Raw genomic sequence first — 55,591 nt, 5'->3', positions numbered from 1 at the left:
TGAGCTCAGGAATTCAAGACCAGCTGAGCAAGAATGAGACCCCAGCTCTACTAAAAATAGAAAAATTAGAGGAGTGTTGTGGTGGACTGTATTCCCAGCTACTCGAGAGGCTCTGAAGAAGGGAGGGCTTAATCTATGACTCTAGGGAGGAGACCTCAATCTCTGCATCCCAAGGAGACTTTCTTGAGCAAAGTCCCTGTGGCAGGAAGGGCAGAGGTTAACAACAGCCTGCCAAGAGGTCAATGTGGCTAGAGGAGGATGAGGCAGAGCCAAGGCCACAATGCAAGCCAGGGTCCTTGCAGGCCACAGAGGAGTTCAACCCTGATCCTCCTTCATCCCCTGGGAAGCCAGTGAAAAGGTCGCTAATCTGAGGTGGGTGGTACAGTGGCTCTCACCTGTAATCCCAGGCTGAGGCCGGTGGATTATCTGAGCTCACCAGTTGGAGACTAGCCTGAGCAAGAGTGAGACCCGATCTCTAAAAACAGCCAGCGTTGACCAGCACTTATAGTCCCCGCTACTCGTGAGGCTGAGGCAAGAGAATCGCTTGAGCCCAGGAGTTTGAGGTGGCTGTGAGCTGTGACTCTAGGTCACTCTACCGAGGATGACAAAGTGAAACTCTGTGTCCAAAAAAAATAAAAAAAATCTGAGGTGGGTGGGAAAGGGCAGGGCCTGAGAGAGAAGGTCCAAGATGGAAGCTACCACAGAGTCCAGGCAGGAGATGATGGTGGTGTCCCCTAAAGAAAAAAAAAAAATCAGCCTTTTAAAGAATGAAGTTAGTTTTGCTCAGAGTCTTACTGAGAATTGCAACCCAGAAGAGTCTTTTAGAAAGTGTCTGTTAGACTATGCCAAAGAGTGTTCCAGCCTGCAGCTTGTAGATTTGTGACTAAAGGTCTGCATGTGCTCAGAAGTTACATTGGAGCAAAATCTCACCAAAGTTTGGGTGCAAGGGTACAACTGGTTACAGACTACAGTGGCTGGGAACCAGACTGGATACAGGGCTGAACACAGGGCTGAAGGCAGGGAAGCCTGGACACTGGAAGGCTGGATGGGACACCTCCTGGACGGGGAACACCAGGAGGGCCAGGTCTGGGTGAGGGTTAGCAAGTTGTGAATTTGGACTTGGATGAATCATATCCACTGGTTGAATCATATCCACTTTGGAGACATTTGTAGGGCACATCGGCCAGTCAGAAATTAAAGAAATGCTGGTTATGGAAGCCAGCTCTGGCCCCAAGTTGCGGGTACCAGAAGGAGGAGCCAGCCTATGGAGCCCCAGAGGCCCACTGGAGAGACAGAAGGAAAACGAGGCCTGGGAGGGTTCTGGTAGCGGGGAGAAACCAGCCTTGGGTGACGCCTTGGGTGGTTCGGTTTCCCCTCTGGGCAATGGGGTAGCACAGCCACCTAGGCCAACTCGCGGCCTTGAATGAGGACCCGACGTGAAGAGGTGGCAGCGCTTGGGACAGACTCGAGGACCGCTCTGCGGGTGCCTCCTCCCCCAGGGCCTCCCCCAGAGGAAGGTCGGAGGGAGCCCCGAGGGCGCGGCTCGAAGGCCTGAGCAGAACGCTAGCGTTAGGACCCAGCAGATCCGGGGCTAGAGGGCGGGCGCCGACCCGTCGGGGCCCCGGAGGGGGGGCTCGGAGCGGGCACAGGGGCGGCTCTGGCGGCGGATTCGGAACGGGCGGCGAAGTGACCCGGACAGGTAGGCGCGGGCCTGGCGCTGGGGGGACCTGGGGCGAGAATAGAGCAATCAGCGGGGCCCCAGGAGCAGGGGTGCCCGCCCCTGCGGACCCCCGATCCTGGGGACCCAAACCCGTCGCCTGCCAAAGGGGCACTTGGAAAGTTTGGGGTCACTTTGGGGACAGGTCATGAGGTGGAAAGGACAGGGAGCCCGAGTTTGCAGGGAGTCAGAGGTGGGGGTGTCAGGGGATGGGATGGCTTTTGTTCTCCTGGGGAGGCTGGAATGTGGCGGGTGGGGTAGGGGGCTGGTGGGAGCCACCAAGACGGAGACTCAGACAAAGATCAGAGATGGGGAGCAAGTTTCCGGGCTGATTATTCCCAGCTGTAGCCACAACATCTGGTTTCCTCCTACAGGGACACCCCCTCCCGGCCTCTGGAGCAGGCAGAGCCCTCCCTCTGTCTGAGCCAGCGCGGGGCCCCTTGTCCCCTTCCTCCCTGGGATGCAGAGGAGGGGAGGGAGGCAGTTGTGAAAGGTCCCAGAGATTGGAGGCAGACTCCTGGACAGGTCCTGGCTTCCCCAGACCCCCAAGTCCCCTTGTATAGAAGTGCTTGGAGGTATGGCCTCTGGCCCAGTTACTCCCACAATGACTCCTCTCTGCAGCCCCAGCCCCTCAGGCCTCCTTCCCCCAGTAAGCCTGGGCCTGGGTGCCAGCCCTTCTGTGGGAAGGGGACTCCATGGCAGGCACTCAGAGGCATTGCCCCAACTTCTTGAAGCCTCACAGGCCTAGCTGACTGTGGTGGGGGAGTGGGGGCAGAGGGGCACAGTAAGGAAGGGTCTCTAGGTCTCCAGGCCCCCTGTCATGAGGAGGCCCAGGCTGGGGGTATGGGAAACCAGATGCCTGCCTCTGGGGCAGCTTGAGTCATGGGTCTCTGCTCCCCCACTCTGAGGTGCTAGATGCATGAGGTGGCAGAGGTCAGGGAAGTCTCAGTAGTGGAAGAACGGGGGTGGGGAAAGCTAGCCATGTTTCTGCCCCTTTCCTGTCCTTCTGGATTCCCAGGGGGAAATAGAGCAAAGTTAGGGTTTCCAGTTAGCTGTCTGGAGGAACTTCCCTGCTGGATGATAAACCCTGTGGAGTCTGTCACCACAGCCATCCCCAAAGAAGGCCGGCAGACTTGAGGTTGCCTCCACGGAGCTGGGACTGACGTGGGGACCTGGAGGCACTGCCAAGTCCCCTGTGTAGCCAAGACTGAAGGCTGGACTCCACCCGGGAGGTGGGGGGAGGTGTTGAACATCAAGAACCTGGTGAAAACTATGCACCAGTGCCCTCTCCAAAAAAATTACACACACATCGCTTGTCCTGCAATGTCAGGGTGTTCCGAGTGCCTGGGCTGGTGACATCATGGCCCCCTCAGGCTGCCTATCTAGGATTCAGAGGACCCCCTCCACCCCTCCACTCTGAGTGCTTCCTGCTCCTGCAGACAAACAGACCTCAGGGTTGTGGGTCTGTGATGGAGGCAGCCAGGTCTTGGGAGGACTGGAGGCCTGACAGGAAAGGAGTCTTCTGGGGGCCGAGAGCCCTGCCCAGCCTGGCTGCTCTGGGGGCCCCTGAGCCAGTGTGCATGTGGTTTCCTGCCTAGCGTGATGCTCCAGGCCCAGGGACTAATTGGGAGCAGGTGGTGGGCTTGGCCAAGCCTGAGACCGGCATGTTGACTGGGCAGAGCTGGAGTCCCAAGGATGGGCCTGGGGTCAGGGACTCATACAGTCAGTGTACTGGACACCCAGGGAGGTACCGGGCCAGAGCTGTGGGCATGGGTGTGAGGAGAGAACTGGCTGGCGGAGCATTAGAAATGTCCCTTACAGGATCAGAACAGGGTAGGGTTCTGTTTGTCACGATCAGTCCTGGAGCCAGGTTGGAGGCCTTGTCCCTTGTGACCCAAACACCTCTATGGGCCAGCTGTCCCTCCAAAGTAGTCTCCACCCCTGGGGGGCCCCAGCCCTTCAGATGCCTGGCTTCTGTTCTGGGGGCCTTGCTTCTCCAGGCTGAACTCAGGGGACCAGAACTGAGCTTTGCAGCCCTGGATGCAACTCCCCTGTTCCTCTTCCCCAGCTGTCCTCTGACAACACCCAGCCTGCCTGTCTCCGTGGCCATGAGAACTGCCTACCTCTTCCTGTTCTTCCTGCCTGGTAGGTGACTCCTGGGACAGGGGGTAGCTCTCCTCGTGTAGGATGGGAGTAGGGTTCATGGAGAGGAGCTCACAGTGAGCCTCTGTCACGCCTTGTGGCCACACTCAGCCCCTCAGCACCCAGAGCCACCTGCCTGGACATCTGGCATCGAATGGGCCATCCCCCCACATTCCACAGCAGCAGCAGGCAGACTGGAGAATGGGCACACCCCAGGCATTCATGCTTTTCCTCTTACTGGGCACTGATGTGCAGGAGCAGGGGGCACTCAAGGCGGGGAGTTCAGAGGCTTGGGTTCTAGACCCCTTTGGGGCCCTACCACCCTATACAGTCTTGACCCTGCAGGGGTCTGTATGGGCCAGAAGAGATATCAGTGAGGATCACAAAGGTCCACCATGTCTAACATTCATTCATTCTTGCAGGCACTTGCTAGGCCCTAGGGATAGAGCAAGGAAATTGGCAGACAATTCCCTGCCCTCCTCATGCTGCTAGTCTAGGGGAGGGAGGTAGAGTATATGCATTTCAGAGCATGTTGAGCACTGGGTGGAAATAAACAGGCAGATGGTGGGCCAGGGATGGCCTCCCTGCAGAGTTGTGATTTCAATCAAAACCTGAAGGAGAAGCTGACTAGGTGAAGGAAGGGTCAAGTGCAGAGGCCCAGAGGCAGGCAGGAGTATGTTAACTCTTAGGAATAGCCAGTGAGGGACAGGTCAGGGTGCTGCTGCAGGACCAGGGTGACCTTCATGTCCCTTCCCCCATAATGCCTAGGGGCCCCCGTTGTCCTTCCCCGGGGCACCCCCACATCTCTTGCCTCCCCACAGCAGGCCTGCTGGCTCAGGGCCAATATGACCTGGACCCGCTGCCACCATTCCCTGACCATGTCCAGTACCCGCACTACAGTGACCAGATCGGTAAGGACCTTCCAACCCCCTGTCTCCCTGCCATGGCTCCCCAATGTGCCACAACGGGTAGGGCAGGTTGGAGGGAATCCTGAGGGTGGGTCCCTGGCTCAGTTATGACCTCATTTACCCCTGGGGCTAGGGGCTGGCTTGACTCCCATCAATTCCACATTCAACTTTGTTTGCAGACAATCCAGACTACTATGATTATCAAGGTAAAGGGGCTGGCAGCTGGGGTGGGGGAAGCCCACAGTCCCTGGAGGGGGAAGGAGAGAAGGAGGAGGTAACCGCTATACACTCACTCCCCTAGTTGCAGAGGTGACTTCTCGGCCCTCTGAGGAGCAGTTCCAGTTCCAGTCCCAGCAGCAAGTCCAACAAGAAGTCATCCCAGCCCCCACCCCAGGTAGGCCACAAGCCCTGCTGCCACCTCTCCCCCACCTCCTTGTTAACCCTGGAAGTAGAGGTCCATGCCAGGGCTGGGCATTAGACCCTCTCAGTGATCTTTGCTGACTCTCCCTCCCTCCCTCTCTTTCCACCAGAACCAGGAAATGCAGAGACAGAGCCCACAGAGCCTGGGCCTCTTGGTAAGTGCATTCCTGATGGCTGGAGAAAGAGCAGACAGCCCTAGTGTCTGAAGTTGGGGTGAAGTGGGGGGTGGCACTGGTAGGACAATGGCCCTTGCCCTTGCTGGCATAGGTAGTACAGGCTGCCATTGATAATGTGGGGGGTGCAGGGAGCTGTAGACTGGCATCTCCGCCCAACCCCACCCCCAGGCAGCTCTGGGAGATCTGGCCTGCCTCTGGCTGAGTTGGCTGCAACCTAGGGAGGCCCCTATCCTCACAGACAGTGGGGGAGGGTGTGTGCTGGGACTTCCCACCAGCCAGTAACCTGAGTGGGTAAGATGTGCATGTACAAGAAAACACCTGTGCTTACCCTTGTGTGGGTTGGTATGTGTTACTGTGTGGGCTCCTGTGAGCATGTGGGAATCTGCTCATGAGTGGGTGTGGCTTTCTTGACCACACGTGGGCAGTGAATTTGTATGTGCGTCTAAGCGGGGTATGGACTCAACATACTGTATTAAATCAGGCATCGCCAGGAGGTCCAACAATGCTGTGTACACATGTGGGGTGTGGGTGGGGCTTGAGGGTACAGAGGGGACCTACACCCTGCAAGCCAGTCTCAGGTAGGTGAGGTGGGAGGCTGCCCCCCAGTTCTGGGCCCCTAGTCTGATCCTGCCTGTCACCCAGACTGCCGTGAAGAGCAGTATCCGTGTACCCGGCTCTACTCCATACACAAGCCTTGCAAACAGTGTCTCAACGAGGTCTGCTTCTACAGGTGAGCACAGGTGGGCAGCCGTCGGGAGGACTCTGGGGAGGATTCAGGATGGCTATGGGGGTAAGGGATGGCTCTGGCCTACTAAGTTTGGGGAAAGAATCCAGAAGTTGAGCTCAGCTCTACGGCTGAGCTTTGGCCTAGGACCCCGACTCCCTGGCTCCGATGCCAGATTCTATGCAGGCTGTCCCAGTGGGGGTGGGCGAAGAGGGGCCTGAGACTTCTCCTGGCCTCATCCCTCCAGCCTCCGCCGTGTGTATGTGGTCAACAAGGAGATCTGTGTCCGCACAGTCTGTGCCCACGAGGAGCTCCTCCGAGGTAGGAAGGCCCCATCCCCCAGGCATCCCCTACCCCACACCCACTTCATTATTTGGCCAACCATCCACCCATGTGATGCTTATTAAACATGAACATGCCACATACGCCACACTTCCAGGGCATCCCAAGCCTCATCCCCACTACTTTACATCCTCAGAACCACCCCCCCCCAACCACAGCAGGGAGGGGGTAGTGGTGCCCATCACCCAGCCCCACACTGACCCCCCCCTCCTTCCTGCCAACAGCTGACCTGTGTCGGGACAAGTTCTCCAAATGTGGTGTGATGGCCACCAGCGGCTTGTGCCAATCCGTGGCAGCCTCCTGTGCCAGGAGCTGCGGGGGTTGCTAGGGTGGAGCTGGCTTTCTGAGCCCTGGCCCTCCTCAGCTCTGGGGCCTTTCAGGCCCCACCTGACCTGGTGCTTTTCTCCCCATTCTGATGTTCCTTTTATTCTGTAATGTTAGTGGACTGCAGCCCTGGGCGTGTGTGCTGTAGTGCTTCAGGCTCCACCCCAGCCTGTGGCCACTCCTGGACTTCCCCACTGTCCAGTCTCTGCCTCCTTGGTGGAGAACACCTCAGGCCTCTTTGTGGGACCTGGGCCCCTGGGGCCTTCTCAGCTCCTCTTGAGGATAGACAGTTCCCCCTTTACCGTCCCCCAAGGTAGGCTATGCCCCTCACCCCAGCTGGTCTGTTTGGATTTCCTACAGCCCCCTGGGCATGGACCACCTTTGTTTTATACAAAATTAAAAACAAGTTTTTACAAAACATCCAGTCACTTTTTCAGTTGAGAGCACAAAGGGGGTGGGGGTGGGGACAGCCATGTGCCTCTGCTTGTCTCCACTGAGAGGCTCCCCCAAACCCTGGAGAGCAAGGGCTATCCGTGTGTCTGTGGTTCCTACAATCCCAACCTTGTCCCCCTCCCACGTCAGCTCTGCCCTACCCAGAAGCATGAGCTGTGATAGCGTGCACATGTGCGTGGGGTTGCATGGGAAATGATAAGTTTTAGAGATGTAGCGTTCTTATCAGGGCTGCTTGGGGAGGACATGAGGCCTCAAGTGATGGGAGGCTGCCCTAGGGACCAGGGAGTCAGGTCAAGGTGGACAGACTCTGAGATCCAGAGCTTTTTATAGGGTGGAGCAAGGAGGCTAGTGCAGTTAAGAGGGCAAAAAATGGAGCAAGCTGTTAGAACCCCTCCCTCTGAGCAGCACGTGGGACCAGGCTCTATGTGAGTGCTCAGCATACTGTCCTGCTTCACCCTGCAAACAGGCATATGTGGTGAGCACAGTTCATGTCCCATCCACAGAGACAGGAACCTGAGCTCATCTGACGGTCCACCACTGTAAGTGGCAGAGCCATGGCAGAATCTGCCTGTTAGACTCCAACAGATGATGAGCATAATTCCTCCTTCAAACACGGATAGGGCACCTCCAATGTGAACTTCCTCAGAGCCAACCTGTCAGGCAGATTCCCACTTTACAGATGGGCAAACCGAAGCTCTAGAAGTTAAGCAGCTTTGCCTAGGACCATTCAGCAGAGCCAGGGCAGGCGCTATGTTCATCCCCAAACTTGCCCTTGTTTGCTTCCTGGGGAGGTCTGTCACTATCCAAAGTGTGGGCTCAGATCTGAGGAGGGGCCAAGGAAGGGCAAGGAAACTTGGGTTGCAAAGAGCTAAGCTGTACAGACTGGGTGACAGCCCCCTGCCCACCCTGACATCCTGTGAGGCTGGCAAGGTGCTGACCCACCACAGCCCTCTGTCTCCCCCATCTCCCCAAGCACCCTTGCCTAGAAGGCCACATCCCTTCTGGCCCAGGCCCCACCTGTCTCCCCTCCCATCTCTTCCCAGATAGAGGGCACACTAATAGCACAGAAAAGGGACACATCTGTACAAACCTACAAACCAGTTTTAGAAAATGGAGTCTTCTTGTTACAAAAAAACGCAATAATTCTGAACAGTTAACATTGTAAAAAGGTATAAAAATACAGGGACTCTGAGTTCTTTGAAGAATTTCCTAATAAACACTCTGAGCTAAAGTGGAGAGATCTCTGGGGAGTGAAGATAACCTGGGCCCCTTCCTTTTTCTCATGGGCCCATGCTCCAGGGCCCACCAGAGACAGAGACAAAGGCTCTCCCCAAACCCTGGCTTTGGCTCAGCCACTCTCAGGGAGGACCCTGTACAATCTAGAGTGCAGGAGGGAGAGGGGGGCTGGATTGAGGGGGGCCCTGAAGATGCCAGAAAGCCACTGCTCGGCCTAGTCTGGAGCTGGAGTCCCCTTCCTCACCCACATCCCAGTTCTGAGACCCCTGATGGCCAGGCCCCAGGTGGACTGTGCTGGACAGAACACTCCTCCCCTGCTCCAGGCATGGGGTTATTCTCCAGATGCCAGCAGGAAGGGACTCATTTCTCTGGGGGGCCAGAGAGTGGGGAGAAGGGTGCTGAGCTCCTTCGAAGCTCCTGCTGCAACTGTCCTTTCAGTGTGGACACCTGGGAGAGAAAAAGAAGGTAAGGCCAACCCAGGTCCCCAGCCTGACCTCAGAGAAAAGCAGGTAACTTGATGCATAGATCCTCAACTGCAGCCATGGACTCAATGTACCTATTTTAGGAAAGGTCTGGTGTTACTAAGACCCAGGGGGGTATCCTTCCCTTCTCATTTTCCTCTTTACAGCAGTTAGGTGTCTTCCGAGTACTCAGTACCTCGCCAACATCCTTTATCCCATCATCTGGGTGGGCCTGGCTATAGCCTAGACTCAAGGAGTAGACATGTGACCCAGGCCTGGCCCATCTTTGTCCTACAGACATGGCTGTTCAGGCACATTCAGGAAGGGGCATGTGATGTAAGCAGACCCCAGGGGCACTCTCAGGAGGATGGTGCCCCCTTCCTCTAGGATCATAGGTGGCTGGAAGAAACAATCTGGAGCTGCAGAGGCCGCCCTGAGCATGGAGCCAGAGGACAGCAGAGCTGTGGCCAGTGGGACCACTTGAGCTCCTGATCCAGGCACAGCCACAGCCCAGTGCAGTAAGGAGAGCCTCTGGACTGCTTACACTGAGGTCCTCTTCCTCCAGCCCCACATTTCCATCCCAGCCCCAGCCCCCCATGGGGCCTGCCCACCTGCTCCTCCAGCCCACGCACCCTCTGGCGGTGGGCCCGCTCCCGGGCCTCCAGGGTGCGCTCAGTCTGCACCTGGGCGCTGCGCAAGCGCTCCACCTCCTGCTGTAGCTCCTGCCGCTGCTGCTCGTCTACCTCCAGCTGGCCTGGGCTGGGGTTCTGCTCCAGAGCCACTACCTGGGCCTGCAGGGAGGGACTGCCATCAGGGTCCCAGTCCTGTGTGGGTGTGTATGTGTGAGTGCATATATGTGACAGGGTATCAGATGTCAGGCACCTCTCTGGGGCACAGCCAGCACAGGTGGAGGATGCAAGAAAGAGCCTTCCTTGTCTCCTATCTCCCTTCCGACAGTATGCCTGTGAATCTTGAGTCAGAGTGCCCAGGGACCTAGAGTCTATAGCCTAGACTCGAGACAGGTGCACATGTGTGCACACATACATGGACAGACGTACTCCAATGTTACATATATAGGCACAAAGGCAAGCATGTAAATACTTAACCAGGTTCACACAGATGCACACATATGTACAAAAGCCCAGCATTCCTACACTTCTACATACATAAAAACACCTGTACACAAACATACATTCATAATCTCTAGACACACCACATTGTGCACAAGATTGATTCATGCTAGTGCACAGGCTCACATGGACACTCACACCACTACATGTGTACAACATACATGACCCCACATGTTAACAGGCCTTTAGTGTCTTTTCTGCACATCTTGGGGGAAACTCCCCCATTGGTCTGGCTGGGACACCCTCTAAGGCTTCAGCTCCTGGGTGGTGGGGCTGCCTGGGACTCCTTAGCACTCAGGCTGCGGGTAGAGTTGGGGTCCTGGGCCGGGTACCCAGGTGGGGCCAGACCTCCAGCTGTTGGATCTGCCTCTGGGCCTCAGCCAGCTCCTGCTCAGCCCCTGACAGCGTGCGGTCCAGGCGGCCCTTCTCTGCACTCAGACGCATGGTGTCTTCATGGCTGCGAAGCTTCTCCCGCTCCACCTAGGAGGGTGAGGTAGGAAGGGGTCAGAGTGCTAGGAAGGGACTCCCAGAGGGGTCTCAGGGTTGCAAAGTGAAGTGGAATAACCTAACACTGGCAGACGCAGCAGACTCTGGGGATATGCAGCCAGGACAATGGCCCACCTTGTCCAGTGTCCTCCTGAGGGCCACGCGGTCCTTCCCCAGCCGTAGGGCTGAGCGCTCCACTTCCCGCTTCTCAGCTTCCAGCTGAGCCAGAGCGCGCTGCATGCTGCCCAGACGTTCCTGCAGCAACCGCCGCTCATCCTGCAGCTTCTGGACTGTGTGCAGAGCCATGGTCTCGGACTCTTGATGCTGCCGCAGCACCTGCAACAGAAACCAGGCAGGATCCCTGTGGGCCTCAGTGTGTCCAACTGAGGCTTGGGATGATGACACCACTGGCCTCCTGTGTCCACTCACTCAGTAGGCAATTGTGAGGCCCACAGCAGAGAACTGTTACCCAAGGCTAGCCAGCTCTCCCTGAGCCTCAGTTTCTCCATGTGTCCTCACTGGAGGTTGAGCCAGGATTTGACATAAGGTTGAGATAGATGGACAGTCCCCTCCCTATCCCAGGGACTCACAGACCTAGGGAGAGACAGGGCCCACCGTGGCCCTCACCTCCCGCAGCTGCTGCAGCTGGCCCTCAGCCTCTGTCCGCTGCAGCTCCAGGTCTGCCAGCTCGCCCCGCAGCACCTGCACCTGCTCACCCACGGAGCTGCTCTGTTTCCGGGCCTCAGATAACGCCTGCCGGGCAGCATCCAGCCGTTCCTGGGGGACAGGGGCCAATGGAGCCAGGCGAGCCAGACAGCCCTCAGGTGAAGGGCTCCCCTCTACTCTGCCTTCAGGCAGGTTCACAGCCCATGAAACACTTAGTCATCTCACTGGGTGAACCCTGCAACAAGCCTGGTCCACTGACCTATGTAAGTTGGAGGCCACCCAGACCCTAACTTTCCCCCATTAACTCTGCACCTGGATGCCCACAAACCTACACTGGTGGGCTTATTCTCTTATTAGGCACAGCCCCCCAGAGCCTCCACTCATTGGCTGATGCTCAAAGGTTGTTCTCATTAACTGGCTACTTACGGTTCCCAACTGACTGCCCTCCTGGCTGGCTCCTACCAAGCCTGCTCTTGTCGGCTGACTCTAACTGGGCCCACCCTCAGCCAGACCCTGGAGCTCCCCCATACCTGCAGCACGTGACGGTCGTGTTCACAGGCAGTCAAAGCCTTCTGTAGATGCAGATTCTTGTCCTGGGTGCTGGTGAGGCTGGTGTTGCTCTGGGCCAGAGCCTGTGTCAGGCCCTGCACCTTGTCCCGCAGAGTACCCTCGCTTTCTTCCACTTTGGCCAGGGCTCCGCTCAGCCGATCCACTGTCAGCTGCAGGGTCCCCGCCTTTACCTCACTGTCTGCTACCTGGCAGGACAGACAGGACAGTCAAGGGGCTCTGTTCCCATCTGGTCTCTGTACCTCTGCTCCCACTGTGACCCCCACTTGGTGTGCCCAACCCTACCCCTTCCCATCTTTGGGCTTCCATCACTCCTGCTGGCTCAGCCTACCATAACTTGGGCCCAGATTACACTGCCAGTTAACTACCCTCTCCTAGAACACCAACAACCTGGTTGTCTCAGACCCCATGGTCTCTTCTCTGCCCTCATTCCCTCTCCTCCCTGCTATGGAAGAGAAAGGGCAGCCACCACAACCTTGAAGTTTTCTGTGTTTTTGACTTTGGTGGGTGTCCATGCAGAGCTAGTGGACTTACTGAACATTCCAATTAAGAGCTAAGCTTCCTAGCAGCCAGGGCAAGAAAGAAACAAGTAAAATCTACATCTCTAACCTGCCTCATAAGACAAGTGCAGATACTGTCATCAAATAGTCCTGAATTCCTTTTTTTTTTTTGAGACAGAGTTTTGCTTTGTTGCCCTCAGTACAGTGTCCTGGCATCACAGCTCACAGTAGCCTCGAACTCTTGGGCTCAAGTAATTCTCTTGCCTCAGCCTCCCAAGTAGCTGGGACTACAGGCGCCCACCACAACACCTGACTAAAGGTCCTGAATTCTTACTTTGGCTCTGCCTCGTATTAGCTATGTAATCTTGGAGAATGACATACTTCTCAGCCTCCATTTGTTCATCTGTGAAATGGGGATGATGATAACACTTACCTCACGTGGTTGTTGACAGGCCTATATAATTCCTGCAAAGTGCCTGGCACAGGGCATGAGGATGCCAGGGTTGTGAGTGGGAGAGGGGCCTACCTGTCTCTGCAGGGAGTCAACCCGGTCCTGGAGTGCCTGGGCCTGGACCTCACGGTCACTCAGGCCTAGGCGGCTGCGCTGCAGCTCCCCCTCCAGTGAGCGCCGCTGCAGTTCGAGCTTGATGGTGCGGCTCTCAGAAGCATCTAGCACCTCCTTCAGGCGCCGCTTGTCACTCTCCAACTTGACCTCATTGGCCTTCATCTTACTGATCTTTTCCTGCAGTGAAAGAGGGCTCAGGCCTTGGATGTCCAGTCCTTACAGCCCTCCCCCAAGTCCCTGACTCTTGGGAGAACGTGGGGAGCAGCCTTAAAGGGTAACCTATGGGACCTGGGACCAAACTGATACCCTCTGGGGGCTTCAGTTGCCCCATGTTCACAGATGAGTAGACCCAACGATCCCAGAGCACCTTCCAGCTTGGGTTAAGACTAACAGACCGTGAGACCCAGGACTGTCCCGTCCTGTTCTCTAGCCCTGTTTCACATCTATATAGTGGGAGAACTGGATTGGAATGGAGAAGTACCACAACCCAAGTGCTCACAGGAGCCCTGGGGAAGGAGCTGTACAATGTGGATTCCTGGGCCCTCCCCCTACTTTGCTGACTCCCACTCCAGAGGTGGGCCCAGAGCTGTTATGTGTGACCTAAGCTGCTCTGGGTAGCCCTGGTTGGGCTCCCGTCCTAGGGTTTGAGAGGATGATCCTCCTCCCTGCACAGTACTCAGCAGTAAAGGCGGCCTGGGGGGTATAGACAGGACAGGAAGAAAGACCAGGGGTCCTTCAATTCATGTTACTATACTGGAGGTAGGTGGGTCAAGGGTGGGGTGTTATTACAGCCTTCCCAATCCCCACCCCAAGCCTGGCCCCTCTGCCCCCTGCTCTGAGCCCCAACCCTGCTCTGTCTGGGCCTGGGGGCCCCCACTCTGGCTCTTGCCCAGCTTTGTTTCTGGCCTCCTCCCGCAGCCCCTGTGGCTGGGCCCAAAGCCAGAGCTGAAGCCGCAGACACAACAATCCAGCTAAGTTCGGCTCAGAGCCAGAGATGAGGTGGGGGGGAGGTGTGGGGGCAGCAATGGAGGGCGGGCAGGAACAGGGGAGAGAGGAAGGGAGCTTCAGCTGTGAGATCTCAAGGCTTCAATGGCCTGGATGGTCACCACCAGTAGGACCCAGACACAAAGACAGACATAAAACAGGTACACTAGGTGGACACAGATGTCCCCCAAATACACATAAAAACCCAAGAACACCACTTGTGTGGCTACATAGAGACATAAAACAGAGTCCACAAGCACCACCTCTGGGAGACAATTATTGGCTTCCCCTTTTACAGAGGAGGAAAATGAGAACCAGACAGTTCACTGGCGCAAGGCAGATAAGCAGCCAGGCCAGGACCTGAACCCAGATCTGTCTGGCTACAAAGCCCAGCGATGGCAAATGAAATGGAATGTTGGAATCTGAGCATGCTTTGTAGGAAAAGTCAAGGCTGCTCACCTAGGCACACTGCAGACTCAGACAGACACAGAGGGACAAAGGGCAGGACTCACATACTCTCTGAGGTGCCTACAGACTCCCCCTCGACCCTGCCACCCTTCAGCTCCTGCCCACCTGGCTGGCCCGAAGCTCACTCTCCGTGGCCTGCAGAGTCCTCTCCAGTGTGGCCACCTGGTCCAGCATTGCCCGACGCTCCCGCTCACTGCGCCTCACACTCTCCTCCTGCAGGGCTAGCTCTGCCTGGGCACCGCTCAGCCGCCCATCAACACTGCGCCGGGCTGTAGCCACCACCCAGCCCCATCAGGCATGGCCAAGCACAGTCCCAGTACCTGAACCAGGCCACAGAATGCCCAGCCCGCACTCCGCCCACCACAAGACCAGGCTGCCTGTACCCTTGAGTATACATTAGCCTGGACATGAGTAAAGATGACCAGGGAGGATGCCCTACAGGGGCAGCCCTGAGTCACTGGGCTCAGACAAATTCCCCAGACTCCTATCTCAGCTGCTCAAAACACAAGAGAGCAGAGTAGGGACCCTGGGAGTCAAACTTACCTTCCTCACTCTCAGCCACGGCCTTCTGCAGTTGCCTGGCCCGTGAGGTCATGCTGTCCCTCTCTGCCTCCATCTCAGCCAGCTGGCGACTCAAGGCACTTGTTTGGGCCCGAAGATCATCCTGCAGCCCAATGTTGGGGGAAGAGGAAGACCCGTGCTTGGACACCCTGCTTGCCCCCCAAGGCCCTTAGCCACATAGTTCCCTCTTGGCCACCTGAGCTCACCCGTTCTCTCTGGGCACCACGCAGCTCCTGCAGGAATTCCCGGAGGGCCCCACGTACTGCCTCCGGGTCCAAGTCTGGAGGAGCTGGGGACATGGCAGGTCCTGGTGATGATGGCTGGGCCCCTGGACTGTACACTAAGGGGCTGGGGCTGCTGCGGCCTTCCTCGCTTTCTAGAAGAGAAGGCATGCTCAGGATGCAGGAGCCACTGGCCTTCCCTGCCTGCAGGGTGGCTGCAGGCCCTGAACATATCTCAGTCACTTTGTCCTCTCACCCTTTGCAACCAGGCCACTCTGTATCACCCTCAGCTCCTCTACAACGGTCCCTGTTCCAGCCTCAGGGGCCTCAGTTCAAGCTATTCCCTCTCTCCCTCCAGTTTCTCTTTGCCTGGCCCATCCTTTAGGCCACTGGTCCCCTCAGAGAGCTCCCCGGACTTCATGCAGGGTTGAGACAAGCTTATCCCACCTTCATAGGGGTCTGTGTCTGCCTCCCACTCAGACCACCAGCACCACAGGAGCTGGGGTCTCTCTCTAGTCCACCGCTGTGTCAGCAGGGCCCAGCCCATGGGTGGACACTCCATCACCTCAACATTTCCCTGTAGTGAGCACTTACTACGTGCCAGGTGCTGGGCCACTGCTTTCCCTGTGTTGCCCCATTTCATTCTCATAATGGGTAAGGACCAAGTTAGCTCCTTCCCAGGCAAGACAGGCTCAAAGCAGTTAAGTGATTTGCTCAGTTTCAAAGCTGGGAAATTTCAGAGCTGGGATGTGAATCCAGGCAACCTGCCTCCCCAGCAGAAAATTAAGCACTTCCATGTGGGAGATGATGGGGAGGTGAAGGGGGCAGGGCAGAGTCAGGTCCACACCAAAAATGCAAGACAGGGGACTGTCCCCAGCATCTTCCTGCCTCTGCCAAGTGACACCAAAATGGCCCTGCAGACACAAGCTTGGTCACCACCCAAAAGTCCCAACCTGAAGCACTCAGGGCTGCAGTCACTCCTGCTATGCACTGGCCAGGGCACTCCACTAAGGTCATTCAGGCCCTTTCCACTTATCCTCAGAGAGCCTTCTCCAATGTGCTGCCTCAGACCCTTCCTTCCCTTACCCGTCACCTCCTCACTGAGCCTCCTGCTGTCACCATACAAATAGCCCTAGCCATCCCCCTTGCCTTTATCTTAAAAAAAAAAATTTATTGGGTGGCGCCTGTGGCTCAGTGAGTAGGGCGCCGGCCCCATATACCGAGGGTGATGGGTTCAAGCCCAGCCCCGGCCAAACTGCAACAAAAAAATAGCTGGGCGTTGTGGCGGGCGCCTATAGTCCCAGCTGCTCGGGAGGCTGAGGCGAGAGAATCGCGTAAGCCCAAGAGCTGGAGGTTGCTGTGAGCCGTGTGACGCCATGGCACTCTACCCTCGGGCGGTACAGTGAGACTCTGTCTCTACAAAAAAAAAAAAAAAAAAAAATTTATTGTGACAAAATATACATAACATCAAATGTACCACTTTAGCCATTTTAAGTGTATAATTTAGTGGCATGAATTACATTCACACTGTTGTGCAGCCATCATCTGTTCCCAAATCACATAACCTTGTTATGGGTTGAAATATTGTCCCTAAAGCTTCCTATGTTAAAAATCCTAACCCCCAGGACCTCATCATGTGACCTTATTATTTGGAAATAAGATCCGTGAAGATGAGGTCATACTAAAACGGGGAGCGCCTCCAATCCCATATGACTGGTGTCCATACAGAAAGGGGAAATTTGGGACACAGACCCACACACAAGGAGAACACCATGTGATGGCTACAGTGACGCTGCCGTGGACAGATCCTTCCCCCAGCACCTGGGACAGATCCTTCCCCCAGCACCTTTGGAGGGCACAGGGCCCTGTTCTCTGCAAGGTGTCAGTCCTGCAAGTTCTGAGACACCTTGTTCTCAGACTTCTAGAACAGTGGGACATAAATTTCTGTCAGTTAAGCCACTTGATATGTGACACCTTCACCCCTCCATAACCACAAGTTCCACATCCATGGATTCAACCAAGTAAGGATAGAAAATATTCAGAAAAAAATAAATAAAAATAACACAATGAAAAATAACAAAAAATTTAAAAATACAGTATAACAACCATTTATATAGCATTATATTAGGTACTATATCTAGAGATGATTTAGGGTATACAGAGTGATAAGTGTAAGTTATATAGTTACATGCTTTATCATTTTATATCAGGGCCTTGAGCACCCATGGATTTTAGCATCTAAGGGGGTCCTGGAACCAGTCCCCCTCAGTAGCCCTGGCTATCCAAACTCTGTAACTTCTGTATAAAGCAATAACTCTCGAATGCCCCCTTTTCTCAGTTCCTGGTAACCTCTAGTCTGCTTTCCATCTCTATGAATTGATCTACTATAAGTATTTTATATAAGTGGAATCATACTGCTTTTGTCCTTTAATGACTGCTTATTTCACTTAGCATAATGTCATCAAGGTTTATGCACGTGGAACTGTATGTCAGAACCTTTTTTTTTTGAGACAGGGCCTCAAGCTGTTGCCTTGAGTAGAGTGCCATGGCATCACAGCTCACAGCAACCTCCAAATCCTAGGCTCAAGTGATTCTCCTGCCTCAGCCTCCCAAGTAGTCGGGACTACAGGCACTCGCCACAACACCCAGCTATTTTTTGGTTGCAGCCGTCATTGTTGTTTGGCGGGCCCAGGCTGGATTTGAACCCGCCAGCTCCGGTGTATGTGGCTGGCGCCTTAGCCACTTGAGCCACAGGCCAAAAGTTATTCCTTTTTAAGGCCAAATAATATTCCATTGTATGTATATGCCATATTTGGTTTATTCATTCATCTGCTGACAACCATTTGGGTTGTTTCTACTTTTCACTATTGTGAATAATACTGCAATAAACATGGGGGCTCAAGTCTCTGCTTTCAATTCCTTTGGGTACAAACCTAGGAGAGGAATTTCTGGGTCTGTGGTAATCTTATTTTTAGCTTTTTGAACAACTGCCAAACTATTTTTCCACCATGGCTTTGCCATTTTACATTCCCTACAGCAATGTCCCTTGCCTGGTTTTTTCCTTACCTGTTTTCCCCCAGCCCTTACCACCACCTGATATATTCTATATTTAATTTATATATCTTATTTACTGGGCAGCGCCTGTGCCTCAACGGAGTAGGCTGCAGGCCCTATATGCCAGAGGTGGCAGGTTCAAACCAAGCCTCAGCCAAAAAAGAAAAAAAAAAAAAAGATATACCTTATTTATTTATTTTGGAGAAAGAGTTCACTTTGTTGCCCATAGAAGAGTACTGTGGCATTATTATATCTCACAGCAACCTCAAACCCTTGGGCTCAAGCAATCCTCTTGCCTCTGTTTTTAATTTTTAGTAGAGACAGGGTCTCACTCGTGCTCAGGCTGGTCTCAAACTCCTGAGCTCAAGCAATCCACTGGCCTGGCCTCCCAGAGTGCTGGGATTACAGACGTGAGCCACTGAACCTGGCCTATATATCACATTTATTGCCTGCTAGTCCCACACCTAGACCATAAGAACTGTAAGCGCAGACATGCTTGTGGGTTTTGTTTTGTCCCCTGACGTTAAACTGTATTTGACACACAGTAGGTACTTAATAAATATTGAGTTATTGAATGAATAATTGTGACACTGGGGATAAATCTGTGGATTTGAAGAGGCAATGAATGACTCAAGATCCCACAGTTCTAAGATTCCACAGGATCTAGTCTGGCTGAAACAAGATGAATGCTCCCCACAGGGCCTTCCCAGGTTCATTTTCCCAGCGTCATCCACTGGACATGGCAGCAGGTGGGGCAGGGAGGGCAGGAGCTCTTAGAGGGGTTTGTGGAAGGGGGTCAGGCCAGGCTGTCGAGGAAATGATGAAGTGGTGTGGAGCGGGGGATGAGAAGCCGAAGAGGAAGGGGTACTAATGGAAAGAGGGCAGGGACCAATTTAGACACTGGAAGCTCGAAAACTGAGAAAATGAGTAAGGGGCATTAAGAAACTTCTCCCCTAAGAAGAAGCAACCTAGGCAGGCACCAATCAGTGAAGGGAGGAGCCTCGTAGAGGGTAACGGTCCAGCTACAGGCTGCTCCTCAAAAAAAATGAAACTGATGTAGGCGGGACCGTGGGGCGGGGACTCAATGAGACCCGCCCATCAGCCCTACCCTACTCGCCCACAGCCAGTCTACCGACCTGTTCCCTTCACCCGCAGCTAGAGCAGAGCTCACCTCCAGCGGGTGCATCCCGGGCAGGGGAGCCGGGCCGGGGCCGTGGGGCAGGGCTGGGCGCACGACCGAGGCCCAGGCCCCGGCGTAGGGCAGAGCGCAGGCCGCCCAGCTGCGCTTCTGCCGCGCGCCGCTGAGCCTCTACCCGGACGAGCTCGGCCTCCAGACCTTGTGCCCGGCCCTGGGCCGCGCTCAGCTGCAGCCCCAGCTCAGCAGCCTCGGCCCGCACTGCCTCCAGTTTCAGTTCCAGGCTGCGGGCTCGGTCCAGCTGCTGCTTCTCAGAGCAGCGCGCCTCCTCCAGGGAGCCCAGCAGGCCGCGCTCGAGGGCCCGGAACTCTCCTTCTTGCTCCAGCAGCTTCCGCTGGGTTCCCTGCAGCTAAGGCGGATGAGTGACCAGGGGTCAGCAAGGCTGCCCCCGGCCAGACGCCCCACTTCCCAGGCCCAGCCTGCAACCCATCATCCCACGTGGCTGGCACAACACCTGCTCCTTTAATGGTCTTTATTCAAGCAAAGGGCAGGGGCAGGAACATCCAAGAAGTTATATTCATTTTTATCTCTTCCTTGTATATATAAGCCTTGTAATGTACACAGTTTATTAGTAATAAAAGCTAGCACTCAATATAGATAGGACTTTTTGCCACACTGAGTGCTTTCCAAAAATATTTAAATACTATTCTTATGAATCATCCTCATTTTACAGAAGATGAAACTGAGGCACAGAGAAGTTACCCTCCAAGGTCACACAACTTGTAAGCTGCAGAGATGGGATCCGAAGCCTGGTGCTCTAGCTCCAGAGGCTGTTCTCTGAACTACCAGGCTATACAGACTCTTAGTGCAAGTAATTATCAGTAGATCTGCCTGCAGGGGAGCATGTACTAAACAATTATTTACTGATGGGAGGTATGGTCACAGTCACAAAGCCAATCCTCTAGATTAGGGAAGAAGTCAACTGCTCATGATCATCAGTTTCACCAGAAACCCCACTACTGAGCTCCACCTGGACTCTAAGACTTGTGACAGGGCCCTCCATCCATCCCCTGCTGTGCTAGCCCCTCCGCCATGAGCACTGTGAAGCACAGAGACCGACCCCGTCAAGGTCACACAGTAGATTCACAGCAGAAGAGTGGAATCAGACAGACCTGGGTGGCTGCATGACCTTGGGTACATCCTTTGACCTCTCTGAGCCTCAGTGTCTGGTTCTTTCTGTAAAATGGGCCTAAGTGTGCCTACCTCATGGGGTTGCTGAGAGAATCAGAAGAGATCATGCTAACCCCCTATCCCCTGTCTGTGTGCTGGCACACAGTAGGGCCATGGTTCTCTCAAAAGTGTCTCAGCAGTGGGGGACAGGAATGAGTCCCAGGAAATGGGCTTCAGAGGGCCCGCCTACTTTCTGCTGAAGAGAGGAGAGAGGCACAGGGCATCCGACCTACTTCCCAGATAGCCCATCCACCTTCTCAGTTACCTCCTGTCGCGCCACTTCCAGGCTGGCCTCGCCTTTCAACAGCCTCTGCCGGAGGCTCAGGGTCTCTCGCCGGCTCTCCTTCTCTGCCCGCTCACCTAGTGCCAGGCGGCCTTGCAGCTCTGCCAGCTCCCGGCCCAGCCTGGTGTTCTCACTGTCCAGCACCTTCATCTGTGAGAGAAAGAAAGGAAGAGTGGCTGGTTCAGCTCTGCTCCTATACCCTGCCCAGTACTGGCCAGGGGGCACTCAGGACCCACTTTTCTAGGATCACACACACCGAATTCCACACCAAATCTACTGGAGCCTGCCCTAGATAACCATACTGAGCTGAGGCCATGCCAGTTACCAATGGTCTCTTAACTGCTGCATCAATAGGCTCAAAACTACCTTTGGGGGAGTAGGGGAGGGCAGGGACCACAGCTCTCTTAGTGACCTTCCACCTCTGCAATGAAAATTAACTTTTGGGGTGGCCCCTGTGGCTCAAGGAGTAGGGCGCCGGTCCCATATGCCGGAGGTGGCGGGTTCAAATCCAGCCCCCGGCCAAATAAAAAAAAAAAAAAAAAAAAAAAAAAAAAAGAAAATTAACTTTTGGAGTACTTACCATGTGTCTAGCCCTGTTCTAAAGACTTCACTTATAGGGCGGCGCCTGTGGCTCAGCCAGTAAGGCGCCGGCCCCATATACCGAGGGTGGCGGGTTCAAACCCGGCCCCGGCCAAACTGCAACCAAAAAATAGCCGGGTGTTGTGGCGGGCGCCTGTAGTCTCAGCTACTCGGGAGGCTGAGGCAAGAGAATCGCTTAAGCCCAGGAGTTGGAGGTTGCTGTGAGCTGTGTGAGGCCACGGCACTCTACCGAGGGCCATAAAGTGAGACTCTGTCTCTACAAAAAAAAAAAAAAAAAAAAAAAAGACTTCACTTATATTAACTTTTTAATCTTCAGGTTTTTTTGGCCAGGGCTGGGTTTGAACCTGCCACCCCTGGTATACGGGGCCGGCGCCCCACTCCTTTGAGCCACAGGTGCCACCCTAACTTTTTAATTGCCAAGCAGTTCTATATGGGGTAGGTACTAACATTATCCCTGTTTAACAAATGAGAAAACTAAGTCACAAGAGAGTTAAAGTGACTTGCCCAAGGTTACACAGCCCACAAGCAGCAGATTGGGCTTTTCATCCTAGATAAGTGGAATGCCAATGTGTATTCGAATCTCCTATTTCCTCAGGATCAGGTGGGGATTCTGCCTACCTACCCCACAGCACTGCAGTGAGGATAACATGAGCTAGTGCTGGAGCATACAACACCAGCTCCGCAAATGTCAGTTCCTTTTGGGGACTCCTGTGGTGTCTCAGGAAGGTGACTGAGTAAAGAGGGGTTTGTTTTTCAAGCTGTGGTATCTCTGGCTATTGAATTGTAATAACTGTGGGTAGGGCAGAGCCTAGGAGCCGAATGAGGCCGTTTCTTGTTCTTTGAATCTTTTTTTTTTTTTTTTTTTGAGACAGAGTCTCACTTTTAGAGTGTCCTGGTGTCACAGGTCACAGCAACCTCAAACTCGTGAGCTTAAGCGATTCTCTTGCCTCAGCCTCCCAAGTAGCTGGGACTACAGGCATCCGCCACAATACCTGGCTAATTTGAGGTCTTGCTGAGGTGTTGCTGATGAGGTCTTGCTCTGGTTCTGGCTCAAGCTGATCTTGATACCTGTGAGCTCAGGCAATCCACCCACCTCAGCCTCTCAGAGTGCTGATTATAGGCGTGAGCCACTGCACCCAGCCGTGAATCATCTTCTAGAGTGGGAAAATCTGAGCCTACAGTATCCGGGGCAGTGCCCAGTATACAGTAAACACTTGTTCAATGCTCTTGGTGGTGGATGAGTCTGCAGATCGTCAGAGGGCAGCAAACCTGAATCCACAGGATGAATTGGGCTGGTTTCCTGTTCTTATAGGGATGTGAACTAAGAATGACTTTTTTACATTTTTAAATAGTTAAAAATGGTCCACGTCTACATGGTAAATCAAAGAAAGAACAGTATTTCTTGACTCATGAAAAAAGCCAGGCGCAATGGCTCACGCCTGTAATTCCACCACTTGGGAGGCTGAGGCGGGTGGATTGCCTGAGTTCATGAGTTCGAGACCAGTCTGAGCCAGAGTGAGACCCCATCTCTAAAAATAGCCAGGCGTGACCGACGTCTATAGTCCCAGCTACTTGGGAGGCTGAGGCAAGAGAATCACTTGAGCCCCAGAGTTTGAGGTTGCTGTGAGCTGTGATGCCATGACACTCTACTGAGGGCAACAAAGTAAGATTCTGTCTCCAAAAGAAAAAAAAAGAAAGAAAGAAAATGACAGGAATTCAAATTTCAGTGTCCATAAACGAAGTGTTACTGGAACACATGCCCACTTGCTCATGCGGTGTCTGGGACTGCTTGGTCACAACCACAGCAGAGTTGAGTAGTTGCCAAAAATATTTACCATTTGGCTCTTTTTTTTTTTTGGAGACAGAGTCTCACTATGTTACCCTGGGTAGAGTGCCATGGTGCCACAGCTCACAGCAACTTCCAACTCTTGGGCTTAAGCGATTCTCTTGACTCAGCTTCCCGAGTAGCTCAGACTACAGGCACCAGCCACAACGCCCAGCTATTTTTCGGTTGCAGGCCTGGGCCAGGCTCCAACCCGCCAGCTTCGGTATATGTGGCCAGCGGGCACCCTACCCACTGAGCTATGGGTGCTGAACACCTACCATTTGGCTCTTCACAGAAAGAATTTGTCAGCTCCTGATCTAGTTCACAAAAGCTGCACCTTTTATGGTTGCTCCCAAATCCCTCTGAGAACTGGACAGGACCACTAGCTCCTCTCCCTGAAGCAATGTGAGCCTGAGTGTGTACACACATGTACACAGACTTCTGCACACAGTTTAAGGGGTTCAAGAACTCCTCAAAGCCCATCTGTTAATACTAAGGTTACGTAAAAAGTCTTATTATAGTTCAAAAACCCCAGTTTTACATTTGGGGGAAGTCCAGAAAGTGGCTGCTACTGGCCCCAGGGCATCTAACGAGGCCCAGATGACAGGGACAAGGTACCATAGCATGGAGACAAGGTACCTGCCGCCGGAGCTCCTGCAGCTCCCGCCGAGCCTCCAGCCGTGAACGCTCCACCTCCTGCAGCCCAGCCCTCAGCTCCCCAGCCTCCTTGCCCACCGCTGCCCGTGCCTCTTCCAGGAGTGTCAGCTTCTGCTCCTTGTCCTCGTTGGCAAGCTTCAGGCTAGAGAAGGTAGAGGTCAGAGGCTGCCCTGGGTCTGGGAAGAGTAGGATCTATGGGCCCACTTCTTGGAGTAGGTCCAGCTGGTTCTTGGCCTAGAGGTGCCTGCTTGAGTGCTGACTGCCCTTGTGTCCCCTCTTGAGCTAAGCTGTCTAAAAGCAAGGTCTAAGCCCTCAGCTGGGAGGGGTGAACCAGTGGCTTCCAGAGGGGCCTGATTTCCAGGGTGATGACATCAGGTGGGCCCAAGTTTGGACCCAACCCTGCCTACTTCCTCTTTCTTCAGTCAATTGGAAGGAAAATCTCCTAAAACGACCATCTGCTTGGCTGTGGTTAGGTGAAGGATCTCTGTCTGTGCGAGTCCCCAGAACTTTGGGGGTGAAGTTATATTCCAGAGACAAGATACCATGAGAAGGATGGGGCTCAGTGAAGGACTCAGGCTGGTCCCCCTGTGTCACCCCACCTGATGCGTTCACTCTCTGCCTTCTTCACAGCAGCCCGTAGCTCCTCGTTGGAGCGCCGCAGGGCCTCACGCTCCTTGGCACCCTCACTCAGGCTGCGCCGCAGCTCACTGGTCTCCTGGCGCTGAGTGTCATGGCCCTCCTGGCTCTCGCGCACCTTGCGCTGGGCCTCCAGCAGCTCCCGACGGAGCCCATCTCGGGCCTCCTCCAGGAGGCACAGCTGGGCCCGAAGCTCTTCTGCCTATGAGCGTAGCAGATGTCCGCAGGACAGTGATCAGGGCCTACACAAGCTGGGTCTTATACCCCACATCATCCCTGGCCACAGGGCACCTGCTCCGTCACTCTGGTGCGACATAAACCATAAACTGTGAGTTATGATTTGCGCAAGGCAGGCTGGGCTCAGCAGTGTTTTAGCCCTAAATCATCACCAGTCAGGTCCTGTGGACAACACCAAGAGGGCAGGGACCATTCAACCCTCCTTGAAGCCCCCAAGTCCCACCTGTACACAACAGGTGCTTAATAAATACTTGCTGCTTCCTCTCTAAGTTGACTGTCCACCTGCCCTCAAATGCAGGCAGGAATCTTACAACCTTCTGGGGGCCCCATAAACACATAGCGCCATGTAGTGTGTGCTGCCTGGAAAGGGGGGGTGGTTGACGACTCACCTCACGCTGGCAGGATTCCCGCTGCCTGCCCAGGTCTCGGGCTTGCTCTTGCAGCCTCTTCACCTCTTGGGCATGGGCCGCAGCAGCCTCCTCCAGCTGGGCCCGTAGGTCCCGAAGCTCGGATGTCAGGGCATTCACAGTGCTCTGGGACAGAGGGACTCCTCAGACTCAGTCCTGTGCGCCCCCTGCTGCTCCCAACTGGCCGAACTATCTACTTTCAGCTCCAAACATGGCCGCTCTGCTGGCCTGCCAGACCCTCTACCAATCCCGCAATGTTTATTGAGTGACATCATGTAGCCAGTCTCTCCCGCAGACTGGAGGATTAGCCAGTGCAGAGCTATGCCACCTCCGCTAGACGGGGACTCCCTTTCCTCCCCCCAAAGCGTGGAAACTTCTCTAGGCCAGGACTATACCTCCCCTTCAGAAGGGGACTCCTCGGGCAGGGGAGGCGCGAGGATGTGCTTCTCCAGGCAGGTAGAAGCCCAGCTGCCCAACCCACCCTACCCGGTCCTGCTCCTGCCGGCTCTGAGCATCTCGCTTCTGCCGTTCCATCTCCAGGGAAATGGCAGTCAGGCTGTGCTGTGTACCCATCAGCTTCTCTGACAGCGCTGTCTTCTCAGACTCCTTCAGAGACAAGGCCTGGCCAGGGCAGGGAACAAAAGGCTTGTCCTGGGGACATGCTCAGGACTCACCCTGCCCTGAGAAATGTGCCTACTGGGGACTCAGGGGCTGGAGTGGGCCACTGCAGGTGGACCCAGGGGAGAGGTACAGCCCTGGAAAAGGTGACAACAGCAGTCACAATAACCCCAGGCACGGACACAACTCACAGATCTCATTAATTTGCCCCTACAACCCTGAAACTGAGGCTCAAAGAGGCAAGGTGATTTGCCAGGGTGACACAGCTGGTGAGGAGAGGAGGTGGACACAGTCTACTGTTTCTATGACATTATGGGTAAGTCAGGAATTTGTTCTTTGGGGTGAGTGCCATCTGATGCCTGCAGGCATCATGGGGACTGCTCAGCAGGCTGTCACGAGGATGCTAGGCCCAGCCTGGGTGAAAGCAGGAGTAGGAAAATGTGAGATAGATTTCCTGGTGTCACAACCGTCACTGTCCCACTGCATGCCAGACGTGGAGTGCAGTGATGTCTGACAGGCCCCTTCTAGTTCCCCCATCCTGTAGGTGAGGACACTGAGGCCCAGAGAGGAAAGTGGCCTGCCCCAGGGCTCCTAGCTAGTGGGTAGCCAAGCAGGGACCAGCCCTAGAACAGGAGCCCCTCGGGCAGCAGCAGAGGCCACAGCCGGACTCACGAACCTGCTGCTTCTCGCTCTCAGCCAGGAGGAGGCCCTCGTCACGCTCCTGCTGCAGGGCCGCAATCTCCTCACTCAGCTCTTCCTTCTCGGCCTCCAGCCGGGCCAGCAGCTCCTCCCGCTCCTGCTGTAGCTGACTCTGCAGCTGGGCCCGCTCGGCCTCCAGCTCCCGCCATGCTGCTTCCTGGGGGCCAGGCCCAGGCATGTATGACACACCAGGGAAGGCCCAGGCATTCCCCTGCAAACTTCAGAGCAGCAAGGGCCACCTGGCCCCCATGCTCAAGACTTGGTAACTACAAGGTGGGATGATAAGGGCTGTGAAAGTGCCAAGGAGCAGCAGCAGCCTGGCCTGGATGGCTGAGAACGCTCCCTGGAGGAGGGATGAGCAGTAGTCAGCCAGGTAAAGAGAGAAAAAGAAACGGACCCCTAGCCAAAAGTACAGCCCCCAAAAAGACTTAGAGGAAAGAGCAAGCAGGACTCATGGGGGAATCTAAGGGGGACATGGTAAGCCACAAGCCCCAGATGGCACCTGGGCAGGGCCAGGTCAAGTGTGCTGAAGTATTTAGATAATAGTGGGGTGGGGTCAGGACAAGGTGACAAGGAGCAATCTGGGTTTTAGATCAGATGTTCCAACAACTGTGGAGGAGGGATTGGGGCTGGGGCAGAGGGAAGTTAAGATTGCCTGTGAGGAAGGTGGGGGGTCTGGGATGGCAGAGAACTAGAGAGAAAACAGACCTGGGGGCATTAATAAGCTGAGTCAGGCAGTATAGGGATAAGAAGCATAATGGGGGGACACAGGAGTTTGGCTTCCGGAGGACTGGATAAATGCGTGAGTAGAGCCTACGGGCAAAGAACAGCCAGCTCGGGGCGAGGGCATGTGCCTGGCCCCAGCACTGCCCCCAGCAACTTGGCAAAAAGCAGACAGTGGTACCTTTTCCAAAGGCCTCACTGCCACCTGCTGGACAAGTATAAGGCCTACCCCAAGCCGCAGAGACTACAGGGTCAATGGGGCCCTGTCCAGGATGGACAGTTCTCCTGTAGCAGCAGTAATAATTCATGGGCATTTACTAAGTACTCAGTTACTATGCTAAGTCCTTTATATGGATTATCTCACCTTGTCCTCATAATTCCTTACACCATCCTTTCCCTCATTTCTACAGATGGGGAAATGAAAGCACAGAGACCTTAAGTAGCATCACCAGTATGTGGCCAGGATCAGCATCAAACCCAGGCAATACAACCTTTAAGCCAGTAATCTAGTAACCTCTCTAGCTCCTGGTCTTTCTAAATGCTGAGGTCCCAGAGTGAGCCTTTATATGGAAACAGTACTTCTTAACAAATAACAACAGTGCTTTTCTGCAACACATTAGCTCAGTATTTCTTTTTTTTTTGTAGAGACAGAGTCTTACTTTATCGCCCTTGGTAGAGTGCCATGGCATCACACAGCTCACAGCAACCACCAACTCCTGGAGCTTGGGCGATGCTCTTGCCTCAGCCTCCCGAGTAGCTGACTCGGGCGTCCACCACAACACCCAGCTATTTTTTTACTGCAGTTTGGCCAGGGCTGGGTTTGAACCCACCACCCTCAGTATATGGGGCTGGCGGCCTACCCACTGAGCCACAGGCACCGCCCTAGCTCAGTATTTTTTAAATGTGGCTGTGGATTGCCTACATGAGGATTGACAGAGCTGGAACAGATGTGGAACCTATGAATTTGCATGTTTAATAAGAAAACATGGGTCTTCCTAGCTGAGACCCCAGGGCCTTCATGGCAGAGAAGTCCAATTTCACAGATGTGAAGACTAAGGCAAAGCAAAAAGGATGACTCGCCTAAAGTCACAAAGGAGACAGTGGCTCAGAGCCCTGCTCACCCCACCCAGCTGCCCAAACCTTCTCTCTCTGGAGTCGCTTCAAGTCTTCCTCATGGGCTGCCCGCTGCTCCCGCAAAGAGGCCTGGGCCTCCCGCTCAGCCTGCACCAGCTTCTGTGCCATCAGCTCTTTGTCTAGAGCCGCTTTTTCTTCTGTTGTTATTATCTGCTGCCGTAGGCCTGCCAGCTCCCCTGCATGAGAAAAATGGTGGAAAAGACGATGTTGGATCAAAACCACCTCTTGGGCCAGCAGACTTAAGCCATGTGAACAAAATCCCAAAGCAGAGAGGGCGTGGTTGGCATCTAGCCTGGGTTCCCTTGAAGAAGTGGCTTGCCCTCTCTGGGCCTCAGATTCCCCATCTGCTGCATAAGCCCACTGGTCCTGTCCTCTCTCTGCCTCTCTGTCCTCTTTTCATCAACAAATGATTGATGAGAAGGGCACCCACAGATGGGAAGGACCAAAGATAGAATAAGCCCGTTATTGATTTAGCCGCTATGGGTCAGGCAGCTGCCTAAGCACTTTCTAGACATAATTTCATTTCAGCTTTATAACATGCTTACTTAGTTTATCCTCATGCCACTTAAAGGTGATGAAATGGAGGCTCAGAGATCAGGATTTCCCAAAGCTGCACAGCTTTACATGAAGCATCACCTTTAATGAGTGACTGTCAGAACATGCTTGGTGGAGCATTAACTGTCAGCACTAAAGGAGGTGACTATGGGAAAGGGACATCTCACAGTGGACCCTTTAAAAACCATCTCCTGGGTTGGAAACCCACCAGTATCTCCCTTCCTGGTTTGGTCTGGCCCCAGTGTACATGAAAGGAAAAATTAATTTCCATAACCCAAGTAGGTGCTTAGTGAGTGTAGTAACTGGGAAGAAGCCCCATCTTCAGAGACGGGATAAGGAGCGTGCAGGGCATGGGGCTGAGATTGTGGGGCCAAGAGTTGTCCAAAAACCAGCTGATAGCTTCACAGAGAGGTAAATGCCCTGATGATGACACAGCAGCCACTGTCGACAGGGCCAGGCACTGTGCCAAGGCCTCTCTGTGCTTTTCTCACCCATCCTGGCAACAGGCTTAGAAGGTGGGTACTATCACCTCTAATTACTGGAGAGGAGTCTGTGGCCCAGAGAGGGAAGGGGCTTATTGGAGGGAAGATCAGATCTCAGTAGCAGAACCAGGATTGGAACCCAGGTCAGCCAGATTCCTATACCAGTGGTCCCACCTTCAGTGAGATCCCAGAACTCAACAGCTTGCAGCCTGAGCTCGAGTCTAGTTTCCCCCCTATCGCTAACCCCCCATACCAGTCAGGGTCTCCTTGGCCAGCAGCAAGCCCTGTCCATCGGCTTCAAGCTGTTCCCGGCGGGCTTCGAGCTGGGCCAGCTGCCGCTGCACCTCAAACAGGCTGCTCTCCAGGGCTTCCTTCTCCAAGCTGCAGCACACACAGTCCCTGAGGCCCTGGGACTCAGCCTTGCCGGCCCCAGGAAACTGCGGATTTCAGGGTGTGGCTAGCTGTGGGCCGAGTGCCAACCTACCTGCCTGGCTGGGCCCATGTTCCTTGGGGAAGCCTGAGCCACAGCCAGGATGTGTTGGCAAGCCAGGCTCCTAAGTAACTGCCCTTGTGAACCAATGCCCAGGCGAGGCTGGTCATACTGTGGCCCCAGCAGGATCCCCCAGGGTGGGCTGGGCAGAGCCCAAGGTCTCACCGCAGGCGAGTGGCCTCCTCTGACAGGGTCCGGCCTTCACGCTCCACTGCTGCCAGCTGCACAGCCAGACCCGCCCGCTCCTTGGCCAGCGCCTCCTTCTCCCGGGCCGCTCGCTCCAGCGCTTCCGCCTGCCGGTGTGACTCCCGCCGGGCCTGCTCCAGCTCCTGCTCCCGCCCGCTCAGCTGCCGGGAGAGCTGACCCCCACCCAGGGACTATGAGCACCATTCCCAGGATCCCCCAGCCTGTTCTTCATGTAGCTCCCCAACTCTCAGCCTGACCCCAAACCCGACCTGACTGGCAGGAGGCTTGGGTCCAAGCCCAGGCTCTGCCCTGATGTGCTGTATGCACTTAGGCAAGTCATGGCCTTCTCTAGACCTGCAATGCACATACATGTACAAGTGAACCCTCACTCAGCTTGGGACTAACATAACCCTGTTTACTCCAAAATTTGCAGAAAAGCACAGTACATAAACAGACCCCAGGGGAGCTGCTCAGCAGGTCCCAGGGTAGAGACCCCTGGGTCATCCTCTAAAGGCCTCTCTCAGGATAGACAGTGCATAAGGTTCCTGGATCCCTGTAGCCCTAAGGTCCCTTCCAGTTGTTATGTCCCCAAAAGTAGTTTAAGATTCCAATTCTAAATGTCTTTTTTTTATGTGTGTGTGAGACAGAGTCTCACTCTGTTGCCCAGGCTAGAGTGCTAGCATCAGCCTAGCTCACAGCAACCTTAAACTCCTGGGCTCAAGCAATCCTCCTGCCTCAGCCTCCCAAGTAGTTGGGACTATAGAAGCCTGGCACAACTCCCAGCTAATTTTTCTTTTCTTTTTTTTTTTTTTTTGCAGTTTTGGCTGGGGCTGGGCTTGAACCCACCACCCCTGGTATATGGGGCTGGCGCCCTACTCCTTGAGCCACAGGCACCACCCTCTTTTTTTTTTTGAGACAGAGTCTCACTATGTCATCCTCGGTACAGTGCCACGGTGTCACAGCTCACAGCAACCTCAAACTCTTGGGCTTAAGCTATTCTCTTGCCTCAGCCTCCCAAGTAGCAGGGACTATAGGTGCCCACCACAACGCCCAGCTATTTTTTTGTTGTTGTTGCAGTTGTCATTATTGTTTAGCTGGCCCAGGCAAGATTCAAAGCCACCAGCCTCAGTGCATGTAGCCGGCATCCTACCCACTGTGCTACGGGCACCAAGCCTAATTTTTCTATTTTTAATAGAGACAAGGTCTCACTCTGGCTCAGGCTGGTCTCAAACTCTTGAACTCAAGTGATCCGCCCACCTTGGCCTCCCAGAGCGCTAGGATTACAGGCGTGAGCCACCGTGCCCAGCCCAGCATCACCATTTTTGATAAGAACTCTTAGCTCCATGTTACAGATAGGAAGACTGAGGCATGGGGAAGTTGGGTAGTTTGTCCAAGGTCCCCAGCTAACAAAAGTGGGGCCAAATTTAACCTAGAAGCAGGTTACTGTGCCTGCAACTTACTCTGAGACAGGACGCAGGGGGCTGGGAGCCCAACCCCCTCCTGGCTTCCTAACACAGTGTACACCACACTCGCCCACCTGGGTCAGCTGCTCCTGCAGCCGGCTGCGCTCAAGGCGCAGCATGGGGAGTTGCTGTTCCAGGGCTTCCCGGGCCTGCTCTGCCACATGCAAGGAGCCCTCCAGACCCTGCTGAGCCACCTCCTGCTCCAGCCGCAACTGCTCCAGCCGCTCCTGCTCCTCCCGTGCAGAGGAGGCCTCCTGCTCTGCCTGCCACTGCCGGCCCAGTAGGGCTGCCTTTTCTTCCTCCAGCTGGGGAGCCGAGGAGGGGGGGTGGGGCCCAGTGAGCAAGGGGGCCCTCCCAGGCCAGCCAGCCCAGGGGAAGCTCCTGGGGACAAGGGGTAGCACCCTTCAGTGTGTGGACATTGGGAGGGAGAAAAACAGAGGAGGGCCCATGGAGCTTCTCTGCTCTGATACCAAGAAGAGCAGATAGACAGATGGGGTCCGAGAACAACAGAGACAGAAAGGCAGGGACCAAGATGGATGGGTACAAGGCTGTGCCCCAGACGCCTCAGTGGGGTCTCAATGAGTGGGGAAGACAGGTGGGCAAGGCTGGTGCATGGCATACCTGGGCGACCAGGTGGTTCAGACCCAGCTTGTCCTGGGCGAGGCTCTCATTAAGGGCGCTCAGCTTGGACAAGGAGTCACGCAGAGAGGCCTCCTCTGCCCTCAGCTTGGTCAGTGAAAGCTCAAGTTCCACGCGGCCAGCCTCAGCCTGCAGTCAGGACCAGGCAGCCAGAGATAGGCAGGCAGGGACGGCCAGGATGAGATGAGAGAAGCCAGAGGGTCAGGATGTGGGAAGAAAGAAGAGAGGCAGCAAGATGGATCCGCAGAGATGGGGTGGAGACAAGGAGACACGAGATGGGACAAAAGTCACCACAGAAGGCCTGCTGCTTATGAAGCTATCAAGGGTTTAAAAGAACAGCTCATCCTGCAGAGCAGGGCCAGATATCAGAGGGTCCCTCCATGGAAGGTCTGGGGATGGCGCTGCTCGGGGCCCAGACTGCTGGGAACAGGGCAGCCTCCCACCGAGGACTCTCTGGACCATGATCCCAACTCTCACAGACCTGTGCACAGAGATGAGACTGGATGACCCCAAACTACAGGCACTGCCCTCAGGAGTGTCAGGCAAAGCAAGGATATGGTCATTCAGAGAGGTCAACCCATTTAGGGCTGGGGGCAGAGGTCAATCTGAGCAAAGGTCAGCCCCCCAGAGTGCTAGGACTACAGCCCATGTCCCGAAGGAAGGGGTCGGTTTATGACTAGATTCAGAGGTCACCCTAAAATGAGGATCAGTTTGGGCCTCAGTGAGAAGACTCAGGCCCTGGGCTCAAAGGGAGGTCTGTGGTTAGGCAGCAAATGGGGACCCACCTTGGTCAGTGCCTCGGCCACCTCACCCTTCTCGGCCTGTAGCATATCCCGCTGCAGTGTGGCTCGGCTCAGTGCCTCCCTCACCTCCACCAGCTCCTTGGCCAGCCCTGAGCGCTTCACTTCCAGCTGCTCCAGATGCCTATGGCTGTGGGACAGAATGTGGGCAGGTGCCCCAGGTCACTTCCCCGAGCCTCCTGCACCCAGCAGCATCCTGGGCGGGGGCTGGGCCTGAGGCCGAAACACAGGGACAGCCAAGCCCACTGCCTTTTAGCTTTGTGACTCTGGGCCTCAGATTGCACATTTGCCTTTTGAAGGTGTTAAAAGGATACATGACTTTGCTATATAAGTGTTTAAAATAGTGCCTGACACGTCACCCTAAGGGCCTTCAGAAACAAGAACCACACCCTACTACCACAAGGCACTAACATCACCCTGACTCTTCCACTAACTGGCAACATGGCCTGGGGCGAGTTACATGGCCCCTGTGTGCCTCAGTTTTACCATCCATAAAATGGACATTAAAATAGCCTCTAAGTCTACATCATAGAGTTATCTTAAAAATTAAATGAGAGAGAGGGCGCCGCCTGTGGCTCAGTGAGTAGGGCGCCGGCCCCATATGCCGAGGGTGGCGGGTTCAAACCCAGCCCCGGCCAAACTAACAAAAAAATAGCGGGGCGTTGTGGCAGACGCCTGTAGTCCCAGCTGCTCGGGAGGCTGAGGCAGGAGAATCGCTTAAGCCCAAGAGTTAGAGGTTGCTGTGAGCTGTGTGACGCCACGGCACTCTACCCAAGGGCGGTACAGTGAGACTCTGTCTCTACCAAAAAAAAAAAATTAAATGAGAGAATCTAAGTGCTTAAAATGGTATCAAGGACTTCATATTATTAATAGTATTGGTATTATTATAACTAAATTTAAAAAAAGAATACTATTATTATTACTATTGTTGTAATTTTTTTTTTTTTTTTGAGACAGAGTCTCATTATGTTGCCCTCGGTAGAGTGCTATGGCATCATAACTCACAGTAACTCCAACCTCTTGGGCTCAAGTAACTCTCTTGCCTCAGCCTCCCAAGTAGCTAGGACTATAGGTGCCTGCTACAACACCTGGCTATTTTTAGAGACGGGGTCTCGCTCTTGCTCAGGCTGGTCTGGAATCCCTGACGTCAGGCAATCCACCCATCTTGGCCCCCCAGAGTGCTAGGACTACAGATGTGAGCCACTTCACCTGGGCCTGTTATTGTAATTATTGTTGGTATTACCACCCAAGCTCTCCCTGGTACCAGTTCTCCAATCCCAGGTAAGGGGCCATACCTCCCTAAGCTTCAGTTTCCCAAAATGAAACATATTAGAAGACCCTGCATCAGAGGGGTGCCACTAGGCTGCCTCCAGGTTGTAGGAGACCTAGAACACAATGGGTGCTCCCTAGCTTCTAGGGACGCTGTCAGAAGCCCCAGTGTCATTTGAAAGGCCCCAGCAATGAGGTGAGAAGCCACGCACCTGCGCTCGAGCTCCCTGTGTGCCCATGCACTGTCCTGCGCCATATCCTCCCGCTCCTCTTCCAGCCGGTCCCGCTGGCGCCGCAGCTCCTCCTGGGTAGCCTGCAGCTTCTCTTGCTCCTGCTGTAACTCCTCGGCCTGCTGCTGGGCCACCTGCAGGCTGTGGGCCAGATTGCCCTTCTCCCTGCAGGACGAAGAGAGGGGAGCAGAGGGGATGCTAGGCCTGTGCACTCCAGAGGAAATGGCGGGGCTGCTCCTCTAGCCATAAGCCACTTGTCCTCCAAGGCACCTGCCTCCAGGAAGCCTTTCCTGACCTTGCCCATGGCTGACTCATTTTACCCACACCTCCCTGCAGAAGGAAACTGGCTTTGCTTTTCCCCACTCACCCTCATGGATGCCCCGCAGAATGAATAAAGGTGTTGGCATTATCTCCAAGCACCTTACCAGGTAAAAGAAGACAGGACTAGGCTCCTGGGACACATGGGCAATTGTGCCACCAGCTCTGCTAGGCAGTGCGATCAGGAAATGCTCCCTACAGCACACCATGCCCCTAAATTCTGGAAAGCCCCATAGAGCTGGGTCTGCCCAGATCCCACAGCTTCCTGCTACATAAAGACATGGCAGGGGAGGGAGGTGGCAGAAACCAGGAACCTTGAAGGCTTGAAGAAAGCTCCTATTTTAGGGAAAAACTTATAATATTAAGTAAAAAGAGTAGAGTGCAAAAGGAGATGTTCATTGTGAACACAACTATTAAAAGCCCTTCTTTTTCCAAGGCCTGTAAAACTTGAGTTTGCTACCAGATGTACCTGATTCTAGTTTTGACCCTCCCACCCCCAGCCACACTGGCTGCATGAGTTTAGCCAAGACTCTCAACCTTAGGACAGTAACAGTTCCAAATTGCGTGAGTTTACCAGGAAATCTAACTGACATAAGGCAGGGAAAGCACCTGGCCAAGAGCCTGGCACACAGTAGGTGTGCAGAAAACACAAAAGGAAGCACAACCAGGGCCCTAAGGGGGGTTAGGATGGGTGGGTGAAGCTGCAAAGGGATGGGAGTCTTGCCTTTTTATTTCCCCTCCACCTTTTCATACTTTTCTTTCTTTCTTTTTTTTTTGAGATAGAGTCTCACTTTGTTGCCCTGGGTAGAGTGCCGTAGCATCACAGCTCATAGCAACCTCAAACTCTTGGGCTAAATGATTCTCTTGCCTGAGCCTCCCAAGTAGCTGGGACTACAGGCACCCACCACAACGCCCGGCTATTTTTTGGTTATAGTTGTCATTGTTATTTGGCAGGCCTAGGCTGGATTTGAACCCACCAGCTCCAGTGTATGTGACTGGTGCCCTAGCCACGGAGCTATAGGCACCGAGCCGTCATACTTTTCATTATACAATTATATTTATAAAGAGAAAAAAAACAAAAACCAACAACAACAAAAAGAAAAAAACACCTGGTAGCTAAGAGGTAGATAATTTCTTTTGTTTTTTTGGTTTTGTTTTTGAGACAGAGTCTCACTGTGTCACCCTGGGTAGAGTACTGCGGTGTCATAGCTCATGGCAACCTCAAACTCTTAGACTGAAGCGATTCTCTTGCTTCAGCCTCCCAGTAGCTGGGACTACAGGCGCCTGCCACAACACCTGGCTATTTTGGGGTTGCAGTTGTCATTGTTGTTTAGCTGGCCCAGGCTGGGCTCAAACCTGCCAGCCTCAGTGTATGTGGCTGGCGCTCTACTCACTGAGCTATAGGTGCCAAGCCAGGTGGATAATTTCTTGTCTTAAAATCTCCAAGAAAGACAATCTTAAAATAGTGCTGTCAACAGAACTCTCTGAAATGACAGAAGTGTTCCACAGCCTCATGTGGCTGGGTTGTGTCATCTTTTTGTTTAGAGACAAGATCTCACTCTGTCACCCAGGCTGGAATACAGTGGCCCCATCATAGCTCACTGTAGTCTTGAACTCCTGGGCTTACACCATCATCCTGCCTCTGCCTCCCCAGTCGCAGGGACTACAGGTAATGTACTATCCCTGACAACATGTGGCTGTTGAGCACTTAAAATGTAGCTCCTGCAACTAAGGTACCAAATTCTTACTTTTTCCTATTTTCAATTAATTTTAATTGTAATAGACACACGTGGCTTATTATGACCATTTCCGTGAGAGCCACATGCTTAAAGACTCTGGCTGGCATCAGGCCCAGATACAGATTTATTCTGTGGTCCTCTACCTCCCCACTCCCAGGCACCTGCTCAGGAGCTCATTGGCGCTGCGCAGACGCTGGGCCTCGCGCTGGGCGTCCTCATGGGCCTGGGTGGCCCCATCAGTCTTGTCTCGCAGGCGCTGCAGCTGTTCCTCAAGGGCATGACGCTCACTCTCACTGTCACTAAGCTGCTTCCGTAGGGTGCCCAGCAGGCTCTGGCTTGCCTCATAGCGCCCACGCATGTCCTAGGGGTGGGGATCACTGAGTCTGGAGGGGACATAGGAGGCTCCCAGAGCCCACATACTCTTTACTGGTTCCATGGGTGTACACCAGCCCATACCAGGCCAGTGACCCCAAGGCTAGGTCTCCACTCACCACACTTCTGAGCCCTCACCTGCCTGGGTGCCAGACAAACCCCCACACACAGTCCTTCCTCTGACTCAAACCCTGGACTCCGGGCTCCTCCCCTTGCATCCTGGTTCCATCCTGAGACTCCTGCCCACTTTGGCTCTGACTCTGCCCATAGCACCTCTCATCCTAGGCTCTGATTCCTCTTCCCAGACCTTTGCCCAGTGTTCCAGCCCTGTATGACTGGGACCTCATTTTCCTTTCTACCAAGACTCTACCGCTGCATCTCTCCCTCTGGGCTCAGAGCTCAGCCACCTCCAGAGGCCCCCTACACACACACACACCCAGCTGCGTTTCCCAGGGCTCTGGCTGCATCCCAGACCCTGGCCACACCTCAGGACAACACCGCGTTCCCTGCTACCTGGACCTGCAGCTGGCGCTTATGCAGGGCGGAATGGATCAGGGCAAGCGTGGAGGAGTCGGAGAAGGCAGGAGACGGGCCGCGGCGAGGGGAGGAGCGCCGTGGTGGGGATGGGGTCCGCGTGCCTGAGAGTCCCCTCAGGCTGCCATCCGAGGTATCTGCAGTGCGCTCAGAGCTGCTTAGCTGGACACCGCTCTCCGTGTCAGACAACACAGCCTGGGGGACAAGGACGGGGGTAGAAGGAGGCAAGGAGCCTTGGGGTGAGCTGGCAAAGATGCCCAGGCACTGCAGCACAGAGTAAGCTCCCTTCCTACCCGAAGCTTCCTGATCCTACCTTCTGCGCTGGCTCACAGCCCTCAGTTTCCCCGCTGAGGCCTCCCATTTATTGTAAGGAAATTCGGAATTTCTCACAGGTGGGCCTGGAGGGCCTGTGACTCTCCCTGGGCAACAGCAGCCTGGGGTCCTGGCCTCCCACCCACCGCAGTCCACCCAAGGCCCTCAGGGGGCGTGGCGAGCAGCCCAGGACTGCCTGGCTGAGCTCTCCCACCTGTGCCAGGTCCCTCAGGGTCTGCTGTAGCCCCTCGCCCTCATCCGACTCCAGGGCAGCCTGCTCCTGTAGCCGCAGGGATTCCTTGAGTGAGGTTAGGAAGAAAACGAAGGTGTGGTCAGAGGTCTGTCCTAGTCAGAAACTCTCCTTCCTCACAGGCCAGATGGCCCCCAAAGCCATGCCCCTAGGCCAGCCACATGGCAGACCCCACTGTGCTCACTGAACAGACCAGGCCAAGCCTCACATAGAAGGGCGAGAAATCCAGGCGGTACCCTGAGGAGGGCCCCTCTGGGAGGGAGGCAGCCAAGTTCCCAGAGGAAGAGCCCCAGACTGGGAAAGAACAGGTAGAAGTTCAAATCCCCACTCTCCGACTCACTGGCTCTGAGACCTGGACAAGCTGTCCCCTCTTAGGCCTGGTTTCCTCATCTGTGTAATGGGGATCGTGGTGGGAGGGTGAGACAGGACAAAGGAGGGGTGTGTGCTTCTCACTGAGGGGGGCACACACACAAGCGGGGAGGGTCTGAGCACAAGGCTCAGGGTGGCCCAAGCAGCCTGGCCCCAAACCTGTGTTCTGGATCTGATGGACCTGGTGGGTCCCCCATCCCACCCTGCCACATTTGGGGGCAACTGCATCTCACCAGGGCCTTAAGCTTCTCAGTGACAGCCTTGTTGACTCGATCCTTCTCCAAGTTTTGGTTCTGAAGACGCTCCACTGCCAGGGCCAGCTCTGTCACTCTGGAGTTGGGGAGCAACAGAGGTGAATTGGGGACTCCCCCAACCTTCTTAAATCTCCCAACTTCTGTGTCCTCCATGCTTCCCCAGACCTGAGGCAGGGGCCCTGAGATCCGCCTCCCTAGTTGTGTGACCTTAGGCAGATCACTTCTCCTTTCGAGATCTCAGACTTCTTATGGTACTGATCTTACCTCGTGGGAAAGCACTCTGGAACTTGTCTAGGTAGCAGGAGTGAGGGGCACAAGTCCTGTCACCCAGAAGTTGAACTGTGCATGAGGTACCCTGAGCAAGTGCCTTTGGAACCTCAAATGGGGTACCTGGGAAGACTGGCAGAGCTCACACCAGGAGAAGGGCCTGTCCCCAAACTGACACTCCCTACTTCTTGGGCCTGCAAGTGTACCCTCTACAGAAAGGTCCACCAGGCACCCACTTGGCACTGAGGTCGGCCTTGTCCAGGTCACTCTGCACCTGCTGCTGGGCCAGATCCTTCTCACGGAGCACCTTGTCCCGCAGCTGCTCCTCCAGCAGCGCCTGCTTCTCCAGGGCTGCCTCAACCCGGCTCTCTGCCAGCTGTAGCCCAGCACTCAGACCCAAGCTCGCCTCCTGGACAGCCCGTGATGTTCGAGCCAGCTCCCCTCCCATTTGCAATAGGTCCCTGGGAGACAGAGTAGAGGATAAGGATGGAAAGAGATGGTGGTGGCTCAAAAGTGCAAATTAAAACTACACAGGGCCAGGCACAGTGACTCACACCTGTGATCCAGCTATTCAGGAGGCTGAAGCCCCAGGATCACTTGAGCCCAGGAGTTTAAGGCTACAGTGAGCTATGAACATGCCACTGTATTCTAGCATGGGCAGAAGATTAAGACCCTATCTCTAAAAAACAATACCTAAAAGTACTACACTGGGCTTGGCATGGCGGTGCACATCTATAGTCCCAATACTCAAGAAGCAGAAGGCTCTCTTGAGGCCAGGAGTTTGAGGCCAGCATGGATAACATAGCAAGACCCCATCGCATAAATGAAAACAAAAAACTACACTGGAATGTCACTATCAAATTAGGGGGGGAAGTCACGTAATGCACAACATGGATAGAGCTATGGGGTTAAGATGTCCTCCTCTGCCTGGCAGGTGGAAGGTGAGTGAGCATATGTTCAATGGAGGGCAATTAGGAAAAGCCTTTGCCCCACCAGCTCCACCCCTAGGAGTATATCCCACAGATACACCTCGCACAAGGGAAACGACCTGTGGACAGAGGACTTGCTGCAGCATTGCTCGTGTTAAAAATACTGATGACAAGGGGGGTGCCTGTGGCTCAGTGAGTAGGGTGCCAGCCCCATATACCGAGGGTGGTGGGTTCAAACCCAGCCCTGGCCAAACTGCAACAAAAAAATGGCCGGGCGTTGTGGCGGGCACCTGTAGTCCCAGCTACTTGGGAGGCTGAGGCAAAAGAATCGCCTGAGCCCAGGAGCTGGAGGTTGCTGTGAACTGTACTCTCAGGCACTCTACCGAGGGCGACAAAGTGAGACTCTGTCTCTAAAAAAAAGAAAAAAAATACTGATGACCACTGAAAGGGGATGGCTACTAATTATGGTACATTCATTGAATAGAATATTCTGTAGCCAAGAAAAACCAATGGAGACGTTCTTCCTATCCTGATAGAGAGCCACCTCCCAGTTAAGCGAAGAAAGCATCTTGAAGAACTGCAAAGATTAAATTCTATTAAGATTGGAGGCCGAGGTGGGTGGATTGCCTGGCTCACAAGTTTGAGACCAGCCTAGCCAGAGTGAGACCTTATCTTTAAAAACAGCCAGCTACTTGGGAGGCTGAGACAAGAGATCACTTAAGCCCAAGAATTAAAAAAAAGTAAAATTCTATTAAGATTACATACATAAAAAAAGTATACACGTGATCTGTTTTATTCGTTTGCATAAAACAAGCCTGCTTAGGCATAGTGGCTCACACCTGTGACCCTAACCCTTTGGGAGGCCAAAGCAGAGGAACTGCTTGAGGTCAGGAGTTCAAGACCAGCCTGAGCATTAAAAAAAAAAATTTTGTTTTTTTTGAGACAGAGTCTCGTTTTATCACTCTTGGTAGAGTGCTGTGGTGTCATAGCTCACAGCAACCTTAAACTCTTGGGTTCAAGTGATTCTCTTGCCTTAGCCTCCCAAGCAGCTGGGACTTTAGGTGCCCACCACAATGCCCAGCTATTTTTTAGAGACTGGGTCTCGCTCTGGCTCAGGCTGGTCTTGAACTCCTGGGCTCAAGCAATCCACCTACCTTGGCCTCCCAAAGTACTAGGATTACAGGCATGAGGCACCGCCCCCAGCCTTCTACTAATTTTTTTTTAAAGGTTTGGTGGTGCACTAAGGCATTCCCTCTGTCCCACCTTCTTATCACTGACCACTCACTTCCTCAGCCTAGAATTTTGGGGATCTATGTGTCTTTTCATTACTAGAGGTTACAAAGTCCTTGGGAGAAGCTGGATAATCCAGTAGACTCAAAGTAGGAGCTTCAAATCCAGATTCAGCCATTTATGTACTACTGTGTGATCTTAGGAAGGTCACTCGACCTCTCTGAGCCTCAGTGTCCTCATCTGTAAAATGAGGACAGGGACAACTAAGAATATTAGTTGAAGAATAAATATCTAGTAAATGTTGACTGCCCCAACTATAACAGTTGTACAAGTCACCTCTCCTCTACAGGGCCCGGCACACAGCGGATGTGTTAAGTTGCACTGATTTAGTTCATCTGAGTTGTGTAGAGTTTGATATCAAGAGTGGGGTTGGTTCCCAGTTGCTGCCGAGTCTCCCCAAGTGGCCCCCTTCCCCGGCCAGGCCTCACCTCTCAGTGGACATCTTCACCTCGCTGAGCAGACGGCGGACTCCCACCACCTGCCTCCAGAGGAGGAGCAGGCGGCCATGCTCATTGCTGCAGTAGGCGTTGAAGGACTGGAGGGGACATGCCGAGTGGAAGGCTGGGGTGAGGGCTGGTCTGTCCCTCAACCCAGCTTCCCCACCTCATCCGTCCCGAGAGGCATGCTGCCCAGGGAGTGTGTCTTCCTGGGGGCCGACACTGGGCCTGTGCAGAGCTGTGTCACAACAGCCACATTCAAACTATCAAGCCCAAACAGCTCCCTCTTGCACAGGGAACTGGGATTCAAAGCTTCTGTTGGCTGCAAGAGGTGGCACGGAAGGGCAGAGAGTCCAGGGGACCTGGGTCTACATCCCAACTGCCAGATGCATGACCATGGGCAGGTTTCTTTTTTCTTTTTTTGTAGAGACAGAGTCTCACTGCACCGCCCTCGGGTAGAGTGCCGTGGCGTCACACGGCTCACAGCAACCTCTAACTCCTGGGCCTACGCGATTCTCCTGCCTCAGCCTCACGAGTAGCTGGGACTACAGGTGCCCACCACAACGCCCGGCTATTTTCTTTGTTGCAGTTTGGCCGGGGCTGGGTTTGAACCCGCCACCCTCGGCATATGGGGCCGGCGCCTTACTCACTGAGCCACAGGCGCCGCCCCATGGGCAGGTTTCTTAACCTCTCTTTAAGATGAGGAGAATGATGGATGGCACCTATCTCATGAGGTTATTATGAGGAATAAAAGAAAATGCACACTGGGTGCTAATAAAGACCAGCGATTATGATGATGACCCTTCACCTCTGCTGACCTGCTCACCTAGCCAGCGCTCCCTCTCCAGACTTCCGAGTCCACCCCCCTCTGCCCGGGCCCTTCTTGGCATCCCTGTGCCCACCTCCTCCTCTCGCCTCCATGCTGCCTCCCGCTGTTCCAGTTCCTTGCGGCTGCGTGTCCAGTCACTGGTCACCTTTCGTATGTCTTCGCTCAGAGCCTGGTTGGCCGAGCCTGCCTGGTCCAGCTGCTCTCGGAGCATAGCATTCACCTGGGCCAGGCTGGCACTCCTGGGCAGGACACAGGGAAACAGTGGGCATTTGTTGAGGGAGGGCTGCCCTGCCAACCCTGTGTGCACCTGCTGCACCCTCACCTCTGTTGTTCCTCCTCCAGGCGAAGGAGGGCGCTCTCCAGGTCTTGGCTGTGCTCTGTGTCCTGGATGGGGGGGGCAAGGGGAGAACATCAGGCTGGTCATAAGGAGAGGAGGGGAGGGCCTGGCCCTGCTCACCCCGGCACCCACCCTCAGTCGCTGCTGTTCCAGCTCTGTGGATCTCTTCAGCACCTGCTGCTCCAGCTCTGAGCACCTCTTCCCGTATTGGAGAATCTGAGGATAGGCAGAAAGCGGGAGGGTTTGCCCCAGGGGGTAGGGGCAGGGCAAAGTGAGCACAAGAGAGGGCAGGAGCACAGTGGGTAGCCCTGACCTTGGCCTGCAGCCGCTGAACTAGCTGGGCCTGCCGCTGCTGGCCCTCCTGGTAGGCATGCAGCTTGCGCCGGTAGGAGGCCTGCTCCTCCTGCAGCTGCCTCCGCAGCTCCACGCTCTGCCGTACCAGCCCCCTGGGCTCCTGCTTCTCCAGCTCCCCAGACTCCAGCCGCACAGCCTGCTCCAGCTGCAGGAAGGGCCCTGGATGAGAGTCCTGGGCCTCCTGGGAAGGCAGGCACAGGCCTCTCCAGGGGGCACCAGGCTGGGCCTAGACCCATGATGCCTTGCAGCCTGCTAGTTCAGCACCCAGGGAACAGGCACATGTGGCAAGCCCAGGACGCAGTGCATGTGTACACGATGTGCTGATGCAGCCGTGCATGGACACACAGACCAGGCGTGCATGGACACACAGATGGGACATGCATGGACACATGCAGGTGGGCTCACAAACTGCATGCAAAACACAAAGATGCACCTCAGTGCATGAATGCCTCTCCTCCAGAACACCAAGCCCTACCAGTTTTGATTATTACATTCAAGCCCACCCCTGCCCCAGCCCCCACTGCAAGGCAACACGAGCTCAGGAAAGCCTGGATTTTTCTTCCCCATTGTAACTTAGTACCTAGAACAGTGGTCGCAGTGTAGCTTGGCTCATGCTCAGTAAATATTTGTTGAGATCCTGAATTAATGGCATGAGCACATGGGGATACATTCAAAGCAGAGACATCATTACACATACACATATATGCATGTCCGAGCTGGGAGACATGCACACACATGATGCACACAGGCAGTTTCTAACCCTCCCAGGGTGACAAAGACAACCCCTCCCCACTGACAGCACTAAGGTCTATAACGGGTGCACATAAATGCCACCTTGGACAGTGCCTGTTGACTCCCTCTCTGTCCCTAGCACCCCAGTACTTTTCTGGAAGCCTCTGCCATGCCACCTTCTTACACATTCAAGCAGCTGGCAGCCCCTTTGTCCTCAGTCCCCCTTGGGCACAGGCAGGATGCCTGCCCGGTTTTGGCTGCCCCACTAGCCACGAAGCCCCCTCAACCCCCTTAAGGAAACTACTGGTGCCAGGTGGCCCCTCAGCCTCCTCCAGCTGTTGATGAGAAGGGAAGTGAGGGAACAGAGCAGTGAGAGAGCACAGAGTGGACTGGGGGACACCCATCAGGGACACCAGCCCCATACTTACTGTCTACCTCCTCACCCACTGGCTTGCTACAGCGCAGGCAGGGCTTTCAGACACCCCTCATCCCCCCATGCAGGGCCACACCAGCCACAAGGGCATCTTCACCCACTCTGATACCAGGTCCAAGCTAGGTTAGTGGCAAGGACAGTGCCCTCTAGGCCTGCACCCACCCAGTAAGCCCAGGAGATGCTCTATGAGCCTCCAACAAAGCCAAGGACAATTGTATCTCCACACATCCCATTCCAGGGACACATGCCCTCAAGGGTGCCATGAGTAGGGAGCTGGCTATGGCTGCTTGGCGACCCCTCCTTGAGTCTAAGGTTGTGGAAGGAGGTGGAAATAGGGGTTTCTGCCTGGATGGTGGCTGCAGGCCCACCAAGTGTCTGCATAACACCCACCTAAGCCCAGGTGTGCTGGCAGCCCCGAGATATATGTGGTGCACCCGTGCAGGTGTGCCTCACCAGGTGTGAGTGGAATGTGCTGTCACACCTCCATATGGGACCTCAGGTGTGCACATGCATGGTGCTGGGTACATGCTGACAGGTGGGTGTACCTGGGCCTCCACGTGGGTGGAGGGGCACCTGTGGCCGCAGGTCTGTGCCGTGGTGCGGCACGGGGCCCATCTGTGTATATCAGGGCATGAGTGTTTGTACAGCTGTATGCCGGGGAGACACAAGCATGATTGGAAGTGCGTAGGTCTGGGGTGTGCCCGGGCTCCATGTGCCTCTGATGTGTGTCAGTGACTGTATGCTTTAGGCATCTGTGCAGTCCTCTGTAGGCTGACGGGGGCTGCGTGGAGCCCTGTGCTTTTTCTGTCAGTGTTCCCCAGGAGCTGTGCGACAGTGTGTGGTGTTGTCTGCACACAGATCATCTGGGTGACTGTTCTGTGCTTTATGGGACTGTGTGGGATCCAGCTGTTGGGTACAGGTCATGCTGTGAATCTGAGTGTATCCCTATGGTGTGTTTTGTGCATCTGGGTGGCCCCCCTGTGAGGTCTGGGTGGTCCGTGTTGTGTATACGTTGCACATTTGTGTGATCAGGTGATGTTTGCCTCTATGATCCACAGGGGTGCGACAGTCACCAGGGGCTTCACCCCCTTCATCAATGCTCAGAGCTGGGCCCTCCCCGCCACACCTCATCCCTCTCCACAAACTCCCTCCCCAAAAAAACAGCCTTTCAATTTTACTTGCAATTCAAAAGGGAAGGAGGCTGACACTAAGCCAGGGATGAAAGTTTACTGTCTCCCCTGGCAACCACCAGCTGTTCAATTCACTCTGTCCAGGTTGCCATGGACACTGGGGGAGCCCAGGGGGTCTGTCCTCTGGAGCCAAGGGGTTCTGGCCACTCCCTTCTTCCCCTTCCTAGCTGTGCCTATACCTGCTCCTCAGGGACAGGAAGAAAGGGGGTCTCCAGAGAAACCCTGGGATCCTCTCTTTCTCCTGGGAGGTGGGCTCTGGGAGACTCTGCCTTAGTTTCCTCAACAGGACACAGATTTTCACCTTCCCTACAGTCCCTGCTCCAAGGGTGCTGTGGGGTTTGAAGGATGAGAATAACTTCGCGGGCTGCCCCCAACCCAGCTCACTATGCCTGCTATGGCCATGGGGCAGTTCTTCCCACTTGCATCCAGAGGGACAAGGGGCAGCAGGAAGAGATAGTGTCACACAACTGCAGAGCCCTGCACCAGGGGTCTCATCCCACCTCCACCACTGACCTTGGGCCCATCATGCTCCCTCTCGAGGCTCAGTTTCCCCATCTATAATAAGGTGATTTCCAGACTCTGAAGTTCTCTGGGCACCCACCCTCCAGGCCGGGACCATTATGATGCCATGTAACATCAGAGAAGAAAATGGAGGCTCAGAGAGGGTAAGCACCCTACTGGGGGTCACATAGCCAGTTAAGGCCAGAACCCAGGTATCCTGACTCCCAGCCCAGGGCTCTGTGCTCAGGTCTTATTTCCTGTGTATGGGAAGAGAAGGCCTTCCAGGTCATTCTCATTCAATCCCTGCCTCCAGGTGGGACCTCACTCAAACCCTGTGGGACAAAGCATACCTGAAACCCCAGGCTCCTCTGCACAGGGGCTTTCTAGACTAACCCAGGCCCCCTGTGCTGTAGCCCCAGCCCCAACAGCTGTGTCCCAGCAGAAAAAAGACCTCACCTTCTACCTCCTCTTTCCTTTCCCTACCAACCAGGGGGGATAAGGGACAGGGCTAGCCACACTGTCAGTCAGAAGGTAGCATTTAAGAGGCAGCCCACAGGAGGCCTGGCACTGCACCAGGGGCCAAAAGAGAGGCCTAAACCAGGAGGGGGCTGGCTCAGGGCCCTGTCACCACCAACATGGCAGGACTTGGGTCAGCCTGCCCTACTCACCCCCTGCAGACCCTGGGAAAACTAGCTCCGCACTGTGCTGAATGCTAGGGGCCACCGCAGGCCCCTACCCTGTTCCTCAGCAAGTCCCAACAAGTCGGGCTTGTCCAGGCCAGCGAACACCAAGGCGTGGGTACAGCCCACAGTTGGGCGCAGAAATGCACACTCCCTTCCCAACACAAGTGAGCAGACTTCGGCCTGGACAGGATGAGCTCAGGCTAACCCTGGCTCTGATACTACCGCCCTCGGCCAGCTCCTGCCCCTCAGAGCCTTCCAGCTATCCAGGGTCCAGTTGCCCCCTGAAGGTCCTAGCCCAGCATCTCTTCTCACACAGAGGAACCAAACCAGCAACACAGAGCACAGGCTGGCAGACAGGGTGCCTGGTTCTGGCTGTGTGACTGACTCCCCAGAAGGGCGCTTCCCCTCCCTGAACCTCGTTTTCTCCTTTACCAAATGCGCACCCAGCACATGCCTGGCACACCGTAGGCATTCAATCAAACGGTAGCTATGACTGTTAAGAACACCTCCACGCCTCCCATCTGAACACACACACACTCTGTCCCTCAGGCAGCTCTTACCAACTTCAGCCACCAACAGCTCCCCAGGCACACCACCCGTGAGCCTGAGGGCCCAGAGCACAGTGCATCAGGAGCATTCTCCACCCTACCCGGAGCCTGGCGCACCCCAACCTCCCACCCCAGGCACCAGGGACCCCCATTAGCCTGTAGCCCAGGTCTGGGCAACGTGAATCCTTTCTGGACACGGAGATGGGCCTGGTTTCTCCTTCCTCCCCTCCCTGGGCCTCACCCCAGTGGGGAGTGGCTCCAGGTCCTGTGGCTGCCCCAGACAGCCCACAAAGCACTACAGTGCCCACCCCAGCTTGCCCTGGCATCCAGCCACTGCCTCCACCCCAGGACAGCAGGGAGAAGCGCAGAAACTCAGGGGCAGGAAGGGCTTCCAGGAGTCTTGTTCTCTGGCTCCATACCCCTAACACCCCTGGTGCAAGGGACTTTATTCTCTTATCTCGATTCCTCTCAACTCCACATCTTATTACCATCCAGACTCCAGAGAACAGCCTCCAAGCATGGGGTGCTTTGCTCAGGGCCACTCAAGTTGGCAGAGCCACAATCTGAGCCCAGATCTGCCTGACTCCAGGGCCTGCCTTCGTCCTGTGCACGGGGCTGGTCGTGACCTTCCAGCTACTGCCCTGTACCCTGCCCCAGCCCCGGACAGCACCCACCCTCTCGCTGACCGCGTTGTACTTAATGGCGAGCTCATCGCGCTCAGCGCGGCTCTGGGCCAGCAGGTCCTCCACGCGGGACAGCTCCTGCTGCAGCAGCTGGTTCTCCTCCTGCAGTGACAGCAGCGATGCCATCTCCGTGGCCGGCAGTGAGGCTGGCAAGGGTCAGTGGACATATGGTTGGCTTCTTCCTGGGCCTACTAGGACAGCCTCCCCCATAGGTACCCCACTCATCACTCAGGGCAAGGTCAACCAAGCCCCTGGGGGGAGTCTGGGTGGGAGCAGTTGCTGCACCAAGCCTGCTAGCAGAGCCAAGGAACAGGAAAGCAGGCAAAGAGGGGCCCTAGAGTTGGGCATAAAGTGGGCGCAACTGCAGCTAAAGTGTGGCCCCAGTAGACTCAGCCTAGGAATCTAAGCCCTGAGCACTGGCTCCTTTCTTCTTCAATTACTATTCTACTTTGGGCATCAGTTTTATTCATCTGTAGAATGGGTGTAATAATAACAACACCTTGCCAGAAAAGCAGGAAAGCCTCAGTCAAAGTCAGGGCTCAAGAAAGTGTAGGTGCGGGCGGCGCCTGTGGCTCAACGGAGTACGGCGCAGGCCCCATATGCTGGAGGTGGTGGGTTCAAACACAGCCCCAGGCAAAAACTGCAAAAAAAAAAAAAAAAAAAGAAAGAAAGAAAAAAGAAAAACTGAGGCCAGAGGATCGCTTGAGCCCAAATTGGAGGTTGCTGTGAGCTATGATGCCATAGCACTCTACCCAGGGTGACAGCTTGAGACTCTGTCTCAAAACAAAAAAAATTGGAAAAAAAAAAAAAAGAAAGTGTAGGTGAGGCTCTGAGGAGGAGGAGGGAAAGAGTAGAGGGAGAGGAGAGCTGTCATCCTCTGTGGACGCCCTTCCACCCGAGGGAGAACTGGACACACATCACGGGCCTTAGCCAGCACTATCCCACTGAGCTCTTTCAGTCTGGGTGAGGGCTCCCTAAGTCTCTCCGTGTCTGGGGCTCCACGGCCCCAATGCTGCAGCAGTGGAAGAGGGACCATGGCTAGAGCACCAGACACCATCAAATGGAGCGGCCAACATACCAGCTTCAACTGCAAGTGCCCTTCCCAGACCCTCAAACCACAAGACAAGGCTGCATGTGCCGCCCACCAAGAGGAGCAGGTCCCCCTGCCATTCTGCTTGGGTGGGGAATGAACGACACCACCTCCTCAGACTTGGGCAAAACCCTGGCCTAAGTCCAGCCAGCTCCCACCTTCTGTAGGAGGGAATACAGTATTTCAACTTCAAGTCTTTGCAGCAGGCTGCAGGCAGCCAGGGAGGGGATGCTCAGCCCTTCCCTTCCAGCTGCAGCACATGGGGCATAAGTCTGGGCAAATTACAGCTCTGAGCCTCCTTGTCCTCATCTGTAAAATGGATCCCTCTGTCATAGGGCTATGCCTGCCTTGTGATGAGTATTCAAAAGATGAAAACTATGATCGTCATCATCATCGCGCCTACTGAAGAGGGGACCTGAGGAGAGGTGAAATGCAGGCAGTGTCTGTGGAGGGCGAGTGGACAGGGAGAGGTACCTGGGCTCTCGGGCTGGGAGAGATTACAGGTGACAATCTCCCTGATGCGGGCAGGCAGGCCAGAGAGCTCGGAGTCCCGGGCTAGCTCCCGCACACCCAGTCCCAGGAGGTTGCTCTCCAGTGTCTGTGGGGAAAAAGAGAGGATCTTCAGGAGACCTGGGACCCTGGGCTCCCTGGCCTCAGGGGATGAGGAATAAAGTCCTGTTGCCCAAGATAAGGGAGCTTAGAAGACCCTCAGGAAACCCCCAAGATGGAGCAAAGCCTAGGAGTCAGAAAAGAAAAAGCCTCCAGGGAGACTCTGGTGTCCCCTGTCCCTGGAAGGAGGTCCCTGAGAGCCAGAGAAGAGAACCAAACCTTACGCCAACTCACAAACCCCATCCGGGCAGCACAGAGTGGTGGGGGCTCCAACCCAGCACCCACTCTAGATTGGTGAGGATCCTGCTGCGCCTGAGGGGACCCTCATCCCCATACAAGGCACTGGGATAAGGGAGCCACACCAGTTGTACCCTGCATGTACCCTTGCTGGGAGCTGCAAGCTGGGGCCCCTGTGTAACCCCTGCACCACCACACCTCTTCCTTCCTTGGCCCCCCAAGATCCACCCACCTTGCACTACCCCTGCTGAGCTCCCCCATCCTGTACCTACCTGGACAATTGTCTCCAGTGCTAGCTGGGGCTCCTGTGACCCCGCCAGCCCCAAGCTCATGGGGGGGAGGCTGTGGGCAGCTCTCCACCCCCCTTCTCCAGGGCCCCAGACCAGGGCCCCAAACCAGCTCAGTCAGCGTGCCCCAAGGCCAGACCGCTGTGCTGAGCCCCAGGCAGATTAAGCTTAAATCCGGCGGTGCCCCCATGTGACCACATGGTGGGAGGAGCTGAGCTGGGAGGATAGGGAGGCAGAGGAGAGAAGAGGGAGGAGGAAGCTGAAGAAGAAGATGGGGGAGAGGAAAGGAAGGGGGGAGAGAAAAGGGAAAGGATGGAGAGGGAAGAAGGATGGAGAGCGTCTGGAGGAGAGGACTCCACACCCTCTCCCCTCCCCAGGCTGCGGAGTCCTAGAGCCCTCCAAACCCAGGGGGTGGGGTCAGCAGCCAGGAGGCGGGAAAGGCCAGAGTCCCAAGTCTGCTGGACCATCTTTGCTGACCCAGAACAAGCCTGTCACATGGTTTGCTAAGAATGTGAGCGTTACGGGGTGGGGGGAGGTGGGGGTACGTTTTCCCACAACAGGTGCAGCACAAAGAATGTAGGCTGCGGGATCAGGATCACCCAGGCCAGGCCAGGCAGTAAAGCCCCCTCCACCCCTGGCCTGGCCCCCACTGCCGGGGTGCCTCCATGGATCTCAGTGTCCTCACACATAAGATGTGGATAATATTGGCACTCACCTTGTGGAGTTGTTTGGAAAAAAAAGAAAAATACTGTGTGTGCATAAATAATACACGACACAGCGCTGGGTTCATATAGTCAACATTCGATAAATACTAATTTCTTTCTTTTTTCTTGGAGATGGGGTTTTACTCTGTCACCCAGGCCAGAGTAAAGTAGAGCAATTAGAGCTCACTACAGCCTCCACCTCCTGGGTTCAAGCAACCCTCCTGCTTCAGCCTCCCAAGTAGACTACAGATACACACCACCAAGCCCAGCTAATTTTTCTAATTTTTGTGGAGATGGGGGTCTTGCTTCTTTTTTTTGGATTTTGGCCAGGGCTAGGTTTGAACCTGCCACCTCTGGCATATGGGACCGGGGCCCTACTCCTTGAGCCACAGGCACCGCCCTGAGGGTCTTGCTTCTTGTTCAGGCTGGTCTGGAATTCCTGGCTCAAACAATCCTCCTGCTTTAGCCTCCCATGTTGCTGGGATTACAAGGATTATAGGCATGGGCCACTATTTCTGGGCAATAAGACTAATTTCATTCATCTGAAAATCTCAAATGAAGAGGCCCTGTACTGGCTCAGCACCTGTAGCTCAGCAGCTAGGGTACCAGCCACATACACCATACACCGGAGCTGGCGGGTTCGAACCCAGCCCAGGCCTGCCAAACAACAATGACAACTACAATCAAAAAATAGCCAGGTATTGTGGCAGGTGCCTGTAGTCCCAGCTACTTGACAGGCTGAGGCAAGAGAATCGCTTAAGCCCAAGAGTTTGAGGTTGCTGTGAGCTGTGACTCCACAGCATACTACCAGGGCGACAGCTTGAAACTCTGTCTCACACACAACACACACACACACAAAGATAAAACCTGCCAAGTTGCTACGGCACAAGATTTAGGCAAAAGTAAACCACTGGGGGCTCGGCACCCATAGCTCAGTGAGTAGGGCACCAGCCACATACACTGAGGGTGGCGGCTTTGAACCTGGCCCAGGCCAGCTAAACAACAATGACAACTCCAACAAAAAATAGCCGGGCATTGTGGCAGGCATCTGTAGCCCCAGTTACTTGGGAGGTTGAGGCAAGAGAATTGCTTGAGCCCAAGAGTTGCAGGTTGCTGTGAGCTGTGACGCCACAGCACTCTACCAAGGGCGACATAGTGAGACCCTGTCTCAAAAAAAAAAAAAAGTAAACCGCTGGGGGACAGAGAACTGCCACTACAAACCCAAGGGACCCCCTACCCTGTCTCCTGAGACAGTCTCCACAAAATCCCTGCAGGCTACACACCCATAACCTGAGCAGGGGGGAGGCCGCAAATACCCCATGGCCAGGATGTCCATCCCCTGCATGCCCCACACAGAAGAGTAGAAGCTCAGATGTACTTGGTGGACTGGACCAAATTATTCTGTGCCTTCCACCAACCAGTGCCCTGAGGACAGGTGTGGAGAGGGAGCAGGAAGCCAACCCCTGGGTTGACACCTACCCCTTGGTGCCACCCCCAAAGTTCTCCCCTGGAAGTCCTTCTGGGCTCTGTGGATCCAAAGAAGTCATATCTAAACCCTGTGTGGATGTGCACTGCTCCAACATCTGCAGATTGCACCCAATTCTCCAAAAACTGAGTGAATTCCTCAGAGGATCAGGATGTTACAGCTTCAGCATCTGACTGCTGGACTCCAGCCTTGGTTCGCCAGTCCCTTGCCAGTTGTGTGACCTTGCACCAGTGACTTCACCTCTCTGAGCCACCTCTCAGTTTCCCTATCTGTAAAATGGGATAATAATGGTGCCTATTTCTATCATGAAGATTAAATAAGATGCTCTATGCTTAGCTGTATGCCTGGATATGGTATAGTAGAAACTGTTGTGTCTTGAACAATAAGCATATCCAATTTCTCTTATGAATATGCCTAAAAGCCCAGATCCCTGGTGTATAGAATTAAGACAAAAAGAATGTGTGCCACTTCAGATATGGCCCTTAAAAATCTCCCATGAGGAATTATTTCTCTCCCTCCCTGTCTACCAGCTGGAAGAAAATAACTCCAAGGTACTAAAGGGATTCCAGAACCACAAGATAGAAGGGATCTGGGTCCCTGGGTCACTATACAGAAAGCCACTTGCCAAAAAAGCAACAGGAATTTTCATGAATGAGAAGTAAACTTCTATTGTGTTAAGCATCTGAGGATTCGGGTTTCACTATCACATCAGTTAGCACTACCTTAATTACCATATGCAGATACATGTTGGCTATTATTACTGTTATCATTACTATTTACTAGTATTATTGGCTCAAAAGAGTCACTTTCTGAGGGAGATGACCCTCAGCTACAGTGGTCCTTGCCAGTAATCATTCATTGTTTTCTCCAATGTTGCCTGTCTCCTCCTAGGGCGAGAACTGTCAGCCTATTAACGACTCCCTCCAAACTACATGCTCCAAGGTCCAAAGCTCCATGAAGAGCTGTTGAATGAATGAATAAAATGCTAAGAGACAATAATAGAAGATTTTTTTTTTTTTTTTTTGTAGAGACAGAGTCTCACTGTACCGCCCTCGGGTAGAGTGCCGTGGTGTCACACGGTTCACAGCAACCTCTTAACTCTTGGGCTTACGCAATTCTCTTGCCTCAGCCTCCCGAGCAGCTGGGACTACAGGCGCCCGCCACAACGCCCGGCTATTTTTTGGTTGCAGTTTGGCGGGAGCTGGGTTTGAACCCGCCACCCTCGGCATATGGGGCCGGTGCCCTACTCGCTGAGCCACAGGCGCCGCCCAGAAGATTTTTTTTTTTTTTTTTTGAGACAGAGCCTCAAACTGTCACCCTGGGTAGAGTACCCTATCGTCACAGCTCACAGCAACCTCTAACTCCTGGGCTTAAGTGATTCTCTTGCCTCAGCCTCCCGAGTAGCTGGAACTACAGGAGCCTGCTTTAACGCTCAGCTATTTTTTTTTTTTTTTTAGTTGTAGTTGTCATTGTTGTTTGGCAGGTCCACGCTGGATTCAAACCCACCAGCTCTGGTGTATGTGGCTTAGCCACTTTAGCTACAGGCACCAAGCCAATAATGGAGGATATTAAATGAAAAAGAATAGAAAAAAAAAAGAAACAATTCCCCTTGGCTGGGGTAGCATTGGCTGGGGATGGTGTTAACTACAGACTAGGATCATGGAAGAACTCCCATGTGGGTGTATACAGTACCCGCTGCATCCCAGAAGTTCAGAGTAAGAACCAGGCAGTGTCAGGAGACTCCTGGGTGGGAGGGGGGCCTAATCTCCATTCTCAGAGCTTGAAACAAAGACTGGGGAGAGGACAGTTAAGTCAGGAAAATGTGTGGGAAAACCTCCAAAATCCAGGGGTTGACTCCTGAAGTCTTTCCTGAACCCCTATCTGGCCTTGGCAGCTGGTCTGCCCCTGCCACAGGATTTATTTATTATTAAGCACCTGCTTTGAGCTCAGCAAAGGAAAATAGTAAATCTCAGATGTAAAGAGACACCTGGTACTCTTGTGATCCCCTCTCCTAGTGTCCTCATGCCCCAGACAAGTCCCAGTTCCTGAGAAGGCTGGGGAACCTGGCCCCCAGGGAGGCAGTTATCTACCCAAAGACAGTCCTAAGACATGTGTTTATGTAAAAATCTCAAGGACACTCGTTCAAAATGACAACTCCAAAGACACTGACTGGCACAGTGGGCCTCCAGCTTCATTTTGAGAAACCTAAGGCCTGGTGGGCTTAAACCCCCACACAGGCTCCTGCTGTCTTGCCATCCTGGACAACCCAATTGACCACTCTGGGACTCCGTTGCCTCATCAGTAAAATGGAGATACTTTAGACTGGGCAGGACTGCAGTGAAGACAGAAGAGCACCTCGCACAGAAAGGCCTGGCACACTGTGGAGGCCGCAGGCAGGCATCTGCAGTTTGCTCTGACCCTTGGGACCAGCCTCCCACGGTATCTCCGCCGCGTGAAGCCAGAGGACCCTGTGTGGGACGTAGGGGCCAGTGGGTCCCTGCAGGCCGCTGAGCCCGGGCAGGCCCCGGCCTCCTGCCGCCCCCACAGCGCGCGAGAACCCGGGCAGGATGTGCGGCGGGAGCGGCAGGACGACCGCGAAACCCGCCAGGCGCGCTCTCCGGGCCGCCTGGCGGGCTGGGTAGCTGCGGGGCGCGGCACCCCCAGGGCCCAGGACAGCGGCTCCAGCCCGCCCCCTGGCGCGCGGCTTCCTCGGCCCGGAGCGCGTCCGCCCCGCCCCCGAGCGCACGCGCGCCGCCAGCTCTTACCTTTGCGCGCCGCCGCCGCCGCCGCTGCCGCCGGGGCCCGGGGGAGGGACAAGCCGGGGCGCTCTCGCCTCGGGAGTGGGGTGGAGCCTGTGCTGTGCGGGCCGTTGGCGCGGGCTGGGGGTGGGGCCTTGGCGGGGCCGGGCGGAGTCTGACCGCGCGGGCTCTTTTTTTTTTTTTTTTTGAGAGAGAATCTCTTGCCCCTAGTGGAGCCCCCTGGCGTCATAGTTCACAGCAGCCTCAAACTTCTGGGCTCAAGCGATCCTCTTGCCTCAGCCTCCCAAATAGCTGGAAGTACAGTCGCCTGCCATAACGCCCAGCTAATTTTTTTCATTTATTTACTTAACTTTTTTTTTTGAGACAGAGTCTCAAGCTGTCGCCCTGGGTAGAGTGCGGTGGCGTCACAGCTCACAGCAACCTCCAACTCTTGGGCTTAAGTGATTCTCTTGCCTCCACCTCCCAAGTAGCTGGGATTACAGGCGCCCACCACAACGCCTGACTGTTTTTTGGTTGTAGTTGTCATTGTTGTTTGGCGGACCCAGCCTGGATTCTAACCCGCCAGCTCTGGTGTATGTGGCAGGTGCTTTAACCACTTGAGCTACAGGCGCTGATCCGCCCATCTAATTTTTAGAGAAGGGGTCTCACTCTTGCT

General features: G+C 54.6%; 2 protein-coding genes across 9 annotated transcripts; one reads left to right on the top strand and one right to left on the bottom strand.

Annotated features, from left to right (window-relative positions):
- Nucleotides 1–1,545: 1,545 nt before the first annotated feature.
- MFAP2 (microfibril associated protein 2) lies at nucleotides 1,546–7,171 on the top strand. Of its 2 annotated transcripts, none has more exons than XM_053576147.1 (9): nucleotides 1,546–1,699; nucleotides 3,786–3,862; nucleotides 4,684–4,770; nucleotides 4,947–4,973; nucleotides 5,069–5,161; nucleotides 5,298–5,342; nucleotides 6,006–6,093; nucleotides 6,335–6,408; nucleotides 6,654–7,171. In XM_053576147.1, the coding sequence occupies exons 2-9, from the start codon at nucleotides 3,826–3,828 to the stop codon at nucleotides 6,755–6,757; spliced, it is 555 nt and encodes a 184-aa protein (XP_053432122.1). In that variant the 5' UTR covers nucleotides 1,546–1,699; nucleotides 3,786–3,825; the 3' UTR covers nucleotides 6,758–7,171. The 2 variants fall into 2 exon arrangements, with proteins under 2 accessions (XP_053432122.1, XP_053432121.1); XM_053576146.1 differs by having other exon boundaries at nucleotides 1,555–1,699; nucleotides 4,681–4,770.
- A 1,138-nt stretch (nucleotides 7,172–8,309) lies between these two features.
- On the bottom strand, nucleotides 8,310–55,049 carry CROCC (ciliary rootlet coiled-coil, rootletin). Of its 7 annotated transcripts, XM_053576915.1 has the most exons (38): nucleotides 54,943–55,049; nucleotides 49,329–49,452; nucleotides 48,264–48,404; nucleotides 47,756–47,910; nucleotides 42,954–43,139; nucleotides 42,773–42,856; nucleotides 42,626–42,687; nucleotides 42,377–42,542; nucleotides 41,466–41,572; nucleotides 39,055–39,279; nucleotides 38,531–38,627; nucleotides 37,893–37,976; nucleotides 37,346–37,561; nucleotides 36,622–36,821; nucleotides 34,386–34,568; nucleotides 32,890–33,034; nucleotides 32,087–32,233; nucleotides 31,540–31,770; nucleotides 29,982–30,175; nucleotides 29,580–29,707; nucleotides 28,296–28,465; nucleotides 26,410–26,589; nucleotides 25,602–25,736; nucleotides 25,098–25,241; nucleotides 24,435–24,673; nucleotides 23,818–23,977; nucleotides 20,736–20,903; nucleotides 19,277–19,649; nucleotides 15,037–15,206; nucleotides 14,813–14,933; nucleotides 14,375–14,538; nucleotides 12,779–12,994; nucleotides 11,716–11,940; nucleotides 11,147–11,296; nucleotides 10,655–10,855; nucleotides 10,382–10,513; nucleotides 9,515–9,694; nucleotides 8,310–8,889 (listed from the first exon to the last, which is right to left on the bottom strand). In XM_053576915.1, exons 4-38 carry the CDS (start codon nucleotides 47,888–47,890, stop codon nucleotides 8,803–8,805), a joined length of 5,805 nt encoding a protein of 1,934 aa, XP_053432890.1. In that variant the 5' UTR covers nucleotides 47,891–47,910; nucleotides 48,264–48,404; nucleotides 49,329–49,452; nucleotides 54,943–55,049; the 3' UTR covers nucleotides 8,310–8,802. The 7 variants fall into 7 exon arrangements, with proteins under 7 accessions (XP_053432890.1, XP_053432889.1, XP_053432884.1 ...); XM_053576914.1 differs by lacking the exon at nucleotides 48,264–48,404 and having other exon boundaries at nucleotides 54,943–55,043; XM_053576909.1 differs by lacking the exons at nucleotides 48,264–48,404; nucleotides 54,943–55,049 and adding an exon at nucleotides 49,973–50,211.
- Between the last annotated feature and the right edge of the window lie 542 nt (nucleotides 55,050–55,591).

This window comes from Nycticebus coucang, chromosome 22, assembly GCF_027406575.1.
Source record: "Nycticebus coucang isolate mNycCou1 chromosome 22, mNycCou1.pri, whole genome shotgun sequence".
Classification (NCBI taxonomy): domain Eukaryota; kingdom Metazoa; phylum Chordata; class Mammalia; order Primates; family Lorisidae; genus Nycticebus; species Nycticebus coucang.
The sequence above is the reverse complement of the archived record's forward strand: the minus strand, read 5'-3'. Positions and strand labels throughout refer to the sequence as shown.

Excerpts from the sequence above, each read along its gene's own strand:
- CROCC (XM_053576909.1), bottom strand. The coding sequence starts at position 50,032 with ATGAGCTTGGGGCTGGCGGGGTCACAGGAGCCCCAGCTAGCACTGGAG. Across the intron at positions 30,176-31,539 it reads TGCAGGAGCAGCTGACCCAG|CTCTCCCGGCAGCTGAGCGG; the intron begins GTGGGCGAGTGT and ends GGTGGGGGTCAG. Across the intron at positions 25,242-25,601 it reads GCCGGCAGGAGCAGGACCGG|AGCACTGTGAATGCCCTGAC; the intron begins GTAGGGTGGGTT and ends CCTCTGTCCCAG.
- MFAP2 (XM_053576146.1), top strand. The coding sequence starts at position 3,826 with ATGAGAACTGCCTACCTCTTCCTGTTCTTCCTGCCTG. Across the intron at positions 4,771-4,946 it reads GCACTACAGTGACCAGATCG|ACAATCCAGACTACTATGAT; the intron begins GTAAGGACCTTC and ends CTTTGTTTGCAG. Across the intron at positions 5,162-5,297 it reads CATCCCAGCCCCCACCCCAG|AACCAGGAAATGCAGAGACA; the intron begins GTAGGCCACAAG and ends TCTTTCCACCAG.